We start from the raw sequence: 72,089 nt of genomic DNA, 5'->3' as shown, positions 1-72,089 counted from the left end.
ATGATATACTTTTTAGCAGAAAATGCCCCCCCCCCCCCTTCAAAGGTAAGAAGAGTCCTTTGCACTTCTCACCATTCATTTGAAGTTTAATGCATTCTGATTTGATAAAAAATTGTTTACAGTACCCAATTAACCATTGTTTATTTATATTCTCCTACTCAGTCTTTTATTCATATTCAGTTCCTACTCTTTCTTTTTAACTTTCACATCACTCTTGATTTTGATCTTCACCATGCCATCTCCTTCTGTTTCCTGTCTCTAAGAATACTTTTTCTGACATATTTTAGAATGTATCTTTAATCATGCAACTAATTATAGAAATATAAATATTTTAAAAAATCTCTGCACTTCTTTTAGAAATTCACTTGCAAATCCATGACTCAGTACATACCATATCAAAAATATACCTATGTGCACAATAGATTTTAGACTTATATTTGCTTTCATTTATTTTTTTTTCAGTATATTTCTGTGACAGCCCCTGCTTCATGCTTCAAATAAAACATTGATTAATTGGACACCGGAAACATTTTTTTTTTCAAAGCAGAATGTTTGAGGCTTTAAATTAATATGCTGAAGTGTAAAGGATTCCCCCCTTTTTTTTTTGGGGGGGGGGGCGGGGTTAAGTTCCTAGTCGTTATAATTTCCTTTTACTCTTTATGTGGCAATTTTCTAAAGCCCCCCCCCCAATAAAAAATGTAAGGGGTTTTTTTTTTTAAGAGTGTTTAAGTTCCTCATGGTCATGGCCTTTAACCTTCTATATTTTTATGTTGTCAGATTTTAAGGACCTTCTCCGCCCCCCCCCCAAAAAAAGCCTATAAATATTATTGAAGGTGATTAATACCCTGCGCTATTATATGACGTTATAAAGGGGAATCAAACCCAAATAAACACTTGTTTTTAGAGGAAAATGAAAAAATCAGATAAGTTTATAGGTCAAAGTTTGAACAATATCAGACAAACCATAACAAAGTTGTGAACATATTAAAGTTATAAACATTGGTAATCACTATACCCATGAAGACTTCAAATTGACCGCATATGTGATGTCATAGTGATGTAAGAAGGCAAGGACCACTCTTCCATGTACTGGAATAATTAATTAGCTAAAATTTCTTTTTTTTCAAAAGTTTTACTTCAAATTATGTCTTTCTTTCATGAGGACATAAAACATACTACCGGGTTTATATTACGGCCCCATGGAATAGGGATTTAGGAGAAAACCAAAAATCCTGATAACTAAGTACTAGTCTTATGGGAAAGTTGTCCTTGCGGCCCACCCCTTGTCATAATTTACTTACCCAGTTGCCAATTTGAATTATACATACTAGTAGCCTTAGGGATCTTAATTTTAAAGCAGCCATAACTTTATTTTGCTTGTCCGATTTCTTTAAAACTTTCACCATTCTGATTTTTCTCCTTTTCCATGCACACAACATTATGACCAAGGCTTGATTCCCTTTTAATACTGAATATGAATCTTTACCCAAAATGAATATTTGTGTCAACTATTATGAGCACAGGCTGAAAACTGAGAAGTAGACTGATCCACAATGAGTTTTCCCCATATTTCTGGCTAAATGTGGTTACCAAGGCAATGCAGTCTCTGACAAAAGGTTCTTGCACATCTTTACCTCAAGGCCAATGTGTGAGCCATAATTATTTCATGAGAATTGGTTCAAAACAGCAACAACAAAAACTGATGAAGTAGTTCAAATTGCAATTTTGCCATATAATATGTTGTTCCCATGGCAACACAATTTTGGAAACACACACAAAAAGTGCCTTGTACATCTTTACTTCAATACCAATGTGTGTGCCAAATTTCATGATAATTGATTAAAAACTGATGAAGCAGTTTGAATTGTAAGTTTTTTCCCCAATTTTCACCATAAAATATGTTGTTACCATGGCAACAAGATTTCTGAAAAACACACAAAAGTGTGTCTTAGACATCTTCACCTCAAGACCAATGTGTGTGCCAAATTTCATGAGAATCGGTTAAAAACAGAGGAAGTGGTTCTAACTGCAAGATTTTTACCTTATTTTTGCAATAATACACTGTTACCATGGCAACACAATTTCCAACACATGCAAAAAATGTGTATTGCACACCTTTATACCCCAAGACCAAAATATGTACATACACACCAACATTCAACCCCCTCCACCGTCACCCTTCGGCTTGTTAAGCATCTGCTTTAAATATTTGGTGCATTGAGATGCGAGGACAAACAGAAGATCTGTTCAAAAAGGGTCTGAATTCAAGAACTAATCCAATGTAAAATAATGCACAGCTATTGAGTTTTGCACTAGCGCTAGTCTATATATCAGACAAATCTGAACTCATAAATTCTGACATTTTCACCCATTTTTTCACTGTTCCTGCAGCCAGATTTTTTTGGAGCATACCCCATTCTTAATTCTTATACATAAACAAAGGTCTGGAGAAAAAATCATGCTTTTGTCCACCGTGTCCACAAGTAGGGCATTTTTGACGCTAACAGACCAGACTATCATAGCTGTCGCGAGAATTTATTCAACCGTGAGTATTATGTCTTTTGGTTATCATTAGAAATTACTTAAGATAATTTCATATTCCAAAATGATTAATGTATTAGGTTTGTATATGAGACCTCAATTTTTAATGAAAATGAACTTGAAATTGACTACGCAGCCAATCTTCGAGACAGAATGGAGGAAATGTATACTTCTGTGATGAAGTAGACAATAACTTGAGGAGACAGAAAAGGAACTATGATGCGACTATGTTTGGTGAAACCTTCAACGGTGGGCAATATGTTTGGCTATAAAATGATATGAGGAAGAAGGGAGTGAGCCCTAAACTTGCAAAAAAATAAGAAGGCCCATTTCGTTTGATGAGGAAAATGTCAGAGGTCACATTTCGCATCTAGAAAAGACCTAGATGTCGTGCAAAGGTGGTCCAGACTAAAGAAGTATGAAGGAACCGAACTATGTAACTGGAACCAGGTCACCAACAAGACCAATGATGATGAAACCAAAGACCATAGTACAGAACGAGATGAGGGAAATGACGAAGAACCAACTGGAAGTGAGGAAAGATCTGGTCGCTATACAAGACGAAGTCGCCACCCTCCTAATTATTTTTATTGATTGTAGAAGTTCTCTGTTCAAAGTCCAATCACCCATGATATCATTAAAAAAATAATAACAACCACACTATTTGAAGCACTGATATGTTTTTTTCATTCCCTGCATATATGAACTGCCACGTGAGACGCCTGGTACACTTCCAACGCAGGCCATCGTGCTTCCGATGTCGTTACTGTGAATACAGAAGAACGATACAGGAGATGGTAAAGTTCCACGAGAAGGAAAGACATCGGCAGGACAGGGCTCCATTACGAAGCCTATTCCCCCTCGCTACCATTCTTCTTTGTGAGAAGGAAGCTCACCACTACCAATCTCTAGATGCCAGCTATCATCTCATCTCTTGCCTCACCCTTGAGGATGGATAAAGCTGACGAGCCCGAGCCAGTGTCGACCAAAGGACAGGAGCCAGTCTTGGCTGAAGGGACGGAACCAGTCGACTGAGGAGACGGGGCCAGTCTCGGATGAAGAGCCGGAACCAGTCTCGGCTGAGGAACTGGGACCAGTCTCGGATGAAGGGCCGGAACCAGTCTCAACCGAGAGAAACCTGGGAGGAAATATTCTTCAACCACCAATCCACTCAGACCGAGGTGGATGATCTTTTCACCAAGGCCCAAACCATTCGATCGGCCGGTGGAGCCACAACGATTAGCCACTCTTGGGATAGAGCTGTAAACCACAACGTGAGCCACACCGTAGAGACTCTAGTTCTTCTGGATGGGACGAGGTATACCCGCTTCTCCTACGAAGTATTTGGACGTGGAACAGAAGAATGATTTTATGTATATTCACATTTTATATTATATATTTCTCTTGCATCTTTCATTTATTCCTGCTGTTCTTTCTCTCTCTCCCTCCACTATTTTCCCACTCTCTTCTCTTTACTGTATCTTTCTATTTCTGTATGAAAAATTGCAAATATATTCACTTTTGTAACGCCACTGAGTAGAGTAATTAATAAACTAATAATAGGAATTGGATACCAATGATTTCTTCCAAGTTCTAAAATCAATTCAGAAAAATTCACCACTGGAATGAGTGGAGTGAAATTGGTTTTATTTGGCAGAGTCAGACGCTGCTTCTTGAACTATAAATATAAGTGCTGAAAACTTAAGTAATGTTTGATTGAACAGATGATGGTAGTGATTGTATGGTGATGATTATTTTAGTACAAAAGATTAATGAGAGAAGAGGTGAGCTACCAGAGTATTAAGAGTTAAGAAGCAATTGCTGACAATCTTCCAAATACCAACTTTTCTTTTGTTTGAATCTTTGTGACTTTTCCTGTTAATAAATATGACTGATGTAATGCTTTATTATTATACTTGGAAAAAGGACTTGGTTATCCATGTAGGTTTTGAAAATGCAAGACGCAATTCATAGAGGAGGGCTGTGTAACAATCCTGCAACAAGGATCGTGACGTAAACGATCAGCCCTGCATATGACTATTGTTTACTTATTATTCATAGCTGTCGGGAGAATTTATTCAACCGTGAGTATTATGTCTTTCGGTTATCACTAGAAATCACTTAAGATAATTTCATATTCCATAATGATTAATGTATTAGGTTTGTTATAAGACCTCATTTTTTAATGAAGAAATGTTAGGCGATAAGTAGTTTTGCAGTTTTATATGATCGACTTGGTGTAGATATAGACTGAATTATTCATCACTGGCTGTGTTTATGTACATACATGGCAATTATAATAATTTGCATAAGAGCGCAGCCGGCGTATTGCATAAGTGTGGATGAGTGTTTAGAATGCACACATCCGATCGCAGCGCTGGCAGATTTTGATAGATTTTTGACGAATTCATATCTTTTTAAGTATTGATATGAATTGTTCTGTATATATTTCACTGCAAAAAGATATATCCTTTTGGAAACGTATCGACTTATTGAATGTTTTTTAGTAATGAACAAGAAATTGTGAATAAACTGGCTTTGATAAAACACAGTTCAGTTTTTCTGTACATTATATGCTGTGCGTAGACGTGTGTTTGCTATCCAAACCCGCTCGGCACACCGTTTTCACCAACGTCCGCAATTTGTCCATATAAATTAGAGATGTTTAGTCGCTGGGGCTGGCACAAACAACAGAATCTGACTGCAGAAGGCTTGACACGGGGAAGACATTGGAAAACTTGGAAAGGTAAACAGATGCAGGAAACAAGCCTATAGCCAAGGCCTATAGAAGCTGGAAACCTCGATATGAATTTAATTAAGTCCCTATATTGACCAATATGTATGAATATGAGAATTCCCCAATAGAGGTCCAAATTTATTAGAGTATAGATCTTACTATGATATACATTTTCTTAATTATTTTGGGTGAGCGACCTGAAGTAAATGGTTTAACAGTTTAGGAATCAATCTCTTCGTATACATCAACGCCAGAATAAACAGATGTGGAAACAAGTGTCGAGACTGGGAAGCTGGAAATATAATTTTTCTCTTAACAAGCTTGACGCCAGTTAGATTTGGAAAGTTCTTATACTTGGAGGCCCAAAATAAAAGTTTAATAATAAGTCCTTATATTTCTCTGATAACAAAAACATTTTAGAGCTTATTTGCAAATATTAGACATTGTTCAATCTACTTGTAACAGTGGCAAGTCGAGTGATGTACATGTATATATATATTTATGCAATTTGAATAATAAAGTGCACCGTTATTTTTCTTTTTGCTATTGAAACTAAAATCTGAGTCACAAACCCGTGTCTTGCTTTGCTGTGTACCCCCATAGTCATATATTTTGATGAGACGACCCTTAAATGCAAATAATCTGTAGCGAGCCGCTCTAGCATTTTCTTCCACTCTTTTATTACAATAATTCTCTTGGAAACTGCATGCTCGTAAGATATTGAGATAGACAAAATGGAAATAGACAAAAGCTCAGGTGATCCATCACAGACTGAACATCATCCTGACGTAGAGGTAGGAATGGAAGAAATAAGCGAGAGCGGCGGCCGCTACAATACATTAAGTTCATGAACTGAAAATGGTAACACGGACGGGATTGGCTGGCGCATTTGTATGTTTAGCAGTGTTACAAACATGATGGTGAGCAATCGAAGAAGAAGAACCTGAGCTTGTGATGAATGTTTATCATAAAAATCTGGTATTTATATATTTCGGAAAGGTGGTAAGCTGATTAGATCCAGTTCCAGTAAGTCTTTGGAGATGGAAGATGGAAATGAAATGGAGATGGAAAATCCTTTACCAAGGATGAATTTCTACAAAAGACTGGCATGACAGATCCAGGAATTCCCACAATGGATCAGATTGTGATATCTGTACAAGTAGAAAAACTGATGGTAAATCTACAAACCTATAGAAAGGCTAGCGGTCCTAGAGTGCTTAAAGCACTCTCCAGACAACTTGCCCCAGCACTCACTTGTGTCTTCCAGTCTTTACTTACAACAGGCTTTGTACCAGCAGACTGGAGATGTCCTCATGTGAACCCTGTGTTCAAAATGGCTGAACACTACGACCCAGGTAACTACAGGCCAATCTCAATTTTGTCATGATGATCAAGACCCTCGGCTGGCAGACTCTTCAGCTGAGAAGATCACACACCTCTCCATGCTCTTCAAAATAACCAATATCCTTGCACATTGCCCAATAATTAACTCAAAACTTGTCCCACTACCAACTTGCCTGCGTCATTCTAGGATATACATGTATACTGAAGTATTATCATTATTGTTGCTATTTATTAATATTACTATAAAGATTAAGGAGGAAATTATGTTCAAACCTGCTTCACTGACGATCTCTATGGAAGGGCCGTCTGTCTTTAGATCACAACTGAATTAACCTTTCATTGCACTCTATTAAAATAGGTGGGGGCTTCATAGTCTAGTGGTTCTAAATCTCAACATTTGATCAGAGGTTCAATTGTTTGGATCTTAGCCATGGTGTGTTTTCATTCAGCAAGAAATCCACTCATTTCTTTATTTCTTCTATATGCTTCCTTCTTTACTAATTTTTTTTTTAAATTTTATATATCTATTTTATTTTTTAATTTATTATTATTATATTTTTATCTTTTATTTTATCTATTTTATTTTATTTACTTATTTTTTTATTTATATATATATATATATATATTTTTTTTTTGGGGGGGGCTATTTAGTAGAATAGGGTGACATTTTGATCCACTTAAGTTCAATACCACAGTATCATTGTCATCGAAAATACAGTTGAATCTTCAGATGTCAAATCTCTTTTGGACTACAGAAATCTGATGAAGTTGGGCAAAATCCTATTTAGAAGGTGCATAACCAACATTCCTATTGTCAGATCTGACAATTTTCCTTGATTTTGATTAGCTGAATATCTCTACTATGGTAAGTTTGGATGAAACTGGACCTGTCAAATTAAACTTTCTACAAGCTCTTTCATGAAATGCTCCCCTAGTCTGAAAAAATATCCTGACCACTTTAAGATGGGAGGCTAACATAAGCAGTTTGTACTGTGTGAAAACGTCTGAATCTTGTTTCAACTTACCTTTACACAAGCTTTACATGCACTGGCCAAGCCGAGGGCTGGATGAATGACGGCTTTGTCCTGATCTGACCATACAGCCTCATCTTCTTCATCCATACCAGGCTCTTCACCGGTCAACAGAAATTCAAAGCCTCCACTGCTTCCATTTGTGTCCTTGGCCTACAATATCAATTCAATTCAATTCAATGAATTCCTAAAATAGTTCAGGAAAACATGTCCATATGTTAAATCTGGAAAATTACTAGAAAAATCAAAATCAGCAAAAAAAGTACATGCAAAAGGTTTAATAATAAATATAAAAAAAGATTAAGTGCATAATAGGTAAACATCAAACATTTCCCCCATGCACTTTAAAGAGTAAGACATGAATACATGCATATCAATGGAATTGAAACAAGTATTTGTCAGAACTACACAACTAATCTTGAATGTTACAATTTGTATTTTGGTAAAGATGAATTGATAAGATTGTGTTTACTGTAATTTTATTTTCCCAAGCATTATAATCTTTGCAAAAAATACAATTTAGACAGAATTTACATGCTTGTTATCTAAACAGTCAACATATTTATTTTCCAATCAGTCATCTTATAAGTGCTTGCATTCAGGATAAATTGGAATAAAATTGGGATACAAGTGGGATGGAGCAAAAATTATCTTTACTTTTTTAATATTTCTCAAACACAGACAGTTCCCAACTGTAGAACCCAGTACAGAGAGGATCTTCATTTGTGCCTCGCACTGTGAAGGACTGGAACGGGCTACCAGCTGAAATAGTGGATGCTGCAACCCTTGACACATTTTTGGCAAGCTAGGGTCAGCATGTAAACGGCATCACCAGCAATGTCTTTTTTATCTTACAGGAAAAAAATGAAATGTTTCAACAGTAGGGCCTACAGTAGGATATCGCAGTCACAAGGTCAAGTCAACTTTTTTTCAACTTTGCCATCAACACTTTGATTGTGGGCATCAACAGAAAGACAAGACAAGATCCTATAGACTTAAGACTAGACCTATTCACTATTTATTTTCTCTTTATTATTGTGCCCCTTTTTGCCCATCAAAAAGGGTAATTAAGCAGTAGAGTAAAGTCGCCGATCATCGGATGGTTCCAAATATCGCACGAAAATGACTTCAACTCCCTCCCCATAACTACAGGGACCCGCACTGTCAGGGGACTTGCATGCATAAGATACATGAACACCTGCTATTGAACTGCACACACTGTAGATCCAAGTTGCTGCTCAAAAAAAATATTCCAGGGGTTAAATCCATGATTTTGACTTCCAGAGATTCTTATGACCCTCGCTAATCATGGACTCCAAAAGATCGATGACCAAAAAAATCTTGTAAGGGGGAAGTGATTTCCGCCGGAAATATTGTTTGCCGAGATCGCACATGTTCAATCTATCACAAAAAAACTGCAATGGCTTCCGCAGGGATTCCTTATGGTGGGAAATTCGACACCCTTCCAAATATGGCAAGATCCCAAACGTCAGACATATCAGCCGATTGAATTGGAAATGCGTGCTGTTGACGCGTACACGCTCGTTTTCAGAACGAAGTCGTGTGCAACTGAGCAAAGACGTCTGATGTTTGGAGCCGAAAGAGGTCCATTTGGTAAGTAAATTATCATCATTTACCGATTTCCATATCAAAATTATTGATAGTAATAATTAGAATCAGCATTTAAGCAGCTAAAATTAATTATTTTATCAACAATTACCTAAGCAATTATTTTTGGGTCTAGAGCATGATTTAAATCGCCGAAATAAATCACGGCGCACAACTCTAAGCATCTGATATTTGGAAACTACGTCCGATTTTTGGCAAAAAACAAGCTTCTGGTATTAAGTAGATAATTTCCGTTTACCATAATTTTTTCGTTTCTATTTTTCTATGACATTAATATTCAACATTTGTACTTTGGAAATAAACATGATTTTTATTTGACTCAATGATAGACCTTATCGCAAATAGATTCACGCAAAGGATCATGGGATCGCAAAGGGGGCAATAGCGCCGCTATTGTCCGGATGCGACCATGCGACCGCAAGCAGCCGACAATATAGTGTACGATTTCCATAGTGAATCAAAATACGATCGACGCCCGCAGCCAACATTTTTCTAACTTCCAGTAAACGCCTCGTCATATTTGTTCCAGAGTCTAACATCACTTTTCTTCTTAATCATGGGTGGCAGAGATAGATGTGCTGTCTATATCTGCAAGAATCACCACAGACTTTACGAAAACAAGTGCAATTTTGTTTCATTTTCGCGCACTGTCTTTGCGTATTTCGAGCTGTGCAGCTGTGACTGTGCAAAGTGTGCTTGTATATGCACGGACAGCGGGCACTCTCGGCCCAGTAATAGTGTACGTCGGCGAGGCAGTCACGGTGGAAGAAACTGGTCCCGGAATTCCAAGCAATAATAAAATGATAATCAATAAAACAAGATCTGCAGTAGATTACTTTGTTCTAGTTATATATTTTGTAATATCATTCGATAGTCAAGAATACATGTTTCATATAAATAAATATTTCAATCACGATTTTATTCAGAGTAGGCCTATAAACCCGGAGCTGTGTTTTCTTTTTCTCTCCACAGATAGGCTACATAATTATTGCATATGATTCAGGATTATGGTCGGACATTCTGAAGTTTTATTAGTGGCATGCTTAGACAAAATAATGAATCTAAACAAAATGAGAATAGATGAAAGTATGTTGAGAGTAAAATAAGTTTAAAAAAAAATAAAATAAATGAGGAAGGTGATCTGTAAGAGAAGTGACTGAATGCGATGAAATTTGAAGATATAAATGTTGAAATAAGATATTTTAATCAAAAGAATGAAATATATATAATTTATATGAATTAAATATCCATCATCTGCTAAGTTTCAGACAAAATAAAATTACAGAGAGGTTGGACGGTTATAGGGCTTCACGGGGTCATAAAATGTTTTTTTTTCCTGCTGGTTTATATTTCACCCCCCTCCCCCGTAACAGAGCTTGTATGATCAAACTCAAAAGCCGCCGGCTTGCAAAAAAGGACTATATATTTCCCCCAAAATAACAAAAACTAGCTAAATTTATGTGGAGATAATATGGTCTACATCATGATTCTCATGAATATTCTTTAATGGAAAAATATTTCTGATCGCCGACGTGCTCTTTTCTTTTTTTCGATCGGCATTGACCCGCAATCACCGTCTCACTTTTCCCACAAAATCTTCCCAAGTTTAGCCCCAGAAAACTTCGAAAATACGGTGAGTATTGAGTTCATATTTTCACTGGGCAATCGTGATACAAAGATTGTTCTATTAACCCAAATTCAAGTATCCAAAATAATTTAAATACGAAGAAATCAGCCTTTTAAAAAAGCCTGGATTTTGAGTGACACTACACAAAACATATGGCGTTGTATGGCTTCCCGAAAGCCGATTCCGCGTTTGCCCCCTTTCGCATCCCGTGATCCTCTGCGATGACAGACGCCCTCACGCGACAAACGCTATTTGCGATAAGGTCTATTGTATTTTTGTTTTGGTCCAATGCTTATAAGTGTCCAATATTTGGGCACTTTACTCTTATCGAGGAGGGTATGCTAAAAGTAAATTGCTAGCACACCCTTTTCTCCATAGATGCTGTAGTTAAGCATCGGTCGAACTTCCATTATGAGACGAAACAGCGGATATATGTCTAGGTAAACATTGCAATTAAAAATAGACAAAATTATTCAACAAACATTGATGTAGGTCTAAATTTCATTTTGTGGAAAGACATATTTTAGAAACATTGCAAAACAGCCTAACAATACAGAAGAGAGCAACAAAAATGATCTATTCCATCAGACACTGCACATACACAGAGAGATTAAAAGCACTCAATCCTCCTTCTCTTGAGTACCGCAGAAGACAAGGAGATATGATACAGGTGTTCAAAATAATCCATGGATTTGAACGTATTCCAGGTGATACTTTCTTTGAGTATGCAACAGGCAACACAAGAGGGCATAGTCTGAAGCTCTCAAAACCCAGATGCTTGACGAAGATCAGACAAGATGTTTTCAGCCAGCGTATCATAAAAGACTGGAATTCGCTGCCCGAAGAGGTAGTCACTGCTCAGACGGTGAACAGTTTCAAAATAAGGCTAGACAAGGTGTGGGCAGACCAGCGGTACTGCTCACCCTATGGCTATGATGCATAAATCATACTAATGTTGAGGACGGTGCAGATTTCCAAGCTATGACTGCTGAGAAGATACCTACTTACGAGAAGGATGAAGGACTTGAACTGGAAGCACGACTGCTGGGATCATCAGCATTCTTCCAGAATCTCGGTAAAGGTAAATACATGTCAAATTCTGGGCAGCTTACTCTCGTCTCATTGCAAGAAACTTGTGATCCAATTGCAAGTAGGCCCTAGGGCCCCTGGCCTAGGCCTACCGTATGTATTTTTGGTCTGTAACGTTATAAAATATCAGAAGTTCAATTGTGACTTTGCAATTGATTTCTTATCTGTTTTGTGAAACAAACAGTTTTGCTATGGCTGAAATTGATCTATCAATTGTAAATTGGCAACAGAATATTTGCAATTGATTTCAAATATTTCCTTGCAACACCCCCTTAGACGCTTAGCCTCGCCAGGCTCAACGGTGTCGGCCCATGCCGCCGCTGGCCGCTCGCAAGATCATATTCAAAGAGAAGAAAGTCCGCTCCGACTCCGAGGACAGTTTGTAACTTCGTTACCTACCGGAATTACATGCACAACCTCCTCCATTTGCTGTCTCGAACATCCCGAATGCAGACGACAAGCTTTGATTCTTTCTATAGAGCACAGTGGGCCTTATTTCGGCATGTTGGCCTGAGGTCCGCCTTACCTAGGCTTAGGGTTTCATCACCAAAATCACCGCCACGTTTGCTACTCCATCTTGATGTGTACGCGTCGCGAGATGGCGGGCTAGCTAATATTGACGTCATCCGAATACTACTGTCTCATTGGTTTAAAGTTTGCGATCCCTTGCGATTCAGTTGGGAAGCCCCCGTACACTACACGATCCAACTACAATGTTTATACTATTTAGTATATATCTCTATGCTATGACGTGACTTTTTAAATACTTTTTTTATATGAAAGTTCAATGAAGTCAAATGATTTTAATTTGAAGTTCGGTATGCATCTAAATTCAGAGTTGTGCATTTGATGGAAGCCTTGTTGTCGGAGTGAAGTCAATATCAGCTTCAAGTCACAGATGGCGTTAATTATTAATTTGAATTGAATGTGCTATTTACATCCTACAAGGAAGCTGGAAATATACTGGCTATTTTAATTTTTCGTACCACTGTTCGGAATGATAACTGTTAAGATATGTGAAGTTGGTTCATTCTTATATGAAGTTGTGATTGTGAAGTTGGCCCTTCTTATCTTTGTATTGTATTTTGTGTATTGTATATATTTATATGTCCACAGGCGTATCCCGCCACAAGCATGTGCTTCTAGGGACCTACGCCTTCCTCTGTACACATAAGTTGTATATATTTATATCCTTTATGGAAATTGATTTCATGTGAATTCTTGTTAACAAAAATGAAGAAATTTGTATAATGGATAAATAAATGTTTATTTGAAATGAAAATATCAATTGATTATAATAATATGATAATAATAACATTTATGTAGTATTTCATACTGTATCTAAGTGCTTTACATTGTAATGAATATTCCAGTCATAGGATCCATCACTGTTTCATGCATGATGTGCACCATCTTCAATAGCGTATCCAGGATCAACTATGACAAAGAAGTGTATAGGCCCATGCACAAGCATGGTAGACTCACTGTTGTCCCAGGACAATTGGGCCCCTGAAATGCTTTGTAGGATCTGATGCTGGATACACGCTTGATATCCACTCCCTGGGGAGTGTCATAATCATCATAAGCACCATAATTATCACAGCAAGTTTCTTCTCTCCTCTCTCTTGCAATGTAATGTAACTCTTAAACCATGCATTCTGGCTTAGGATTGGTCAACAAAAGAGGAATCAAGCAACCAATAAAGCAGCCAGCCAACCAACAAAAATCAACCAATCGACCGACTGATCAATCAATCAATCAATCAACCAATCAATATATCAAACAATCATTACCCAATCAATTCATCACCCATACAGCTAATCTATATCCTTCCTTACTTACGATGTATTCTTGCATCCCTATGAAATATGTCTATCATGATGAATATTTGATTACAAAAAAACCAAGATGAAAACAGTTTACAATATTACCATATAATCAGGTTTATTTTCTTACAGTAAACACGACAATACACAGACATTACACATACCACATAAAACTGAGAAGCAAGCACAAAAATCAAAGGCACATCTTCTTTACAATCCCAATCTACACTAGATTCTTAGACCGATTGTTGAATCTGGTTTCATAAAACAGCAAATCCTTGAATTCAGTGACAAATTTGCTTTAAGCCAATCAAACAGCACCATTTCAGTGGCTTATAACAGTAGCTAGTAACTTGCCACTGAAAAGAAGATTCATGAAACAAGGCCCATGTTTTTCTATAGAACGGGTCCAAACTTGATACTTGAGTTAAGTGCAATTTTTCTTCAATTTGCAAAGTAAGTGAATGCCCAAGACTATCAGAGGATTTTATACAGCAAAAGTTTGATAAACATGCGCATAGGTTTGCCAATCACCCACTGGCATTTTAGTTGGCTAGAAATTAAAACGAAAAATAAATCACATTCTTGCAAGCTTTTCTGCACCATTGATCAGGCGCGTACGCAGAATTTTTGAAAGGGGGTGGGGGGTTTTCGAGCTGATTTTTTTTTTTAATCTCCCGCCCAGTCTCTAAAAAGTGATGAGCGGGGGGAGGTGATGATTTTTTTTTTTTTTTTCAGCGCTGCAAATAAGACAATAACATTTAAGTGGGGATGGGGTATGTAACAGTGCGGTCATGACCCGCGAGCGAGCCGAAATGTTTGCGTTTTTCCGTCAAAACATACAATTCTTCTCAATAGCTTGTTGGTAATGATTACATATTAGTTGATGATACATGTCCTTCTGCTCGTAAGTCTCATGATATGGCCTTGATCAAGAGACTAGAAACTTAAGAAATTTCATAAATGATTACGAGCGAGCGGAGTGAGCGAGCCGAAATTTTCGCGTTTTCCCGTCAAAACATACATTTCTTGTCAATAGTTTGTTAGTAAATCAAGTATTAGTCGATGCTACATGTCCTATTCGTAACACTCATAATACGGCCTTGAACAGGAGACTAGATACTTATGGAATTTCATAAATTATTACGAGCGAGCGGAGCGAGCTAACCGACATTTTAGCGTTTTCCGTCATTTTGGTTTTCATATTGGTAAAACATATTTTGTAAGAAAACGTATGTCTTTGTCTTGGTTCACTTGTATTCATAAGTATACATCATGATAATCATGTATGGCCTTGTTAATGGCGATACCGTGATCATGTCGGCGACATGCGGAAATAAAAGATATAATAAAATGGAGCGAGCGGAAATTTTTTCTGTGTTTTTCGTCGGAAACATGAGATTCTGTTCATTATTGCTGTCATATACATTATTGGGTAGGGGTACCGTGCGTCTACCAGACCGACCTCTGGGGAGACAAGAAAAAAAAAAAAGGAAATGAAAAGGGGGGGTTTGAACCCCCTAAACCCCCCCCCCTTGCGTACGCGCCTGCCATTGATGTTTCTACTTGTCATTTTGTTGACATTCAATTCCTTCACAAATAGTTCACATGTTCCTTGAAAACCGCACTTTAGTCAGCCTTCCATAACTAAAAGAAAAACCCGGCTAAGTGGAAACATGTTTCAGATCATGAAAAGCAAGCATTAATATGTCTTGTAATGGACATGGCAAGAAACTTGTAATCAATGCAAGTCATTTGGGGTAAATCAAACATGTCTTGCAATTGATTGCAAATGTGCAGTTAACTGCTTTTCCAATTCATGAAACCTTTCTGTACTATGCTATGAAGCACCTAAAGCATCTAATTAAGATGGAAAGTGTGCTATACAAATTCTATGTATTGTTATTTTGAAACAGGCAAAAACAAGCAGTAAATGAATTTGCTTTAGTTGCAAGTGATATGTCAAATGTGATTTTGCATTGAAAATTTCCAAATGATTGCAAATATATTTGCAAAACATCCTAGTTGCCAGTTCTTTCTATTTTCCCAAGAGATCCAACTTTAAGCACCTGCAAAAAGAAGATGATTGTAATAATGTGACCTCATAATTGTTATGAAATATTTCATTTAGTAATTTTATTATTTTCATATCATCATAAGTACAATTTCATACATATGCAACTTTGTGCTCCTACTTGATAACATAGGTTCAATAAAATTCATCAGACACGAAGGACAATTCCAGAAGGGAAGTATAATTCAATGGCTAAATGTTGTTAGTAGTTTGTGTAGCTATTTTACCATGGTAAATATCATGATGTCTGTTCTATCAATGAACTCTTCCATCCCATAATTCATTCTACTAAAATTGCTGACAATGTTATATTTTCATTGTCATATTTACCATGGTAAATATCCTATTGATGACATTATTATATTTACTAAGGTAAATTTACCACAAAATTGAGCCTATTTTGCAAAACAAAAATCTTCCTAAAAAGAAACCCCAAAACATGAATTATACAAGTACCAACTTTCATTGGGCAATTTCTGTTTGTTTAGGATTTTTTTCACTCCAAGGACATTGGTCTAAAGCTTAGTGATCGATAATAAGGCTGACTTTTAAGATTGATCTTACACATTACTGAATACATACAATCAGCCCTATGATCAATTGCTAAGCTTTATGTTACAGGGGTCTGTTGCAGAAGGAGTTACAATTAAAAGGAACTTTGAAAATCAATCACAAGTCCCTAATGCTCACATATCATTGCTTAAAATCAAATTGCATTTGATTTTTCGAGCAGCAGTTGCTTGTAACATCTACTGCAAAGGGCCCCAGGACTGTCAAACACTATTTTGCTCTATATATAGAGAGAGTCAATCATTTTCTCACATGGGATTGTCCTGAAACAAATGTAAAATGAACAGTATTTGTACTCTTACCATTTTTTTAGTATTGCAAGGCAGAGATTTGTGTTCGATTCATGACAGAAAGCAAAAGCAGATGAATAGATATAATCAAATCAATTCATTGAAAAGATGGTGGTAACACACAGCCACCATCAAACTCAATTACAATTCACAACATACAATTGTTTATAGAAAATCCAATTTCCAAATTCAATTTCATTGCATACAAGGTGTACATGTAGAAAAAAAAACAAAAATAAAAGGATTCAGAATCTACATAGTAGCTCTGGATAATCATTAAAAATCTCTACATCTGATCTTTAGAATAGGAATATTCATTTCATTTTGAGCTGCTATACATGCCAACAGGCTTGACTGCCAGACATGAGATATGTGATGGTCCTTTGATGGATAAGCTTTCTGCAATTGTGTTTAAATGGTGAACTGCCCACTCGACAGCATAGGAAATACAGGAGGGCGATGGGCAATATTGCCCTCATAACAGCCCAAATCGCCCCTAAAATCCGATTTTGATGAAATTTTCAGCATTATGCTAGTTTAATATTTCTCTATTTATTCAAATCAACAATTGAATGTTTTGGAGGCAACCAACTTTTCGAATGTTGCCCTAATATCTACCACAACAATATTTAAAAAAGTTTATAAAATGAATTTTCTTCATACAGCAGAATGAGAAAATTTTTTACAGCATGCCTGCCTGTTGCACAAAACAGAATGAAGAAATAGCCCCTAAAATTCAGGAATTGCCCTAATTAAAAAAAATGCCCCTAAAAAGTTTAAATCATTTTCAACACTGCCACTTGAGAATTCACAGTGATTCAATTATCAGCCTTCGTGAATTTGTGCAGGTAACACAAGAAAGTGCACAGTTGCAAAACATATCCCCCATTCCAGCCTTCCAATTAAGAACAATTAATACTAGAATAGAATTCAGTTGAACATGCACATAAGTAGGGACAGTGATTTTCACTTTTAACGGTAAATCAAAACAGAAAATCTGTTTTGGTTCTTTATTTTTCATGCAAAAATTCATTGAATTTACCATTATAAAATAGAAAAAAGGACATTTTATTAAACAAAAAAAATCACAGTCCCTGCATTAGGCAAATCAAGGGTTGAATTGGCTCATTCTCTACACTATATTGTATAAATAATGTCAAGAAAATACAGGAGACAGAGAAAATTATTGTTGCTGCATGCATGGAAGTCGGTTGATGGCTTTCGTTCCATTAAACCCTATTGATGTTAAGAGAATGTTTTTAAGCAATATGAGGTTGCTAATCATTGCCATTTCTAAAAATACAGACTTTTCTGAGCTGCTTTCTACATTTTTAAAGTTTGAGATTGAAGGGATTTTTTTTTAATATCCCAGTGACGATATACGTAAGATTAGTACTATGAAAGATGCAAGACACTTCTGTACAGTCGAAATGGGTCAGTTGGGAAGATAAGATGGAGAAGGTATTTGATAGCTTTCATCCCATTAGGATAAAGTGTGGTACAAAATATTTATGGACCACATGTCACTTCACATCCAACATTACTCGGAAACTAAACTCTTGTCACAAGTTACCATTCATCGGTTCATCAGAATGAATTTTTCTCTATCAGTTTTTCTTCTCTTCGCACATCAAATTCCTGTTAATTTCTTTATCATCTTCCTATCATTCAAGACGCCATCAAATGAAATAATTGCATCAGCACTTGAAATCCTTCTCCTTCTATTAACCTTTGGAAACAGTCTCAATAAACTTGCCAGTTTCATAACTTTTTTCAACTTTGGTCATTGGTTGCCTGCTGTTAAGCTCCGCCTACTTTTTGCCCTTCATGAGTTCTGATTGGTCCATCTCAGCTGTCAATCACCCAGAGTATATTGACCCCTGATAGTCCAAGGTTCACCCTCCTGTAATTAAAAAAATAATAATTACCAAAATCATTTGAATATTCATATTCTGGATCGTGTTATAATTACCTGCAGCGAGATTTAAAGGAAACCAAAACCCAAGAGGTTGACCTAGACATAGGTGATGTGAATTATATTTTCCCATGACATATGATGTACTCAGTAGGCAAGATGCAATTTGAAAGACAGTGAGGAAAATCTGAAAAATTTTATACAAAACAAATGGAGAGTTGTCCACAAAATCAGCCATTTTGAAGCACGTTTGCCAATTTGAGGAACCCCATAGAAAGTACAAGACTTTTTAAACGTCCATAACTTTCTTATTTCATAACCTATATTGATGAAACTTTTTTTTTTTTTTGTTTCTCTCATTTTACTCTTTTCAATAAGATTGCTTCTCTTTTGGGGTATTGGTTTCCTTTAAGAGCCAATAGTTATATACATGTACAATAAGCGTGGGCAAAAATTCATGCATGACCTTGATCTTGAAAATTTGATATCACCAACAGGATAAATTACCTAAAATTCATGAGGTGTAACTTACTTAAAGATACTTATTGACAAAATAGCAAATTTTGTCAACTTTTGTATCAGTTCCAGGAAAATCTGAACCACAAGACAAGCAACAGGAAATCACTATTTTGCAAGCATATTTCTTAAAAAAGGGCAAGTAAAATAATGATAATGCCAAATTTTTTATAGAATTTTACCTGTAATCTCAAAAAGATATCTCACCTTAATCTGCTTGAATTTTCGTCTAAAATATTGCGATTTCTAATCCGTAGAATGACATCTTTTTCTGAATTTTAGAAGCACAGCCTGCACTTGTTGATAGTCACAAAATTTCGATTTTTCAGTCTACGATGTCTATTTTACATTAAGTTATAATTTTAGTTGATTTAGAATAAACAATGTGATTTTATGATTGCATACCACCTTAATAATTACTTTTTAAATGTGCATGAAATATGGACACCCAATCATACTTGTCTTTGCTGAATTTTTGATAGTCTGAAAATGAAATTAGGTTCGTTAGAACAATATGTAATAAACCATACAGAATAACGCTTCGGAATAACAACTTTATTTTGTTTTCAGATTGACCAACTTCCTAGATATTGAAACTAATCATTTTTGGAAGAACAAATTTCGGGCTTACAAACCTTCTGACTAATAAATCTTCAAAATATTGAACCTTTAGAATACCAAGCTGTAATTGATTTTTTTTTCTGCACATACATTCAGGGATCCAATTGAATTCAATCTGACATCATAAGATATACTTACCCCAACATTCCATTCTCTTTGGTTTTGATATGATGCAGAAATAAGAGGATAGCTTGAAATAAGTTGTTTCTTCCCTGTATGTGGAGGAAATAAGAATATTTATAACATTAAAGGTATGAATAGCTTAACATCATAATTCATGTAGCACTTAATATAGAAATGACATTCATGAATTATTTTAATATGAGAAATGCCAGCAGCATTTACTAGTGTGATTAAAGGGGAAGTCCACCTTGAAGAAAAGTTTGTTGTAAAAATAGGAGAAAAAATTATAAAGAATATTGGTAAAGGTTTGGGGAAAATCCATTAAAGATTAAGAAAGTTATTAGAATTTTAAGTTTTGGATTTGTGACGTCATAAACGAGCACGGCCTTTGATGCCTTACTGATTGGCCTGAATGCCCCTTTCACTGGACTAAGGAATTTTTGGTGTTGTAATACAAAGATGTGCCCTTTGAAAAGTGATCTTGCCTTGAAAAAGAGCAATTTATGGCTTAACATTCATTAAGAGTCATCCAAGATTGAATTGAACTAGTTACCTTTGGTAGGTCCCATGTATTATCACCAAGTATAACCTTGTAGTGAAGGGGTTGTCTATTATTGTACTGAACTAACCTTTGGTAGGTCCCATATATTATCACCGATTATAACTTTGTAGTGAGGGGGGGGGTGTCTGAAATTGCTCTGAACTAACCTTTGGTTGGTCCCATGTATTATCACCGATCATAACTTTGTAGTGAGGGGGGGGGGGTGTCTGAGATTGTAGTGGACTAACCTTTGGAAGGTCCCATGTATCATCACCAAGTATAACCTTGTACTGAGGGGGGGGGGTGTCTGAAATTGCTCTGAACTAACCTTTGGTTGGTCCCATGTATTATCACCGATTATAACTTTGTAGTGAGGGGGGGGTGTCTGAAATTGTACTGAACTAACCTTTGGTTGGTCCCATGTATTATCACCGATTATAACTTTGTAGTGAGGGGGGGGGGGTGTCTGAGATTGTAGTGGACTAACCTTTGGAAGGTCCCATGTATCATCACCAAGTATAACCTTGTAGTGAGGTGGATTGATCTTGGATTGGAAGAGCAGCAAATTCTCCTTTTTCAGATCTACAAAAACAATTAAACATCAAGATTGGATAATTGGTGTTGCATACAAATTTGATGATCAGCATGTAAGGGATTGGTAAAAATGTTAAAACCATCGATCGCAGCTTGTTATTCCAAACGTTTAAATACTCTGCAGTTTTGACATACTGAAGCTTCATTAATCTGAAGATTTGTTAATCCAAATAAATCTGACAATAAAATAATGTTTGTTATTTAAAACTTCCTTTTAAAAAAATGCTAAAATTCTATGGAAAATGTGCTCTTGGCCAATCAAGCAGCACCATATTTTCAAAAGTTTGAACCATCACTAAAAGTGTTTCATAAATATTAGCCTTCCAACAAGTTGTCAGATCTGACAACTTTCCTTGGTTTTGATTGGCTAAGAGGTACAAGTGTGTCTTACTGTTACCATGGGAAATGTCAGATCAAACAAACTTTGTTGGGTAAAACATTCAATACATACTTTTATCAAATGCTCTCATGTATTAAGGCACATATTATGAACAATCCTCTCCTGCTCATTGTGAATGTTATAATAATTTGGTGGATTTATTGTTTGGAATGACATTTTTTTTTTTTTAGTAAACCTTATCTGCGATTCAAGTCCAAAAAGGCAACTAACGTATTGCAGAAAGAAATGCAGAAAGAAATTAAATAAAAATCATATAAAAAAGTACCTGGTTTGTCAGGCATCTTCATGAAGTATTGGTCAGTAAAGATTTTTCCATCTGGATGCTTAGGGTGGGGTGGTAGGCAGGAATCCAGATAGGTGCATAGAGCATGGAGTACAAGCTGCAGAAATAAACAAGTACAGAAGAGTTTGTTAAAATATGCTCAAGGAAATAAACACAACATTACAGGATAACATAATCACAATTTTCAATCACTATATTGTTATGAGACCCCCCCCCATTGAACTTACAATACCTTTCTGTTAGGTTTTGGTTCATTTTAATTATCTATTGTATGCACTAACAATAATGCTTGATATTAGCAAGCATTTGATTTATCAATAAATGTTTCTTTAAACTCAGCTTTACAAATGTACATTTTTTCTCAGAATCACCTTTTAAAAAGGTCATCTTCACCCTTTGAAAAATACACATATAAAGATATATTTTTTCTTTACTTCATTTAAATATTATATCTTTAATAAACGTGGGAGCATCATGAACTAGTGCCTTTCAATTAGAAGAACTTGGGTTTGAATCTCAACCATGGCAATGTTTCCCAGCAAGAAATTCATCCAAATTGTGTTGCACTTGACCCAGGTGAGGTAAATGGGTACCTGGCAGGAATTAATTCCTTTAAATGATTGTGTGGTGTATAAAGGCTGGCCAGGGTAATAGTATCCAAAGTGCAGTTTTGGAAGCACATAGAGACATTAGATGTTAATATGAGCAATACAGGTACAAAATATTATTAATCGTATCATTAAACGGAGATATGAATCCTAATCAAACGACCAACTCAACTCTATCACGTTACCAGTATTATTTTAATTTAGCTAACAAGCAAATTTGCAAATGACTAGTACTAATGATTAGTTCTATTGACCAATCATGGTTTTGAGATGAGGATGGTTTATAAAATTACAAGGATGCACATCAATATCTTATAAAACATATAATAAACATTATATTGCTCAAGCATTAAAATAATTACACACACTAGTCAAAGTGCCCAAGGCATAGTAAGAGCTGTTCCATAGGTACCTAGTGAATAATTCATACTAATGCCCTCCATAATTTGTATTATTTCAAATTAAATCCTACATAAGTTAAACCATGTATGCTGATTGGATTAAATAGCATCATGTGACCAAACATATTCTTACTATTTTGCGATGATGTTGAAAATGAAACACCCACTGAAGAAAAATTACTATTCTGTGACGTCAATGAAGGAACAGTGCACTATTACATCACTGACCTCACAGATCACTGATACAAACAAAGCTTCAGGAAAAGTAGGTCAGTCAGCGCAGCACATTATCTATATTTTGGTTCAGATTTTAAAAAAGATTAACGTGTACAAGAACTAGATTATAAAGATCTGTAGTTCTAACTTATTAAATGTAGGACATAAAACAAATATACCAGGCCTTTTATTTCAAAGTATGGAGGGAATTATTCATCCTCGGTTGTAGTGGTAAAAGAACTATTTTCCCCTTGGGGCGAATCCAACCACGGACAAATAATTTCCACTATACTTACTCAAAGCCTGGTGTATTACTACACTATCACTCACCACACAGTCAGTAGGCAAATCCTTCTGCCACTTGCGGCCCTTATACTCTCCACCCTGATCCCAGCGGAACTCACAGATGTAACCACCTCGAGCAAGGTCTGAGGAAAAAAAATGCCAGAAATTTGCAAAATTGATTTAAAGATTCTTTCTATTCTAATATATGAAGAAATGTATCTTAAACTACTGAATAAATGAGGATAAACCCTAAAAGGACTTCACATGATTTTTCTGGAACGCACAAAGATTCTTTGAAGTCTTGTGCACCATTTGGGATCAAATTTGTGACATACTGTGAGACCACATGACTTTTTACAAGACAATGTCACGCCAATTATGGCTCATTCTTATACCTCATGTACAAAGTTAACGGGAGATAAAATTCATAAGAGAAAGAATTCATAAGTCTGCATAATTAATTTAGGATTAAATTTACTTTATAAAAAAATAGTCTGTAATAATTTTTATTGAAAACAAAACAATAAAAAACAAAAGATGAAAAAACAAAGATATTGGGTATACCATATGGAATTTATGTTTTTCATGAATAAATTTGCATATTTTATTCATGATTATAAAAATAAAAATATTATGTTAAGAATTTTTATTTCATACTAGCTTGAGGTCTATGTTGCAAAGAAATGGCCCAGTCCATTTAGGGATAATATGAAAGCATGAGCTCTCACCTCTGTATCTCTGTATAATGTATTCCTGGTTGGATGATATGTCAAGGTACGAGAGCAGGACGTTGAGGGAAGGTACATGCTGGCTCTTCAAAATTGCAACCTGACGAAGAGCTGATATACTCGTATCTGCAGCAAGATTTGGAAAAAAAAACACAACATTGTTCTCTCTGTGTTACAGAATCCTGAGCACGCCCAATAACACAAAAGTTTCGTGACTGATTTTGAAGCTGATTTCTATGACTGATTGCAATGATTTATGTGTATGATCAATTGTGAAAACCAGACATTGCTATTACAGGCCTACCAACCTGTAAACATACAAAATAGGAGTGATTCATTTACAAAATAGGAGTCACAGCATATTTCCCATAGATGACTGTACATAATATGTGGACAAAAAAAAGGAGAATTTTCTTTCCCTATGATAAAATGGATATTAAAATTTCCAAAAAAGGAGTAACTCCTTTTAAAAAGGAGTAGTTGGCAGGCCTGCTATTAAAGCTTTGTATTTCAAGGCAATGGTAGGTGTTTCATAAAGCTGTTTGTAAGTTACAAGTGACTTTATGAATGACTGGTGATCCTTTCTTGGGAACTAAATCAACGCCAATGGAAATCTGGTGGGTTTCATTTACCGCAAGAAAGGAACACCAGTTGTTCGTAACTCATGAACAGTTTTGTGAAACACCCACCAGGTTGAACTTGGGTATGGTACTGCAATCTGTATCCTTATCTGTATAACTATGTACATACCCCCTATCTGAAGATCCCCATGTCCAAGCCTCTGGAGTGTCTTGTTGACATTGTCTATCTCTTTGACAATGGGTGCAAGTACAGTCTGACTCAACCACTGAAATAGATAAAAAAATAAAATAAATAAGTAAACATACACAGGCGGATCCAAGGGGGGCACAGCCAGCACGTGCCCCCCCCCTTTGAGAAGCAACATTAAAATTTGTAATGTAAAAATGGCATTAAAACAGAGGTGTGCCCCCTCTTTTGAAATTGAAGGTTACGAAATATGCTTAACATGTGATTGAGAGCATTTTTTTTTGCTTGTCAAAATTTTCCTCCGAAAAATTTGCCCCATCATCCCCCTTGGAAAAATCCTGGGGTGGTATTCTGGAACTCTGTCATAACTTTTGTCATAAATTTTGTCATTTCTCTCCGAGATGTGACACCACTATGATTGTCACAAATCAGTATTCTAAACATTGTCTTTTCCCTGTCATATCTCTCAAAGTTCCCACCCATCTTTTCGGAAGCAAACCAATCAAAATCATCGTTAGTTCCCAGCTGGAGCCCTTCTAGCCAATTGGAAAGCCCCGTGGCAGGTAGGGCGTATCCCCAAAACAGTTGCTGGCATCGCGCAACTACGCGTATATTGATGCGCTTAATTACAAAGAGAGACAGGGAGCTGTGAAGAATTTTAGAGAAGTAGAAAAGGAAAACAGAGAAAAAAGGAGGAATAAATATGTAGGGCCTAACTAATTGTAGCATGAAAAAATAATTTTGAAAATTGTCATGGAAGATGAGTGAAACTAATACCACAATCTAATCTGAATAATATAATTATTTGCTTGACATTCAGTCAGGGTATCGGGATATTTGGTTCTAAAAGATATGACAAAATTTATGACTGCTACCCCCCTGTCATAACTTTTGTCATATCTTTTGCTTGTATAAAAGGATTATGCGCATTTAAAGCCGCATATTTTGCTGTGCGCTAAAGAGAAGAGACAAAATTAATGACCATTTTTGTGACAAAAGTTATGACATCCACCAGTATACCGATGTTGTCATATCTCTGAGAAAAGATAAAATATGGAGAAAAGACAATGTTCAGAATACAGCCCCTGGATCTGCCCTGTAATATACATATACACAGGCATTTCATTAATTGCTTTTCAGTAGTTTCTATATCACACACCATACTTATTTTTTTTCAAGGACTTCAATGGGTTTACATACATTAGTCTGGATTAGAAGAATCATTTAATTGTTGTTTTTTTTTCTCTGCATATGTGTGTTGTAAGCTGGATGCAGACAAAAAAAGTCTCATACATCCATATCTAGAATAGAATAATTCTATATACACAAAGGTTGCTCCTTATCTTTCAAAATTAAAGAAATTACATTACATTATATCCTGGTTAATATTATTGTTATAACTGATGAATCATTTTAATTGTGTTTTGTATTAACTTTCTTGTTATAAGGCTTACATTTTCTAAACTAATTTGATATCTAAATCTCATTCGTTCATATTTATAAGAGAGAAAACTAACAAGTTTTTTAAGCATTTAATAAGCATTCAGCATTATTATCATCATTATCATTGTTGCTGTTATTATCATCATTATTATATTACTACTGCATGTATGCCGATAATTTTCTTTTTTTTAAATGCCAATTATACAGAAACCGAGTAAAGCACCTGTAGGAGTGACATCAAAATAAGGGTGCAAAGATAGCGAAATGCTCAAAAAATCATTCTTATGGCCCATACGAACGCACCTGTCTTAGATTGGCAATCCACCGGTCAAGGGTCTCCCTGTCCACCTCTAGCTTCTCCCAGGCCTCCTCAGCTCCATATGTAGCGGGATAGTCCTGGTCATCCTTACCCCGTCCAGTGGCCGGAGACTGAGGGGACCTACTGGCCAGCTGGTACTGATACTTGCCCAGCAGGTAGGTGAAGTCGGCAGCAGAACGGTTGTAGGCCCAGAAGGACGGGCTACTGTTTGGCGATTGGTCTGGCATTCCTGTTGATGCAGAGTCAATAACGCAAGTTAAGCGTGTCTCACACTAACTACAATTTATTGCGACTGGACTTTAATATAAATTACATTACAATCGGATATGGGAGCTTCAAACTGTAAATTGTGTCTGACGGTGGACCAGAATGTAAACAAGTGGAATGCCTCTGGCCGTCTCACCTGCATCACGCGGTTCAATATAGCAGCAGTGCTGACTTTGAATACTACTCTAACTCACACAAGATGTTCAGTGATACATGGTTACTCTTATGTCCACTTTTTATGAACGAGACCAATAAACTTACAGAGATATGATGGTTATTCAACAAAAAAACCCCAACATAGCCAAAGTTCATTGACCTTACATGACCTTTGACCTTGATCATGTGACCTGAAACTCGCACAGGATGTTCAGTGATACTTGATTACTCTTATGTACAAGTTTCATGAATCAGATCCATAAACTTTCAAAGTTATGATGGTAATTCAACAGATACACCCAATTCGGCCAAAGTTCATTGACCTTTGACCTTGGTCATGTGACCTGAAACGCGCACAGGATGTTCAGTGATATTTGATTACTCATATGTCCAAGTTTAATGAACTAGACTAATAAACTTTCAAAGTTATGATGGTAATTCAACAGATACCCCCGATTCGGCCAAAGTTCATTGACCCTAAATGACCTTTGACCTTAATCATGAGACCTGAAATTTGCACAAAATATTCAGTGATGCTTGATTACTATTATGTCCAAGTTTCATGAATCAGATCCATAAACAATCAAAGTTATGATGGGAATTCAACAGATATCCCCAATTCGGCCAAAGTTCATTGACCCTAAATGACCTTTGACCTTGGTCATGTGACGTAAAACTCATGCAGGATGTTCAGTGATACTTGATTAACTTTATGTCCAAGTTTCATGAACTAGGTCTATATATTTTCTAAGTTATGATGACATTTCAAAAACTTAACCTCAGGTTAAGATTTCGATGTTGATTCCTCCAACATGGTCTAAGTTCATTGACCCTAAATGACCTTTGACCTTGGTCATGTGACATGAAACTCTAATAGGATGTTCAGTAATACTTGATTAACCTTATGGCCAAGTTTCATGAACTAGGTCCATATACTTTCTAAGTTATGATGTCATTTCAAAAACTTAACCTCAGGTTAAGATTTGATGTTGACGCCGCCGCCGTCGCCGCCGTCGGAAAAGCGGCGCCTATAGTATCACTCTGCTTCGCAGGTGAGACAAAAACTCAGTGGCTTAGTAAGAGAATAATCATGAAAACCCTTGAAACAGCCCCCCCCCCAAAAAAAAGGTAAGAGCTTGGGCATGGAGCCTTTTGTAACTTGGTAATTAATTCTTTACAAAAAAGTAAATATTTTCCATGCTTAGAATTCAAAACCAAAGAGTATACTTCTGATTTGCATGGCGTTGTTCTATAAGGGTTTCATGCAGCATCTTTAATGACTACTTTACTCTCAGCCAATCAGATGCAAGGATATTGGTAGCTTATAACAACACTCAGTGAAAATCAATGGCTATTTGCTTCATGAAATATGCCTTTGCTGGAATGATTTTCACTTTTTTCCCATATTTGCCAAAATCCAATATGATCTGTGACAAGGGTGGTTTCCAGTAAGAATTTAAAAAACCACCCACAATTACCATTTACTGAGCTCATAAAAATGAGCACAGGAGCAATTACCACAGATAACTAATAAATCTGAAAGTTTAGTTTTCTTACCAAGCATGTTTTTCTTTTCTTTCTCCTCGTATGAAGATAAGTAGCTTCTTAAAGCAGCCTCATCAGAAATAACTGTATCTGGTGTCATCACTAGAGGGAGACAAATCAAATTAAATATATTTTACATTTAAAGATAAGCATCAAGATGTATTATTGTTCATACATCAGGGTGGATGGATGGGTGATGAACATGTGGATGGATAGATGGGAGGGTGATTAGATGGATGGGTGAATAGATGGATAAATGGGTGAATAGATGGATAAATGAATTGATAGATGAGTGAGTAGATGGATGGGTAGTTAGATGGTTGGCTGGATGGATGAGTGGGTGAATGGATAGGGGGTGGATGGCTGGGTGAGTGGTTTGAAGAATAAATTAATAAATACATAAATATAACTGTTTTAGGAGAAATATGTTCATAAAATGTGTTACGGTAATCGAATGGATCAGTGACAGCCAGTTTGAGGGAGTTACCCAAACTATAGGAGGCTTTCATTGGATTTGACTTACAAGGGGAGTGCCTGATTGGGGATGATTTGTGTCTGGGTCTAAGATGACTTCCACCACTTCCACTGGTATCTCTGAACAGAACTGATGAAGAAACAGCTGGAGTATGAGGGGTGCTTCCTGGAGTCTATCAGAGAATTAAAAAAAAGCAACGATGACCATAAACAGTCAGTATTTGTGCAAATTAAGTTATTTACAAATGAATGGAAATGATGCATATTAAATATTTTACAATGGTTACTTAGCTTGTAATACACATGCAAACAGGAGGTTAATGTCATGTGCAAGATTTATACCATCACACCGATATCATACAAAATGTACTATTGCACTGCTTAATAGTTGACATCACAATACCGTTCAACATACTGATCTAAAAGTAAATAAATATAGGTGCAATACATGTAGAGTCAACTGACTGAATGTAAAAGCATGCTGTAAATATGATGCACACTTTAATTACACCATTCTAAGTGTGCATTTTGAATGGTGTTACTCAGGGACATTGCTTTTTGCTCTGATATTTTCTTAATTTCCATAGATTACCTAGGAATTTTAGCTAATTCCTAAGGACTTGTACAACACAAATAGCAATTATTCTTATCAGTGCAATAATAAAAGACTTGGAATTCCATGAAAGAGAGACACTCTATTCGATAAGGCATATTCTTTTACCTCACGGTAAATCTTGTATCATCGCACTCATGCCTATTCGCTATTTGTTATAATACTACAACTCTTAAGAATGTTCTGTAATCTGACTGATCCAAATCGGATCACATGATATTCAGGGAATTGCACTATGTCTATGGCATCCAAAATGCTCTATCCTGGACTCTGACGTCAGAGTGCAGTATAGTGCGAGGTCTGCATCATGGCACGACGTATATAATGTTCAGCTCGGCAGCACAGACAATCGCAAGTCAAAGTTCAAGTTGCAATTTGTGTACTTTGTAGACCAATACGCAGGCAATAAAACGTGTCATACGCACTTGTGATTTCAGTCACACGTACATTGACGTAGGGCAATCGCGACTTTTGTTTGGATGGCTGTGCTAGATTGACCTTGCAACGGATTTGTCTATTTTCTGCTTTTTTCGTGCCCCTTGTTGGATATAAATTGGATTATCAGTATGGATGAACAAAGAGGATAAGGATTTTGTTTTGTTGATGGATAAAGAAATGGATGAACTTTGGGACATTGTTGACGGTAAGAACACGAAAAAAGTTGAACTTTTTGCAAGACACCGAGTTGAAAGATTTTGTGGCTTAGTTGGAATTGATTTTGAGCCTTTGCATCAACTCCCTACGAGAGAGCTTGACAAAGTCTTGAGTCGCTTCTTTGGTAGTCTGAGGAAGGAAGATGGCACCTTGTACAAAAAGAAGTCTCTACAAAGAAATTGACATCTCGTCATCAAAGGAGTTTCATAAGTTGAATAACACATACAAAGTTGTCCTCAAGTAATTGAAGACAGACGGAAAAGGTACAGCGAAACACAAACCTCCTGTAAACATTGATGACATGAAGAAAATCCGTGGAGGTGGACTGGTAGATGATAATTCACCAATTGGTCTCTATACCAAGGTTTTCCTGGATGTAATGGTCTACTTTGGACACAGAGAAAGGGAAAGCCTCAAAGCCATGGCACCGGATGATTCTCAATAGAGACAGCAAAGAGAAGAGATATTTCAAGATGAAGGACTCATTGACCAAATATCGACAAGAGGGAGAAAGCGAAGCATACGGTGGGCAAATGTACAAAGAAAGGGATTCTCCAAGATGTCCTGTTGAAAGTCTCTTAAAGTATAAGTCAATGTTGAACTGCTCTTGTACAGCTTTCTGGTATAGACCAAAATCTCGGGTTCCTAATGATGGACCATGGTATGACGCTGTTCCACTAGGAGTGAATACTCTTGGCAAGTTACTGAAAAAACTTGGCAGCCGAAGCAGGATGCGTCACTCCTTATACTAATCACAGTCTAAGGGCTACCACTGTTAAGAAGTTGAATGATGCTGGATTTGAAGCACGAGATATAATGACGGTAACTGGACACAAGTCAGGGAGCTTCTTGAGACATTACAGTAATACGAGTGACACTAGAAAAGAGGAAATGTGCAGAGTGATATCAAGAGCAATTAATGATGAGCAACCGTCAACTAGTGCATGTCGAGAGTGAAAATAGCACTTTTGTCGCCAATGCCATTATGGAAATGAAAAGAAATGGAAACAATGTCAGCTGTCCAACAAGAGGCCGATTCACATGACAAAGGATTGGACTCTGTTGGTTTCAGCCTAAGTCAAGAGCTCACTGTCAACAATACTAAGTCTTCACAGGTCCAAAACTTCTATTTCAACGGGCCTGTGACCTTCATAAAAAGAATTTGTAAATATCCATTGTTTGAAACTAGTGATTAGACAGCATTTTGTTTCATCTTAAATTGTGTTGGATCTTTGATTTCACTAATGACTTCTGTGAATATTTGGAATAACTTTGTGAAATGATTACCATACAAACAGTGACTTTCTGGATTTTTGAATTTGTGGATAACTTAATTGGAGTCAAGACAGTCAGACATACATGTACTCAAGCAGCATGATTAATGTATTATAGACCCTAGACTAGATCTAGAATTTAGATCAAATATAGCATTCAGGCAGCTCAGTAACATGGGGGGGGGGGGGGTGTATAACGCAAACAATGCATGCATTTTTGTGCATAGAGGACCTAAATAATTAACTCTGTGCTCGACTCCTGCGGACCTTAGTGCGGTATATCCACTGGCTCTTCTCGCACATCGTTCATTATTCGGCCCTGCATCCACGCGCTTACATGCATTATTTGTAATTGTATTCTCTACCTGATTGAAAGAATGTCCAGTCATCGAGATGAAGCTCCCCTGTGATGAAGGGGAAGCTCCTGGAGAGTACTGGCCCTTGTAAGCACTGTTCGGCGTGAGCCTGGGGGTGCCATATGCACCCATCAAGGACGGACTAGCCCCTGGGCTACCGGTGGTTGTGTTGGAGTAGAGGTAGTGACTGGGAGGTTTCACCGATGGGGACGATGAGGATGGCGACTGGTGGGAGCTGTACAGGTTGGCAGGAGCAGATGCTATCCTTTGACGGGAAAGCTTGAAACCAACAGCTGCAGAGATAGGAAAGACATCATACCCTTATTTACAGATGATACTTCAAAAACAAGTTTCGTTTAAAAACCATAAGGTCTGTATTCACAAAGGCAGTTTTGACTTGTTGATTAGAAGCCAATGATTTATGCATATTTCATTCTATAATAATGCTTTATTCAACAAGTATATTGAGACAGCATCCAGTATATAAGAGGACATGACATTTCCTCCTGTGACAACTGCTCCAGCCTTTATTTCGTCTAAGATGTAGGGTTAGGTGAAAGGATGCAATAGGATTTCATGGGGTTAGGGTAGGGTATAGTGTTAAATCCAGGGTTGAAGTTAGTCATTTGAGTAGTGTGTGGAATTTATAGTGGAGCAAATGTCACAGAACCAACAAATTCATACTCACATTTATCACAGCTTGCTAAATTGATGCTGGTTGCTCTTCATTATTGATAACTATCAATATACTGGCAGAATTAGGCATAATTAATGGCTAGTAAACAGATAGATGAAAACTAAACAAACCACGGTTTCAAACAATGGATTCAAAATCACCTTTGTGAATTCAGACAGAAGCTTTATATTTTTCAAATATAGCCAGATTTACATTATGAACCTGTCACAAATACTAAATATCAACTCTTTTTAAAGTATGTTCTACATCTATTACACTAAAATCATTTTGCTTGCAAACGTTTGTGATAAGATTTCACTGGATTGATGAAGGTTATCTTCTTTAGGTAACATACTTTTGGGATCCCAGCCAGGCGAGGATCCAGTCGGATTACACACAATACCATTTCACGGACCGTATTGTTTTTGCACAACAGTCGGCTTCTCAAAACTATTGCGTCTAACTAATCTGGCTGGAATTGCCTTTGATCATAGCCTTGGGGAAGTGTTAGGAAGCTACTATTAGCATGAGCCAAGCAAAGCTGCCCACGTCATATTAGTAATCCACTAGCTCAAAATCACTGCTGCATATTGAGTAGGCCTGAGATACTGCATCAAGTTCTCACCATTGTCTTGGACACCAAGCATGCTCTTCTCCACCGGTGACAAGGCAATGGGATGCCGCATCCCCTGAAGAGTGGGGATGACATAGCGCCACAGATCCACCAATGAATTGAATGTAAAGAGTACAGTGAAGGCACACGTGACGTACCAGACAGACGGATGGCTCAGCTCAAAGAAATCAATCGTGGAGCTAAATGTCCTGCAGGTGTGAGATAATAACAATGTTAATACCAAGCGGTCTAATAAACATATTTTTTTGAAAAAAAAAAAAAAACATTGTGAAGAGGTATTACATAATGATGCTGGGCTGTTAATCCTTGTACCTCCAAATGTACAAATTTTGGACAAAGCTTAGAAATAGCTAGGGTGGTATTCTAATAGCCAACCTAATCTGTCCATCAACATTCTGTCTAACAACCAATTGGTCTAATCACCACTACATTTAATCCCCAGTTCATCTATAACCATTTTGTCTCATAACCAATTGGTCTAATATCCATTTTACTTTCATTTATTTTACCAAATTAACAAATTAAGTTTAATCCAATTAGACCAAATGGTATACGGAATAAATGGCTAATAGACCAACTGCTTAAATACACAAAATTGTGAGTTAGCAAATAGCATTTAGACCATATGGATAGAGGATGAACTGATGATAGACCAAATGATAGTAGACGAGTTGGTAATTGGACGAATTGGTATTACACCAACTGAAAATAAATCATAATGTCAAGCCCCTCCCCACTCAGCTGTATGAAGTGAAATATAGAAACATATTTTATCAACTCACATTTCCAGGAAGAAGAATACAGCCAGGATGAAGTTGATAGCAAACCATAGCAGAGCCCGATTAGCCAACTGATTCTCTGTCTTCCGTTTCAGAGTCTTCTCTGTGACAGGGGTGGCAGTGGCAGTGCTCCCGAGGCCTGCTCGTAACATGATGGACCTACAATGTAAATACAAAGAGATAAATCAAGAGATGATGATTAGCTGAATTTGTTCTTAAACAAGAGTTTTTAATTACAAGGGTATTTTGCATCTTTGATCATTAACTGCCCCTGGGACCTGACTAGTCTAATAATAATGAAAATAATAATAAAGGCATATTTACCCAGGGTAGCCACTTCAGTTCCGAAAATCCAATGGAAATACTCAATATTCACCTTTCCTTACTTAGGATCAAGTATCAGAATTGATTTCAAAATGAAAATTGTTTTGTAGTTTTTGCTATTTTGGGGGAAATATAGTCCCTTATTTCCAAATCAGGCTTTTGAATTTGATCCCGTTTGATCATATAATGTTAGAGAGAGGGGGAGAGGTGGGTGAGACTCGAGGATCGAGCGGCCGGAGAGACCAAATATAAAGTATATTACAAATAAGCTAGTGTATTAAGAAATATGTATAGGCCTCTGACATACAGACTGAAGATTAAATATATCCCTGCTGGAATTCAAAACATTTTATGATGGCGTATAGGTCCTAGTATTCTTCATGGTCTCCCTCTAACCTCTCTGTAATTTCATTTTTATTTGAAGCAGCTGATGGATATTTAATTAATATAAATGATATATATTCCATTTTTTTAATAAAACAAATATTTCAAAAGTTGCATCTTCTTCATCGCATTCAGTCACTAATGACTTCTCTCACAGATCATCTTCATTTTTTTAGTTATTATTTTCTCGTCATACTTTCATTTTATCTCACATTTTTTCTATTTAATTCATTGTCTTTGCAGTAAATATAAAATCTCGGGGCTAGGCCACTAATAAAACTTCAGAGTGTCTGGCCATGATCCTGAATGACATGCAATAATTATGTATCTGTGGATAGAAAATGAAAACACAGCTAGGTTAATATCATAATAAAATCATGATTGAGATAATTATTTATGAAATAATCGATTGATATATTTATAACTAGAATAAAGTAATCAAATCTATTGCAGAGTTTGTTATATTGATGATCATTTGATTATTTTCCTTGGACTTTCCTTCACCTTGCCGATGTACCTGTCCCTGGCCAAGAGTATCCACAGTCCGTGCATACAAGTGCACTTTGTTTGCACAGCTCAGACTACGTAGCCAGGAGGCTCCTAGAGAGTAATCACCTTTTGCAAATCTAGCTGCACCCTGCTGAACCATGTCCATTTCAGTCTTAGAGATAAGCTCTTTGGTACGAGAGTCCCAAATTCTGTCTTTCAGAGCTACCAAGTCTTACGCATTGTGCGTGAGACTCACGCATTGTGCGTGAGACTCACGCATTCAGTGTCTGTCTCGCGCATGGCACCCATTTTTCTCATGCATCGGGACCAGACAGAAAAAAGAGAAAACGTAGCATTATTCGCTAGATTATACGACTGGCCGACCGCCTTCGCATCTAGCCCGGCATGCGAGACGAATCGAGAGTGCAGTCAGCGCACAGCTAGTACGTGATATGATGAATCGTGTGCGTGCATCGCATGGTTTTGTAGTATGGATCGATATCATGATGAAGCCTATATCTCATGCGTGCGCCTTTTCGCAATGTACGAGTGTAAGTACTGGCTGCACGCGCGCAGAGACGCCGAATCATGAAAATCTCACGCATAACATTTTTTTGAACTTGGCATCTCTGGTCTTTTCATAATATTTTTCTAATTTTTTTGATGAATTCTTTTTTAAACATGAAAATGATAGCGTACAAATTTCAGAAATGAAGTTGTATCTCATTTACATGATTAGGGCTGGAAAGTAGAAATCTTGGGGGCAAAAGTTTCAGGTATTTTGTCGGGACACAGAGATGAATGGGAAGGGATTCTTGGCTCCGTGGTGGGTAAGCATACGTCAGTAAATGATTTTTACTCTCTACTCTAGGAGCCTCCTGGCTAAGAATGCACACAGACAGTGCACGAAAAAAAAAAAAAAAATAGACAGCTCTGCCACCCTTAAGTTTAAGAACAAATGTGATGTTATACTCTAAATCAAATATGATGAGGTGTTTACTGGAACTTAAAGTCAGTCATTGAATGAGTGGCTGCGGGCACTTGTTCACTGCTACCATCTGGCCTGTGGAGAATCTACGGGTAGGACTTAGTCTTGAGGACGCAATGATGATGATTTTTTTAGATATGTCATATACTTCTTCATCATTGACGTCTTGACACTCTCTCCATAGTGTCTTAAGCGAAGGACCAAAACAAAGATGGATTTCCCTCGGAATTCCATCTTTTTAAACCAAAATCTTGAGAATTCTATTAATTTTATTAATTCTCACACCTTCCTACGCCTAATGCGTAGGAAGGTTTTAAATATTATCATATAAAAATATTAAAAAATAAAGATTTCTTACCTAACTGATGCCGCGTAGACCCCTCGTTCCACATGTAAACAACGGAAATACAATAGCGTCGACCCTTGAACGGTAGAACCACTTATGTATGACGTACTTCCGGAAAGCAATGCCGTCTTAACGAACAATTTAGAGATAAAAATTCTTATTTAACAAATATAAAAATCTATTTTTTGATCATAAATATTTTTTATATATTGATATGAATTATTTTTGATCAAAAAATAAATTTTAATATTTGTTAAATAAGAATTTTATCTCTAAATTGTTCGTTAAGACGGCATTGCTTTCCGGAAGTACGTCATACATAAGCGGTTCAAGGGTCGACGCTATTGTATTTCCGTTGTTTACATGTGGAACGAGGGGTCTACGCGGCATCAGTTAGGTAAGAAATCTTCATTTTTTAAAATTTTTATATGATAATATTTAAAACCTTCCTACGCATTAGGCGTAGGAAGGTGTGAGAATTAATAAAATTAATAGAATTCTCATGATTTTGGTTTTAAAAAATGGTTTTATTGGGGAAATCCATCTTTGTTTTGGTCCTTCGCTGAAGACACTATGGAGAGAGTGTCAAGACGTCAATGATGAAGAAGTATATGACATATCTAAAAAAATCATCATCATTGCGTCCTCAAGACTAGGTAGGACTATGGTATGCCAATGCTGTATTGAGCACACACTTTAAAAATATCATTTAAATATCACTTTTGTAACCAAAATTACTCATTTGCATACAGTTTTAATTTATTTATCATTAGTAACGGGGGAATAATTTTTGTATTCACCAGAACACTCAAAATCTTGAATTTTGGGCATATTTTTGTCAGTAGAGGCGCTGGTCCAAAAATGGGATTGTCCCAGAAAACAAGGATATCCTCATAAACAAAGACAAATCATGTCTTGATAAATTGAGACTGTCCTTGTTTATGGGGACGTTTTTTTTCACTTCCCCCTATGGGACAAAGACAGCAATTACGGAAATTGAGAGTGCTAAAAATAGATTCAGTGACCTCAATTCCCCCCAGTTCACCGTCTATTTTTCATGACTTACCGTCTTCCAATACTCTTGTTATGAAACCTGATATGTTTACATTGACTAGCACACTTGATTGGTGTCGGCACTTGACAGGTGAATGAACATTCCTAGATTTCTTGTGTGAAGAAATCCTTATAAACTGAGACAGTCCCTGTAAACTGGGACGATCCCAATTTTCTGACCAGCGCCTCTACTGTTTGTGTACGCCCTCTATTGGTGGAAAGTAATATGGCAAGAAATTTTTATTTTTTTTTTCTATTTTTAATTAAAAAAAAAATGATATAAAGAATCAAATCTAAATAAGACTAAGAGCCAAGCTGTATGAATAACACTTAACAGGTCTAATGGAAACTGTCAGTGTAAAAAAAAATCAAGCAATTGCCCCAAAGAAAAAGAGAAAATAAGCCAAACATTGCCACCCTTATTTTGCCACACATGGAGATATAACTGAGAACAAGGTTATATCAATCATAACCTTGTTCATTGAATGAGTGGCTGCGGGCTTCGATTCGATCGCACTTTTGAGTTTTGTAAATGATTGCCTTGTCAGCTGCTTGCGTTCGCATGGTGACGGTCGCATCCGGACAATAGCGGCGCTTTTGCTCCCTTTTCTATCCCATGATCATTTGCGTGAATCTATTTGCAATAAGATCTATGTAGGCCTAATAGAGACCCAAGCTTTTGGTCTATGTCAAGCCAAGGCTCGAGGCCGAGCGAGCGCGAGCTGGCCGGCTGGCTTAACACTGGAGCACACACAATAATAAACATTTGGGACCGAAGTGAAAACAAAAGGCAGACAGCGATAATTAACAAAACCACACATCCATTCAACTTACTTCACCAGGTTTAGTAGTTCAGAACAACTCAAAGAAGTATAGAACAGCTACAATATCTAAAATTATCAGGAAAACAATGAATTCACAGGCAAAAGTGATATAACGGAATACAATCCACATCCCGCGATCCCGCGTTTTGAATGGTACCGTTTTGCAAGCACGTATGGTGTCGTCGAGTCTGATCCAAAACGAATTTCCCGAAGAAGCTGAATATCAAATTTCCTGAAAAGTTCATAAACATTATTTTCCTGGAATGTTCAAATTTTATTTTTTAACAAAGATTGGACAATAACAAAGCGAGCCTATCAAGGAATCTGACCTTTTTTGTTGAAATCACTTTTTTTACAAATAACACCAACACTGGCGTAAATCCGTGTTGATGGGTGGGGGGATGACTGAAATATTTTGGCATTTTTTTGCAATCATGTTTTTAGATATGCAAGGAATTGTCTTTGATATGTACTATGTCCACACCGGCGTTCCGTGGGTCACGGCTTTGTGGGGGCACCAGCAAATTATTTGAATCACTGAGTGAGCGCGCGAAGCGCGAGCTGAATTTCTTTTATATGTCACCTAAAAAGGGACATTATGATCAAATGTATGTAATCATGCGTTCCACATGTTGAACGCAGAAATAAATTTCAAGCAAACAAGCAAACAAATGATAGGTACCTGTCTTGCTAAACAACGCGAGCGCGAAGCACGAGCTGAAATTTTTCGTTTATTTTGACCGCAAACAGCGACATTTAAAGGAATATATTTTACGAATCCATTAAGAGTATGCATATCTCACCATAGTCATCTAATGCGAGTGCCAAGTGATTGCTGATTTTATTAGAATTACATCTGAACACATGAAACACTTTTTGTAGTCTTTATTTGCAATCATGATTATCATACGCATCTTACCAATCAAATATTGCGAGCGCGAGCTGAAAATTTAGGTAATTCACACCTTAAGTGGAGCATTCTAAGGTTTCTTTGTAGGAATTAACTCGGACCATATAGGTATTTCATTAACCAAATGATGCGAGCGCGAAGCGCGAGCTGAAAATGTTTGATATTCAGATCAGAAGAAGGGACATTTTAAGGACTGATTTTAGGAATTCATGAAGAGCAGACATATCTCACCAATCCACTAATGCGAACGTAATCACGGACAGGAAATGTTTATATAGGAAGACCTTAGCATGGGGTAATCACTTTTTGAGTCATGTAAAAGAAGCGAGTATGTCACTTATGATAACTCAAGTGTTTTTTTATATTTGGTTTATCTTAAAAACGTGATGTTTAGTACAACAGGATTATATATCTTGTTAAACAGACAATGCGAGCACCAGGAACAATGAAGACGTAGGCCCTGGGCAAATTATGTTTCATAAAGTTATGATAAAAATATTTCTTATGTAATGTAACATAAATAATTATAATATAACATTATAGTGAATTCTTTAAATACAACAAGAATATTGAAAGTTGTTTTGTTGTTATGTTTTAGAAGTTTAATTGTAATTTTCTGATTTCCTGAATTTTCTTTGATTTTTTTTGCTTATTTCCCGAAATCACCTGAAAATGATCCGGAAATTTCCTTCAAAGTGGAAACACTGCGTTGAATACACCGGTATGATATAATATAGGTTTGTGAGGAGGAGTGATAGTGAGATACTAGTATTTAAAGGGATGCTCCAGGCTGATGATATTTATATTTCAATAAATAGAGCAAAATTTACCAAGCAAAATGCTGAAAATTTGATCAAAACTTGGATAACATATAACGAAGTTATCCGGGGGGGGGGGGGCAGTCGAGGGCCAGTAAAATATATTGCTGTACACACGCTTGACAAAAAAATGTGTTTAAAGGGGTGGGTTTTTTTTCAGTTTTGGACGCGGGGCGGTGTGCACTCGTTTAGCATTTAGGTACTATCAAAAACACAATTTTTTTTAAAAAGTGGTAGTTTTGAAAGACTGGTCAATGGTCAATCGAAGGGTCAAACGTATTTTAGGTATGTTTTTTCCAAAGTTCTTTTTAAAGGCGAGCCAAATGTGTTTAGGGTATGTCCCCGGCCCCCCAGCTTTTTCCCGGGGTCATATTCTGGTGACAACTTGTTTAGGGACCAAAATGTGTAAATAAAGCCCGCGAAAAACTTGTTTAGAGGGTTATTTTGCACACAGAGAAAAACTCGTTAAGGGGGTGTTTGGAAATAATCCAGGAAATAATTTGGCCACGCGTTTGTACAGCAATACATTTGACTGCCCCCCCCCCCGAAGTTGTATCATTTTAAAGATCATTCCGGTGTAATAGTTCTCGGCAAGTCTTCATGAATATTCATTATGTGGGTTGTGATGTCAGATCCCTACTTGTTCATTTGTATTTTATCATATGAAATGTATGAAGTTATATTTATTCAAAAATATTCTACCAAGAACTAAAACAACCAGATTGACAACTGATTAAGTGCATTAGTTATTCATTGCTGCAATCTATTTCATCACAATGGAGACGCATATTATAATACATAGTAATTATGAAACATTTCTGCAAAGCAGTGGGCGAGCTAACAAAGATTTTGACTATTTTATACAAAAATAGTTTTTTGATAGTTTTTGACATTCTATTCAGACAATAATATTACATTTCCCCTTTTCCCCTTTCCTTTCTTTCCTTTTTTCCCCTAGGTCGGGAAACTTTGGGGGCCATAGCCCAAAGCCCACCATCTGTTCGCCAGTGTATAGTCAAATATCACATAGTTTGATGATAGCGGATGCTAGAACACATTAACCCTAACCAGGCCGGGTTTTTTTGGCTGTTCTGTGGCCGGGGGGGGGGTTGATTCAACCCCCCCCCCTGAGTTCTCGGCCGCCGATCGTGCGAGCGCGGCAAAAATTTGCACGCTGGTAGTGTGCAATGTAATCTACAATTATGGTAAAATAATGAGATTTTATTTTATATGAATTAATTATGCTAATTTATGCATAAATCATACTTTTTGCTCTAATTCACTAAATAAGGCTCCTAGAATGCTTTATGTATTTTATTGTTTTATGTATTTCTTTGTTTTTCAACCCTTTGTTTTTCTTTGTTTTTTTTCAACAGATTTATTGCACAACCTTTTTGAAACATAATTATGCTAAAATAAATTGATTTCAACCGTTTAAAGTAAAAATAATCATATCTTTCTTAATAAGATGAGAAAACTCAATTTGCATTGACTTTGTACACAAAATCACGTTTTGGAACAATTTTTGGTCTGACATGCACTTACGAAATGTTGCGTAATTTCGGAACCGCGTACTCAGGCGTCGTAAATTTGGTCTCAAAAGATGCGCGAGACTTAAAAGTATAATCTCTGCGAGTGGCGCGGTCAAAAAATTTCGCGCGGCGGAATGATCGCAGAAAATATTGAGGGGGGGGGGGTTGATTCAACCCCCGGCCTGTTTATGACTAGTTGAGTGTTATTATATAACGCCAAGAAATATCTCTGTGATAGTCTTATTTTGCCTTTATTCCTTTCCTATTTTTTCTTTGTGTTACCCCTTTTCACACTATTTAAAAGTGGCTGAGGAATGTCAGCTCAACTTTTTTACTATTTGATAATATTCAGAAACCATTGCCGATTGCATTTTTGTTTATCTTCATTATCATATTACTACAATGTAATAGCGATTATATATAACTCATCATCATCATCATCACCATCATCGTCATCGTTTTTATTGTTGTTGTCATTATTATTGTTATTATTATTATCATTATTATCATCAATATTATCATTATCATTATTTTGATGATTTTTCATCCATTTAGTTTATTGTATAATTTACATCTTTAAAACTGAAATAGTCGGGCCAGTCCCCCCCCCCCCCCGATTTCGTGACCTTTAACAATGAGTTTATGTGTCAAGTGAGACACCTTCACAACCCAGTGAACTGTAGCACAACACCACCAGGCGTTCTTTGTTCCAGTCAACTGTAAAAACACATGTGTCCAGTGGTCGTAACAAAGAAAAGGGAATCGTGTCGTCTGCTACGGTTTTGGGGTCTGGTTTAATCGCAGTTGCTTGTCTTTGATTTCAGACACGATATTTGAAGAGGGGAACCTTAATCAAAAGATGATTAATGAATTATTGTTTTAAGAGATTATCAAGAACCAAACTAATCTTGAGCTTTGAATGTGTTTAGATTTTTTAACAGTGATTAAATGATTCCCTTTGTTATTGGTTCAGTTTCCTCACCTCGCTGAACCATCACATACAAGTCTGTGCTGATAGACTAAATAGGTCTTCTTTTACGTGGTCCCAAACGATATCTCTTCCAGTATAACTTCAGCATTAGATGTAGTGAGCTTCTGGAATTATATTTTACAATGTCATTCATACCATCACGATTTTCATATTTCCGAAATATTCTGGTAAGCCACCTTAACTGTTTTATTCTATTCGTATGCGAATGAAGGGTCATTTATTTCGAATTTGGTTAGAAAATTTATGGTCCCTTGCACTGTTGGAGAATCTCAATGCACGAGGTGTGTGTAGTATATATCATTTGCTAAAGTTGTGAAGTTCGGTCCATGCTTTCTCCCAGACATAAGGATGGCGGGAAATGAGTTGCATGTTAATTGTTTGTGAGAGTGGAGACGAGATAAACACGGAAGTATCGATTTGAATTATTTGAATATCATGTGCATTCCTTTGATGAATATGATAGTACTGTAATATAACACAAAATAAAAGCCCATAATTAATGTGTAAGAAAATGAATGGTTTGCAAGACCGTATACATTTTTTTTCTCTCCTTGTCAAATTCCAGTCGACAGTATCCTCTAGAAAAATTTGACAAGTTGTATAAAAAGGTTGAGAAGAAGCTTATTATCTTAAAACCGTTCGACATTTTCCTCCCAGAAAATTTAACGGTAAAGTGCCCAAAAGTAGACAAGCCCCGCGTACGTCCCGCCAGGTTATTTAAAAAGTCGACAATTTTAGTATTATATTTACTTTTCTAGGGTGGGGAGGGGAGGGGGTGGGTTGGGATAGCGCGACCCCCTCCCATTTTGCACGAACCTTATAATATTGGATGTATATAGTCGCATTAATTGTTAATTTCTTTGATTGGTGATTGAAATAGCGCAGAATGGGAAGAGTAATACATCTGATTCGGATAAAAAAAAACACAGAATGTAACAGTAACGAAGCCATATAATGTTTGGATTTAATTCAGCAAACACTGCATGGATTATAAAGTAAAGCAATGTGCAAATAGAAAATGATGTGTTGTACCTTTTCTGCCATACGACGGAGTAATCATGCGTGATTATGATCAATATCTCTTTTTCCCCCCATTATCTCCGAATTTTAGGCATAAAAATTCGAAGTCTCGGTTTCATAACGGCATTTTGATGTTTGACTGATTTGTATCATTATTAATCTTAACTGAAACACTCCTGCATTTTACGAATCTATTTCAGTTAATAGAACTATATTTTGGTATGAATATGTTTTTTCATCAACCGACTATAAAAGAGTATCTAAAGTTTTTTGTTGTTGTAATGTTTGTTTCATAAATTTAAAGCGGTATGGGCTCATTACCAGTATTCCAGGAATTCTGTTATTGTATTCTCCATGAGCTTCTAATAAAACTTATATAAACATATATATAAATCTTTTCTTTCAATAATATCTTCCTTTGACGATCGGGCTTCCATTAGCATTATAGGGGATCACAAGACTGAAAATTCGTTCGGATTTGAACAAAGAATCCAAACTCATGAAAATGAATTAGAAGATGAATGAAAATTGCCATGACACTCGCTGCATGGATTTAAGCATTAAACAAAACAGATCTACAGAATGTCCAATGTTACTTGTAGGAAAAAACAGCCTTTTCTAATAAAATGAATTTTCGACGCCAATGATTTTTATTGCATACATGACCCCAAACCACTCACCATAGGCTCGTATTCAAATACATGCTATAATCATGCACTCTCAGATTTTTTTTTTAGCCATGGACCATACTGTTTTTAACCAACCCCCAAAGTTTGGTCTGAATCAATGTTGGTTGAACATACATGTCTGAGAGTGTATGTGTGAGGGGGGGGGGTATCGTGTTGGATTTAATCAAGAGACATTGACCAACGTTTGGACAAAAATCTTAAAGTGATTGGTTAACATTGGTTTGACTTTAAAAAAATCTGAGCTAGAAGGTCACACTTGTCACCTGTGTCTGCGATATGTTACAAAAATGAAGCCCGGAAAAAATTGCGTTCGAAAATAATTATTTAGTGCTTCAAAAATTGAAATATAAAGTGACCAGAAACACCATCTTAATTTCATCCCATACACTTATGTGTACTATTTAGGTGTCTATAAGACGCCTATTTACATATTATCGGGGTTTGCCTTGTAGTTTTAGCTTTTCATTCTCAATAATGGTTGTTTTCAGGGTTTATTAGGTGTAATACATGCACTTGTACACATGTTTCATCTTGGTTTGAGAATAGTTTAAATCGGCTGCTCACAAAGTTAAACAATACCTTTAAATGAGTTACATGACTGTAGATCCATTCTTGCATGAAAATCAAATGATGGCAATAATTACAAATTACAAATCGAAACTCTAACTAAGTATGGATGATCTAATGAAAGTTGTCATCATGCGATGACGGAACGTGATTGGCTAATGTAGATGTGACGTCATACAGGAGAGCGGTGAATCAAAGTTACTTGCCATGTTGCCGAGTACTAGTATATCACATACCGGATAATATTCGCACTCGCTTCATGACTAGTCAAGCGAGCGACGCTGTTTTTCCTGCCATTCATTTTCTAAAACATTTTCTCGACGATTCCTGCTTCACGTTCCGATTTTTCCATCCTCAAAGGTTCTTTTCGAAGTCTTGAAAGTCATTCTCCCACTAGAGGTCACACGATGCGGAGAATCACGGCTCTGTCACGGTCCAGCGTTTCGTATGAATAGTGTGAACATGACAGAATTGCGACCCTCGCATGAATGCAACTCGTGGAGTGGGAGAGCAAATATAACAACAAGCTTTCATTTATGATATCTGTCTGGAGCTCATTCACTAATAAATAAACATTTCTCTTTTTGTCGAGGGTCGGTATGAGATTTTCCCAGGTTTGTGGCCTGTGCACGTCACATGCGTCCGTTTGAAGCGTGACAAAGTGTTATATAAATTATTCTCCTAGAACCCCTCCCCTTTAGTTCATCCATCACTCCGCGTGTTTGAAGTTGGTTTGCGGTGAGGAATTGCACTGAAACGCACCGCACATTTTGACCTTAACCTGGACATTCTTAAATCTACCTTGAGCATCACGAAATATATAGGCCTACTATTGTTTCATCTCTATTAAACTTCATCAATGTGTCATAAGTGAACAAGTATTCTCCACAAAAGAGGACACATCTAGCTTTTATTCATCAGCATGGCTCAAACTCACTTTGAGAAACCAAACTCAAGGAAATGGAGAGATTCTTTAAGCAGTTTCATATCACCGCATCTGCCTTCCTTTGTAAGTATAACAGATAAAATATCATTTTGAAAGTCATGTCATCATGCCGTTCTTTAGTGAGAGAAAAATGAAAGTTTTATCAAAAGTTGGAAGTAAACAAAAATGCTGCTGTGATGGTCTTAGTTGGAATTGAATTCATATTTCGTAAAACAATGTATGTTTGTATATACTTGTAGTTGCATTTTTACTGACATGCATCAATCTATAATAATTTACGTCTGGGACCAATCCTTAACGTCACCATCATAATGACGTGACCGGGGCTCGAACCTCGAACCTCTGTATCAATTCGCGACTTTCCCAATAGCTTGGATGATAGGCGCACGTCACACAACGTCCAGTTGACGACGAAATCAATTTATTGTACATCATACCGTGCTCTTACATTATTGTATAACTAACAAAATTGTGAATAATAAAGAGAACACATAACTTAATTCCAAATCGTCACCTATAACGCGTCAGTTTTCAGTTTGATTTCGTCATTGATAGAAATATATCAAGTACCATTGTTTTTGTTTTGTGTTGCTTTGCTTTTCTGCTAAATCATCCAATGACATTTCTATTGTTTCATAATAGTCCTATACTCAATAAGTATGGTGTATATCTGTGTATACTCGATGTGAAGTGGGTAATTAATAACCGGAATTAATGTCTGTGTGACACACTATGTTTACCGAGAGTGAGTCATGACTGTATACATTCTGTGGTATATAATCACCATGTATATATTACGATCAAGGTCATTACTGAACACAACAGCTATATATATCGGGTTGAACTTTCACATGTTTTCATTTGTTTTCCCATATTCTCGTATACGGACGAGTATTGCTTTAAAAAAGCAATTTTGGGCAAATATGGAAAAGTGAGGACAGAGGACATGCAGTGATCAATTATGTTTGTTATTATGAGATAACTATATACTTGCATTCAGTGTGAAAGTAATGCTTTCGTACGCCATCATTTTCACTTATTTTTTTTTTAAGTGTATATACAATCTTCAAATGTAAATAATATTCAATGTAAACTTTGCACAATTAGTCCTCGGACTACAGCATTGTATCCTGTTTTGTATTTAATAAACCGAATTGAATTGAATTGAAATTGAATTGAATTTTCTGAATCTCACCTTACTTATGTTTATTTTGTATTCTTTGATTTGATTTCTGTTATATTTTCCATTGATTAATGTTTTGATCCCTTCCTTTTGAGAAGGGCACTGCAACTGAGACACTGATTTACAATGTTACAGTCACACTGAAGGAAACTGACGCCAGACTGACCAAAGCTATTACTTTATTTTCGAACGGCATGTCGTCGGTCGGTTTAGTCATGATTTCGTGGTGTGACTTTCGCAGTTTGTAAACACTTGGCTTTATCATTACGGAACCGATTATTATAAAAAAAATTGAGAATTGTGTTTTATTTGTTCAGGTCTTAATTTGATAATTATAACCGTAAACATGAACTGTAAAATTGTAAAAGCTGTAGAAGATCTATTTTTTTCTGAAAATTTTACAATGATATGGATAGAATAAATGTGCCAGCAGAATTAATGAAAATCCGTCATAATGAGCTGCTGAAGGCTGTTGCTCCTGTTAACAAGTTAATTGGCTAGTGCTAATTAATTTTATTGACGATGTTATGTTATATGATGTTAAACCACACGAATAACATGTTTTGTTCTGGAAATAGTACAAACAATATATCATGTTGTAAAGCATGCCTGACTGCAAATCTAATTTCCTCCTTACATGTATGCATCCAAGTCAGATTTAAGGAATATGTTGGTGAAATTCAGTAAGGATATAGATCAGTGTGGTTTCTCAGGTAAAGGACATAGGACACCTTTAAGTGCCATCTTCCTTCCGCTTTCAAAGTCATGAGGAATTGGGAAAAACAAACAGTCGTGTCGATTTCATGATAGCCAAGCACTTAGGTCATAACGAAAAAGGTGACCCTAATATATATATATATAAATATTATAAATGTGTTTTCTTTTCATTGAAAAGGTATAGGGAAACAAACACGTACGAGAACCGGAGATGCGTTGACTTTCATTGAAAGGTTAATGATTCTTGGATATTCCTCAGCAACATTTGGTGACTTTTTATTTTTAATTGGCCTATGATATAGAAATTGTAATTTCATCACACTTTGAGATCTCAGTATTATGACCCACTGGCGTACAGATGGGCCTTGGAGCCATGAACCCATTAAAGTTTCACGACCAAGACCCACCCCACCCCCCCAAAAAAAAACGAGAAAGGAAGGGAAAAGAGTGAAATGTTACATCATTTTCTGAATATCTATAAAAATATATTTTTGTAATGAAAAGATAAATGTTTGCACGCTCGTTTCACTCGCTCGCATCTTTTGTAGGAAAAGTTATTATTTCATGTAATAATGTTGATAAAAACGCATTAAAAAAGCATCCACGTTCAGTAAAAAATAAAATGAAAATCATGTATGAATAATAGTACAACATGGTTTAATAATATGTTATCTGCATTTTAAACAAATATGAAAATAACTAAAACAACAATGCCCAATTATGAGACATTGACAATTTCTAAAAGTTTGGTCTTAAACAAGGTTGTATCATGCTGGTTGTGTAAAGTGTTTTTACTTGCACTAACTTCTCGTGTTGGTTAATTCCTTGGATTGAGACCTGCAATATAGCGACGTGCTGAGATTTATTTTTAGTCAGTCTGAACACGTGCAAGCGAGTAGTAGATGGTTTAAAAATAGACCAACATTCCATGATGCCCGTTGATGAATTGCCAAGGTAATGATGATATAGTGTGAAAGAGATGCATTGATACTGCTCAGTTTTTAAAACGTCTCCGTTTAAACGATCGTAATTTGATTATGTCAAGTCTAGACACATCTGCTTTGCACGCAGTCAAACTTGACATTGCTTATATATTTTACTTTTTTTAAATGTAAAGAATACCGTTGGACCCCCACCCCTCGCCCCCCCCCCGTTATTGCTGATAATTATGTCTTGAGCATCCAATCAAAATGGAAAGTGCGCTATACAAGTCTTATTATAATAAAGTTACAGTGTTCTCTGAAGTCGAATACATAATTATAAAAATCATTGGAAGCACGTTATATCAAATAAAATGTCCGTCTTAATTAATTGATTAATGTATTACCGAAAATCTTATTTCTGTAACATTACACAGGCCCATATAATATACATTTCTACGAAACTGTATTCGTTTAATCATATGACATTGTATATTGTATTGAATGTAATTCTTGATTTCATTTCGACTTTGTGGGTTTTTGTTTTTCCCATATACCATGCATACAGAATCATTCATTTTGATTGGACTTATTCCGAGTTTTGATCAGTTGTGCTCTCTCATGAAATTGTGATTAAGAGCAGAAGGCATGTATGTACATGTATATTGCAATCGATAAACAGTTGGAGTTATGCCATATGCATAACAACTCTATGAACCAAAACATAATTATGAATGGGTATCTAGTTCCTGTTTGTTTTAGGCGTGCACATAAAGTGTTTTCATCATGAGTGATGATTTCTTTTTCATACAATAACTAAAAGTTTATTTGTAAAAAAAATTGATGGATTTTAGACGCACTGTAGCTCACTTATGATATTTCTTCTTCAGATTTTTGTAAGTTTTTATTCTCATAATAATATTCAAAAAAATATTACAAGCACAAACAATATAGCTTAATCAAAACAATGCCATAATCATAAGGAGTTATGTATATAATTTGTACACAAAAATGAACAAGCAACTTTTACAAGTGAACTTTATACAAATCATAAAGGTAAGAAGTATTTTAAATCAAAATGTACTGTATATTAGACCAAGAGATATAGACGAACTGGTTATACTTCCAAAAGCAAGGTAGACCAAGGGGTGTAGACCTGATAAAGGGACAGTTCATGCCTCATATTTATCCCGGGTCCCGTAACCATGGCAACACAAAACTTAGCGACAGATCGGCCGACTGATATATCAACAACTGACTGTATTTTATCGTCAATGCAATCAATCGTAAAAAAATGCTCAACATTTGTTACTGAGCTTTTTCTAACGGGACCTATGCAGTGATTACCATGATTAGATGGTTATATCACAATATGGTAGATGAGATAATAATTCTGGCAGAGTGTGAACAGGCGCTGGCTAAGGACAACATCTCTCATTATGTGACATAATGTAATTATCGTCTCAAGGCAACATGGAAATAAATATTGGCAAATGTTATTCATTCCTTCGTAATGACCAAGATGTATAACATTTTCGGACGGACGGTTATTTTGGACAGAGGAAACGTTTTAAAGGAACACTGAATTTGGTTGGTTTTAAAACCATCTCTTAGCCAACGGGTGGCCCATGGGTCCAATGCTTTACATCAAATTTTGGGCATCTATTGCCCGACCTGTGTTGGTTGATTTCTCATCCATACACTCACATTGGGTAAATCTGACTCAACGTTGGATAATAATATTATATTATATATTATATTTTAGTGTTTTGCCTTACATTGTAACTTTTGTTATATTTTGGAATGAAAAAGAATAAATGCAATCAATCAATCAATTCCCAATCCCATTGATCATTTTTTTTAACGATAGGTCGTGTTGTCTGTTACATGGGGGGGGGGGGGGAATTATTGCCCAACTGTATGAATTAACCTAACTATTGGGTAACAAAATTCGAGGTCATTGGGCAAAGTCCGTTGCCCTCATTTTCAAAATATAAAAATATATCCATTGTTGTTTCATAAATGCGCTCTTTTAACTAGTAGTAAGAGTCACGCGACTATTTTGTGACCAAAATTGCAACGCTGCGTTAGGGAATACTTAACCATGGTTTTAAGAGAAGGAAGATAGATACTTGACAATTTTGTTCGGATGTGCGTGGTTGAATAAATTTAAATGATTCATAACCATTTTGTTAGCACTGCAAACGGTCATACGAGATCGTTCATATATGAATATAAAGAGAATTGTGAATAAGAAAGAAAATACGAGATTACATTAAGGGGAAATATCTGGAGAAGTTTTCAAACATTTTGTTTTTTACTTTTTACTTTCTCCACCTGTAAACATGGTAAATGTATAAGGAGGTGAAGCACGATGTTGTCTAGCGGAACAACAGACGAAACAGGGACTGAAGCTTTCGGTCTTATACAAAGAAGTTATGAAATTATACTGAGGACAAACAAAAAATTGTTTGTCGTAACGGAGGAAAAAATAGGACCGGTCGGTCTATTGTTTGTTATTTTATGAAAGAGCTCCTAGATCTATTATACAGTAGAGGGCTATTCGGGCATAATAAGCGTCTTCTGTTCACAATAATTATGGACAAGTTCTTCTTCATCTTCTGGTCAACTTTTATCAACGATATTTGTAAAAAAAAAAAAGTCGGCAGGTTTTACTATTGTCGGTCGGGTAACGGCAAACAAATATTTATTCAATGCGTTTTCTTCGAAGCAGGTCAGATCATCGGCGGGTCAGGGTATCGCGGTATAGTTACATTGTAAACAGTATTGGGTAAAATTTTAACCAGCACGAGGGTTATTATGTGTCCAGCAAATTTGGGCAGTATTTTACCCAATGCGAGAAGCACATTGTCTAGTATAAGGTTAAAAAATAAGCAACAATTACTTTAGAATGGGCAAAATTTTCATCACACTGGATAAATGAAAATGCCCAAAAGAAATGCCCAATGTTGGTTGGACACATAATTCCCCATGGAGCATTTATAAAAGAAAAATAGTATAATGAACGACAGAGATTCAGAGGTTCTTTACTTCATTTCCAATCAAAATGATGTACTGTATAACAAGTTAATGTAAATCAGATACAAATGAACGGATTGACGTTGTAAATAAAAGCAATATAAAATGGAGCATGTGGAATTGGAAATGTGGGGTCCTATACAATGCTTATAAAGTGTCGAGTCTCCTTAAAAATGTAAAACATAATTGGGTACTTAATATTATGTGCGTATATTACGAAGAAAACAAAAGAGGAAGAAACGAAAAAGGTAGCACATTGATTGTTGCGTTTGACAAGAAATATTTCCAAGTATAAAATCTAGCTTGAATATCTCACATAAAAAGGGTGAAATTCACTCAAGAACAAATAAAAGTCACTCGTTGTATAGTGAATTTTATGTACTCCCTCCGAGGAGGTTTTAAAAAAGTACTTGTCTCTTAATTCGAAGCAGGTCAGATCATGGTTTGGGTCAGAGTGTGCGCTTGTCATAACTCATATCGCGCTGTTTATTGAACGCCATAAATGAATACTTCTGAAAAGAAATTGTCTCTGTCATCCAGCTCAAAGGCCCCGGACTTCCTTCTCCTGACAAGTGAGGACGCGTGATAAGTGGCGTAATCAGAACAAGATTGGCACGGAGAAGGGGACTAATAGAAGTTTGGCTTGTACTTGCAAATTGATTAGAGAGGCCAACCACTTCCCTAGATAGTTGGGGTTCGATGGGGGTGACCCGGCTGTTTTTTTTTCTTTTTGTCCTCCTTTTTTTGGGAAAAAGAACCAACTTAATTTAGGAATAGCTTCAAGCCAACTGAAAGCATATGAATTGTGTTAATGTGAGTACGAATGTCGGAAGAAATAGTCTTTTTTCAATGAATTCCTCTTCGACCGTAGAGAACGTATTTCATGAGAGTCTATTATGATATTATTTCCCCCTTAAATATTAAAATTAACTTTTGCGAACGATCTTATTTTTGTTTTATAAACATTGTGAATAGGAAATTTACATCACAAATTTAACACTTGCTTCTTTATTTATAATTCTCCTCTCAGTAGAATAAAACTATTCTGATGAATTAGCTTAGGAATATGCAACTAGACCTGCCTTGGCCTATATAGGAATTCGTTATAGATTTATTTATCACCGTCTTCTTTCGTGTTGAAGGCGAGAAAGGGGGCCTTGCATTATTAACAATTTTCAATAAAAATTGCCTATCATGATACGATATATATACGGCCTTGTTAAGGATGCGAAACACTGTAAACTAAGTACACGACAATAACCTGCAATTGTTTAGTCACGTGGACGTCGTTTCTTTCAAGGAAACTTCTGAAAGAAGTCACATGCAGCGAAAGAGACATGTTTTAAAGACAGACTTCTCTTACAATAAATCGCAGATTGACCTTGCTGTTAGATAACTCTTTTCACTAAACTTGCAGTTTATCGCGAGTTGCCACCGATTTTCAAGCAAATCATTGATGACGTTTTTTTTTATAGCAATTTTCTCCTTGGAATTCGGAATCTTATATTCTCTTTTCATTGTCTCCAAACTTTCTGTGAGATCTACCTACGACAATTACATAAAATTTGAAGGTGGTGCATATAATATCAAACAGTAAATGAGATGTAAGGAATGTGTGTAATAATCCAATCCAAATAATACAGTTGTTGGTCATCTTCTCCAATGAAATGCATTAAGGATTTTATATGCCCCCTTCCCTATGAAAACGGTACTCCATCTCAAGGGCGGCATCATTGTATTTTAATGGGGGGGGGGGGCATCTGTTCACCAACAGAGGTTGACAGGGTAATAAAGAGTTACACTATCCAGACCTCTATTTTCTATAAACCTCTTATTCCCTTTTCTTCGTCTTTTTCTTCCCTTTCACCCTCATTTCCCACTAATTGAAAATCATAGAGGTGGGGCGGTCACAATTCTGCACCCCCATGCACTGTAGCGCTGCCCCTATCCCACATCATCCCGCATGACAGGCATGAATGGAATGCTCTCAAGAAAAGATTCTGAAGCGCCCCGGTGACTGACAATCTTGGAAAAATATACCGGAGAGTTGACAGCACACAGAATATTTGGCTTATTATCTAAGGACTCATGTCGGGAATACCAACGAGGAGGGGGGGGGGGGGGGGGGGAGGGTGAAAAGTTACTATTTTTAGTAATGTGTTTAATTGTGTGAGGGTGTGCTTGGGGGTTTGTGTTTGGATTAACATATGAGTGGTAACAATGTTGGAGAAAATCAAGGTAATAACTAATATTGATTGTGGAAAAGAGGTTTGCTCCCAAACGTATAGGCCTAACGAAATATCACCCATCTGATGTATGAAGTGTAGCCTGTAACATTTGAAAAATATTTTTAGTTAAAATGACCATGTATTAGCTACAAGATTTCTCATAGGCCTATCTGTGCTGGCTGTTGCAATGAATGAATTTGAAAAAAAAACAAACTTAGTAGTACATATACTGATAGGGTTAAGAACTCATATAAAACTTTATTTCATTTATTTTTTTCAAAACCATACAGGCCAAATCGAGATATACTATGTTAGGCCTTGTTTAGTCAACATAATGGTCAAGGTTGTGAGAACTTTAATGTTCTTTTTTGTTGGCCTTAACCAGTTCTAGGTCCCGTCACACAAAGGCTAGCGATTAATCGCACGCTTGATTTTTACGATTGATTGTACATTGTAGTCAATGCAATCGATCGTAGAAAAAACGTTCTACGATCATTGCTAAGCTTTGCGTTACAGACCCCTGTCCTCATGATCACCGTGTATATACGTACAGTCTGGGTTTTTATTTTGATTGTTGAATGTACAGGTCTGTTGTTGATATATTTCCTGCATAGTTCCCGTCGAGAAGAGGCAACCCACTCATGACTAATACCACAGTCACATCGGTCAAACTTTCCCCAGGCAGACCACAGATATTACATTATTTCCTATGACATATCATTGGTCGGTTTATTTTGGTGTGACTGCTCCCTTTGACTGCGGTTGTAAGATTAAGATGATGATTCATAAGATGACAGGTCAACTTCATGGTTGAGGTCTTGTGAGGACAATGGAAGAAACCTTGGTAGACAGGCTGAGGCGGTGCTCCGGGGGGTGGGGGGCAGGGGGTGATCGCCCCCTTTATTTTTTCCAGTGGTGAAAAAAAAGAATACCTAAACAAAGTTAGAAATGAGGAAGAAGAAGAAAAAAAAAGAAAGTTTAGTATCACTAGAGAGGTCTGGGTCGGGAAACTGTATGTTAGCCTTGTTTTTCAATTTATACGGAAAATGACGTCATATTAATAGTTCACCTAGCCCCCCCCCCCTTTAAAACATACCCTGGTGCCGCCAAGTTTGAAAGTATCCCGCACGATATCAATCACAATAGGTCTACACGTGTATTTTCTAGCTTTATAAATTTGCATTTCATTTAAATTATCCTAATAAGTTACATTATATTGATGATTATTACCTTATAAATAAAGATGAAGCCAACTTTCATGCCACTTTAAATAAATGATTCGGGTGGAGCACTGATCTGTAAAGACCTCTTATGTATTACACCTTTTTTCGATATTTATAGTTTCGAAGTGTTGCACAGTTGACAGGGGTTGTTCCTTGACTCCCTGAGAAGGGGAGGAGGGGGGGGGGTTGTAACACTCAAAGGGATATTTGTATTTGAAGGGTAAGCTGGTGCCACCCCTCACTCCTAATAAATCATGAGGCTATGCGGAAACAGCACTGATTTGTATCATTATCATTCAATTTTATTCGATTTCTTTAAAAAATAACATTTAGGTTATCAGCCCTTCCAATGAATAACAAAATGTCAGGGACCGTTTGCCGTCCTGCGCAGTTAATGCTACATCCAGTCACACCAATGAAAACCAACTCCAAACCGACCGATAGTATGCCATTGATAATAAGGTAATAACTTTGATCGGTCTGGAGTCGGCTTTACTGGTGTGACAGTTTCCGTAAAGTACAATCACCTTATAAGGAGTGCATGGGGTGGAACGAAATGTAGATCGATTTCCTTCTCTATAAATCTTATTTATTGCCTCGTTATCTCGTTGGAGCATGCTGTTTGTTTTGTGCTTTCGATAGCGAAGGCATGCAGGAAAGATTAATTGTCTATGATTTTTTTGTGTGTGTATATTCCTCTTTGTGATATGCAACATGAATTTTGTGTATGATTTGGAAATTGTACACCCTGCCCGCAGTTACATTGTGCGACATAACACATATAAATTGCTGGTACTTGGTATTTTATTGACGTAAATAAATAGTTGTAGAGCAGGGGTGTATTGATAATTGAATTATTCGCTAAAAATTTCACCCACGTCATTACGTCCTTGCTCGGGCTTATAATGTTTATATTGTCTCTTTAGAAAGGGGGAGTTTGTCATTACTTTATTCCGTTATTATAATTTGTAAAAAAAAAATAGGGTCTAAATTTGAACTAAGTTGTTTAAAAAGTCAACATGAAACGTAAATATGATGCACTAAGCGCTTGGCTCTTGGCCCCAAACTGACATTGCTGGATCTCACGGATCCCTCCCCTCCCCATCCCCCAAAAGTCAGAAAATGATGGAGGGTTTTCTTAGAAGCGTGTAATGCTATTCATTAATTTTGTTTATTTATTCATTCATTTTTTTCATTTATTATCTATTAACTTATTTATTTATTTGTTTTCCGAATGTCACGTCATGAAATTAAAACTTGAAATATTCACAACTCTCATTTTTCTGCTGAAACTTTATTTCCCTTTTCTCAGCTTTTGTTAGCTTACCTTTAACTGTTTTTATAATCATCATATCACTCATCGAACATGCAATTTAACATAACTGCCATGTCTTCTTTCTTATTTCTAAATAAAATTGAAAGGAAAAAGAGAGCTTTATGGAGTGAGAGTATGGGCTCCTCTTCCGGCCCGATTTCCTCTATGAAATTAAATCTCACACGCACAACCCGTGAAAAGTCTTATCTCGATTTACTAATTGGTCATGATGAGTACATTGCTATAGATGTGATGCATGTGTAATAGGTATCACCGAGGGAACGATTACTTATTAAATGTGATCTTTAATAGAGCCTATTACGCCGGCTGCTTTGGCATTTAATTCTCATAGCGGTGATTGATAGGAAAGAGTCTCGCTCGGGGAGTTTATAAGGTTTTGATTGGTTTCATACATCATGTACATGGAAGTAAGTTTTCTTTCTTGTTTTATTTGGCTTATTTTTCAGTAACTGCGAGGGACGACGGTTGCTAAATCATTTTTTATTTATGCGTGTAATCAATGTTTTTTTGTCGTTCAATCAGGGGCGGCGGAACATATTTACTTTTTTACATTTCATACAATAAGACATGAAAATTAAACATTCCGAGCAGTTTTTTTGTCATGAAAAAGATGTGTATCTAACATTAACACGAGCGCTGAAAATTTTAATATACTGACCATAAAATAAAACCTGTAAAGGAATTCATTTGGTACAGGATGCGACTCGAATAATACGAGCGTGAGCTGAAAATTGTTGATATTCCAACCTGAAAACTGTTCATTCTAAGCATTTTTTTGCAAGAACAGAATGAGTATCTTACTAAACAATAATTGATGCGAGCGAAAAACGCTAACCAAATTTTTTTTTGGATAATCGGCTCCAACCTGTAAACTGGACATTCAAAGCATTTGTTGAAATGACCATTATCAATACCTTACTAATAACAATAATTGATGAGAGCGCGAAGCGCAAGCCAAAGTTTTTGTGATTTTCTTACCTGAAATGTATTATATTTCACTTCAAACAGGCTATTTCATATTGAAATAGGACACATTTCATTTTGAAAAAAGACACTTTCCATTTTTCCTCCGGGGAATTCTTTTCAGGGCAAGGTTTAATATATATTTATGAGGGGGGAGGGGACAATAATATTGGAATTGATGCTTTCAATTAAGAAATGAGGTCTGATTATTTTTTTCCTTATTGTAAAAATACATATCATCCCTTCATTGCTATTCCGCGCCATGTCTTACTTTATGCTAAGGGCTCTTTTATCTGTTATATAAAGATGGCCCTTTTCCTCACTCGCTTTGCCCACTTAACAAACCAAAATACTAAAAAAATACTGGGTATACATGCATGTTATGTTGGTCTATAAACACGCATCAGCATAATACTTAGTGCACGGTGAGCAAATTCCCTCAAAGAATGTTTGGCTCATGATGCCTTGGTAAGCCATTATTAAGCCATAAGCATAGCCAACCGCGTAATGATGCCAGTTTTCAAGGGAAAATGTACTTAATCAAAATTAATAGTTGAATTTGATATGTGCTATCGACCTCATATGCGGAATACGATCAACATAAACATTGACAGTCGGAGTATAAAATATCGAGTTGCCCATTGAAATTCTAACCAACATGTTCAAGGACTAATTTGATATTTGATGCACTTTAGTAGTCTCATTAGTTGAGAGTTGCTTTACTTCAACCAGTTTAAAGTTACTCAGAAAATGTGCTTAATTAATTTCATGAAAATATTTGTCAGTGATTTTCACCGACAAACTGGATGTTATAAGCTACTGTAAATCCTTGCATCTGATTGGCTGAGAGCTAATTTGTTGGTAAAAAAAAAACCCACTGAGGAAGCTTCTTATGAAACACTGCCCAGATATATTATACTGTAGCCCGATACACTGGTATTGTATCGGTGTTTCTATCCCTAAATATGAAATTACAAAATTTGATTGTTTGGAATACTTTTTGAAAGGAAAAAGATTTCTCAACACTTCCTCAACCAAATACACGTTCACACATATATGGTTTAACCAGCTGTTTAACCCGCATAAAAATCAATACCAAGCAATATACTAATATTCTGGTTGACGGCATCACTTTGTTTGATATTGAAAATTAGATTGATTGGTCTATATACCCATCTTTGTTTGTTAATACTCTTTGTTGATTGGGAAGTAATTTCGTTTTCAGTCCATGTAGATTATTCCATTGTGGATGATAACAGTTTTTATTAAAATTTAAGACCATACCGTCCTGAAAAGTGAACATTTAAGAGGTATTAGTATATTGTACAAATTCATGAGCACTAGCACGATACATAGCGCACGCAGTAAACAAATAATGCGAGCGCGAAGCGCGAATTGATATTGAAAAATACTTCTCCTTGTCCCTTTTCTCTTATTGTCGCCTTGTTTGTGTTACCGAAGTAGGACCACGATGGCTTTGCCCATGGATCTGCCTATGGTTAATATAAAGAGATGTCGTCCCAATGTGACAACGTTGTATAAATCGTCAAAATGATTATTATTTGTTATTATCATCGTTCACCTTCGTCAGGCTCTCATGGTCATTAAAAGGACGTCTAATGGTCTAGTAGAGCTACCAGCTACTGTAGCTGCATGACGATAGCAATATACTTTTATCGCTCTTTGTTTACCAACGGTCTGAGGAATAATGAAAATAGGCCAATATAAAATCGCCCTGATATTTGACAAAACCGTAAGCGTACAGGTTATATTGATGTAATAATGTTGTAGTTTCGCTTGGCGGAAATTAAATCTTTAATTAAAAAACGCCAGTCGGCAGTCACCCCTTGTTTCTCACATCTCTTTGTGTGGATCTCTCACTCCCACCCCCTCTATCTCTCTGTCTTTATATATTCCTCTCTCTCTCTTTCCCTCCTTCTTCTTTCTCTCACTCTCTGTTCCTCATTCTTTGTATCTCTATCCAAACCTGGGTATCCAACCAACCCTGCTCTCTCTCTTCCTCTGCATGTCCCGTGGTCGACCTCTAGCGATCATACTGGTAACGATTAAACATTAACATGATTAACATATAATCACGATCTTGGTTCAACGATGCCACTCCACGTGATGGTTAAAATGTTTGTGATGTGCAAATAATGATGTATTTCATACCCATCTATATCGACCTACATCGTGTGAACTAGCTGGCAAGGCGTTGAACCTTCGTGAAAGGTTTTTAAAATCCCCGTTGGCGTAAGATATGGTGATGGCCATGGAACCCAAAAGGTTTTACGACGAAGAAAAAAAATAATAGCTCATAAGAGAAAAGAAGGAAAGGGAAGAAAGAGGGTAAAATATGATACTATTCTGTGAATTTTATCACAAATTTGATTTTTTTTGTCCTAAAATTGTCATTTTTTGTTCGCTCGCTTCGCTCATTTCGCTGTATTCTGTATATAATCAAATGTGTTTCTTGTATTGTGTTATTATATTTTGCTGTATTTTTGTGAAGTATGAAAATAAATTCAATTCGATACTTGATTTTAACAAGGAGTTGAATAATTTTGGACATGCCTATATAAGCAGTGGAAGAGAAAAAGTGGAGGGGACTGAGCGAGGGGGGGGGGGGGGGACGAAAGGTAAAGGCAAAATTGAGAGAAGGAGCGCGAGGACATTGATCACTTTGTGTATGATCATCGATTCAACATCATGGTTATTTCTACTAAGTTAAATACTTTTTTTTTTAGTAGAGTGACGTATTCTTTACCAGAAATCACCTGTTGTATTTGTATAGGAAGTGAGTCTGTTTCCGGGCAGATGTTGGATGGCAGAAAAAAAAATCGATAACATGAATCCTGAATGATTGTGATTTACTTTTTTGCGGAAATTATTTACACCATGATTTAAGCATACAATTAAAACTAGTGTGTAACCAACCTTACCATACACACGATATTTTCCCATTATCACAATGATAAATGATTAAGCAAGAATTTCAATTGATTTCCGACTGCACCGGAACATCAACGTCGGACAAGATAATAAGATAATTATCGTGGGAATTAAACCTGTTTTCTCATGGAACGTTAATAGAAATAAATGTATCAGAAGTATAAATATACTTCGTCATTTATCTAGGAAAATGTTTTTTTTTCTTCTATTTTGCAAGAATGATCCAAATTCACCATTTTATAATTATAGAGGATAAAATTTGGCACTCATTAGTCAATTCATAACGATGAGGTTAGATTATACTTCAAGCGTTTGTCGCTTCAAACGACAATAGTACATTAATTATCTGGAGAAATAAAACCTGCTAATTTAGTGTATTTTTAAATCCAAATTGAAATAGTCTGACCAACGTTCATGGGATGGTCCGATCATGATCTACAGTACAGAGATACTTCATGAACTGGTGAAAACGTGGCCGTTCCCAATACCAATTGCTTCTAAAAAAAACCACAATATAACATACAAAACTAATTCTTCATCACCAGGGCCCCATCTTGCAAAGAGTTACGACTGATTCGATCAACCTCAACTATTATGGAAATCCAACAATGTCATATTTTTTCTCATGGAAATTTGCATGATGTCCTTTGTGAACAAAGAGGAGCATGGTGAATTTTCAAGAAAATAATTAATGTATGATTACACCTCATATCTACAAAATATTTTGAGCAAACATGTGTTGTAGATGTTGACGTTGCTGGCTTTCCATGGTTGTGGTTGATCAGATCAATCGTAACTCTTTGTAGGACGGGGCCCAGATTATTCATTGCCGCTGATTCATGGTACGGTTCCAATGCAAATTACTTGACTTACTGTTATAGGGTCTTTTGATCGTGGGAAAATAAAATCAATCTATCTATCTTATCTATCTATGATAAACTGTATAAACTTTTTTTTTGCTTGTCAAATTTTTATCGGGAAAATGTGGCCCCCTGGAAAATCCTGGATGCGTCCCTAGGAACAAGTATGTTCGTTGGGTAAAAAAATGTTTGTTTGGAGCTCTATACTTTTGCAGATTTGTCAATGGAACCTCTTTATTTATCATTTAAATCTCAAGAGTTTTGTTTAAGATTTAAACAAAACCTAATTGTCATTTTTTTTAAGTTAACCTGTCCATGGACCCTACTACCAGTCGGTAAGTGGACCCTGTACGAACATGGTTTTACTTTGTAAGTTTTATCCGTAAAGTGCAAATGCAGGACAAATTTTATAGTGATCTTATAATATACCTGTTTAAGGTGTGATTAAAAAAACCACTTTACGACCGTTAATTAAGCTGTGATCTCGGTCGGAGGGGACTTTGTGTCGGTCGAAAATAAGCCAACACACATAATATATGAACATGATGGGCCTTTTTGTTGATGGCCATTAACGTTAAGGGTTTCGAGGAAATGTCAAAAAAGATTACAACCTGCGTTTCCCCGCGTAATGCATGATGTAACGTTTACCTGTAATCATCTTGCTATTTCAGCTCTAGACCGAAGTAAATCAGATCTAAATAGAACACTGCAAATTTCATCATAAATGGATGAGAAGTAACAAATTGATAAAATTTTAATTTGTGCATTATTTCGGCGATGCCCTCATTAATGTGAAATTTCATATAACATTATTCATGCAATTTTCGGCTCCTAATAATGTAAAATATAATCGACTCCTGCTTACACATAATTATGATTTCATATAATAAAATAAGAAAATCGGGAAATGGGGGCATGATGTCATCAGCCAATCTATTGCATATTCATGCACGCCGGCATATGCCTACGGTTTACTATAATTTTATATTTTGCTGTAATTCAACACCTTTGTTATTTCAGATCAAATTTAATTAAATTTTCGGCGTTTTGTTCCTGAAGTTTCATTATTACTTTTCAATAAGATGTAATTATCTTCAGTCAAAAGGAAAGAAGAATGGCCTATTATTTTGGTATTTCACTCGTGAATTCCCGAAACTTAGATTTATTAATTTCTTCTTGTTCTTCATATTCTCTTGGAAAATTATTCAGTCGAGAATATGTTAACACTCGCGATCGATATAAAATTATTTCAAAATTATGATTAAAGATATCACGTGGAGCCCATGATGAATAGTTGCATTCTTTTCTACCCTTTCTTTCCTCATTTCATAAAATTGATCTACTTCATGCCCCTCAAGTAGTACACGTTGGATGCATGTGAGCTCTAGTTGACACCATAGATACAGCATTCTTATAAGCATTTAAGATTCCTGGGTTTATTGACACAAAGATGCACGCGTAAGGTGGATGGTGGTCACCCCGTTCGCGTGCACGTAACATTTGAGTGAACTAGTCAAGGGCGTTAATAAGAATTATTGCACGAGATACCTTTGGAACGGGTCTATGACGCACGAGGAAATGCCGAGGGTGTTTAGATTGTTTCAATTAAGGTAACAAGTGTGTTTACCTTTGAAACAATTTCTTATGCTAATACCCGAGCAAAATGATTTGCAGAAATATGTTTTAAAAGGTAGTGATGTGTATCATCGTTATTTGATATAAACCATCTTCATCCCTTATAACCATGACCGGTCAATAGTACCAGTCATTGGTATTTTTTCGATTTGAATAAATAACTGGTCACGTGGGTATAATTTTAGTCAATCTTTTTATTAGGATCCATGCCAACATTTTATAAAAGCGTCTTGACCGCGAAAAAATATATATTAATACTGCATTATAGACCTACACACTCTAAAAACAACTAATGTTAACTTAACATTTGAAAGGTTGGAGATGTTGCATTTACCACTTTAAATGGTTCTACCCAACACTTAAAATGTTTGATTCAGCTTTATACAAGGTTGGATGTAACATTTGGAAAAGGTTGTCACTCCTCCAACCTTTCAAATGTTGATTTAACATTCGAATTTTTAGAGTGCATTATCAACAGTCTTGATCCCAATTGTTATAATGCCTACAAAATGTTAATAATTCATTTATGTTTTTAATACAATCATAGTTTTCTACCTATATGCGACCCCCTTGGAGGTGGTACGTATTCAATTCGTGATTCAATAATGCACCCCTCTATCAAAATATTAACAACACGTGATCGCCCAAGAACACGACGTTCACCGTTTTATTTGTCGACAACTTAATTTCACGTGCCAATCAGATTAGTTGCCGCTGAAGGGTTTATGAATGAATGAATGAAATTAATATCCTGCGTCTAACGCATAATACACATCACGTCTTTGTGCAGGTTCATAAATCGCCTGTCACGTGATATTGTCAGGTGGCAATGAAGACGCCATGCGCCACTGATGAAGTAGGAGAATAAAGAGAATTCCATAGGGATCTGTCTATATGGTTATTATGTGTGCCTCGTTTTACGTGTAATAACAATTATATGAAATTGTAGAGCTCAAATTTACTTTGTATTTCCCAGATCTCTTACCATAATGCACCTTCTTCTTCATGTTTTCGTCGCAGAATCAGACTTGAACTCGATTCCGTTCGGACAGTGTTCTTCATGTAGGCCTGATTAGACATCATGAAATGACAAAACTATATGACATCGGTTGGTGAACAAGCCATTTTTAACAGATTTTGCAATCTCTTTTTTTAAAGGCCTAATTGTTGTATTCCGCCGTTTGATTGAGTGAATAATAAAAAAAATAATCTACTAGGGAAATTCATGGCTGAGATAGAGTTTTCTTATGCTGTGGCGGAGCCATAATGTGGAGGAGGCAGCTGCCCCCTTTTTCAAGTGATAAAAAAGAGTAGAAAATTTAAAAGATGGAAAGGAATACGGAAGGGAGAAAAATATAAAAATGAGAGGTCTTGGACGTGTAACTCTGTATACCCACATAATTCATTTTGAGAGAAATTTAACATTCTAGTTCGGACGTAAAGAATTTGCCCCCTATCAAAACATCTTGGCGCCTCCCCATAAAATATTAACGCAAATTTATTATAAAATAATTTACAGCTGATATTTCCCGAACCGGCTCATCTATAACTTTATAAGGAACTATCTAACGTAGTTTCTTGCTCAACGGAGATACAGTGTGAGAAATCAGTTCATGCAGTAAAATAAACACAATCAATGAAGTCCAAAGAGTAGGTCTATAAAATGGGGAAAGTCCCTGTATCTTTAAAGTTACCTGGATACGTCATACCTTGTGAAGTAGGGGCTGTTCAGACTCAATATGTCCCAGAGGACCGGTTTGATAAAACAAATTATGATTTTTCAATAACTGATTTGATTCATCGCTTTAAACTTAAATAAGTGTGAAAGTATGCATTCAACAGTCAACACTTGACGAAATCAATGGTAATCAGTGCAGAGGGCCACTGAGGCCCGCAAACGTACCTAACCATGCTAACTGTAGCATACTACAACAATGGGAATCATCACCTAAACTGCGGGTCTTTATACTGCAGGCACACCAATGACCTTGACTCCAGGGACCGTTTCAACATTTTTGTGTGACAAGATGTCAGATCTGACATCTTTCCTTGATTCTGATTGACTGAGAGGCACTGTTACTATAGTAACTGTCGGATAAAATCATGAAAATGGGACTTGTCGGATAAAACGTCCGACAAGTCCTTTCATGAAACGCTCCCCAGATCGATCAATTAATATTGTACCTTATTTCCAAAGACACACAATCGGTCAGTTCAGAGTCGGTGTCGTAGGTGTGACTGTTGCATTACCGAGAAAAGAACACAGGACACTTCTTTCAAGGGGTCTGTGTTCTTTTGTAAACATATTTGGTCCGAACAAAAGTTGTCGGTAAACCATGCGTGAGAAAATTATTCCAGAAGTTCCTCATATAAAGTTTTTTAAAGGAAATCGCAATTTTTCTGTCTATTAAATGTGTAAATTCCCTTGTGTTAAACAGAACACATCGCCAGGAAGCACCAAATAGCCGACATTGTTATTTGATTGAAGTGATATCCGACCAGGATATTGGCACATTTTGACAGCTATTCAAAGAAAACTTTTTACTCTGTATTTTCCGTCTTCAGATAACGTAGTGATCACGTGGTCATAACATTGAGAGACAGGTATGGTATTTCAGTTCCGACTGTGTTGGTATAAGCTCATTCTGGTCGACATTTTCGTTTAAAGAGGACGGGCCCGGGATTATAATACTCAAACTTTTGTTTTTCTTATTAAAGAATCGTTAGCTATTTTCTGTCTTTATTTATCGCCAGGCAAACCGCATGATGCCGCCAACCAGTCTTCACGACAACACGAATCGCCTGCCTGTGTATTCAATCTCGGGGAGCGGAACTTCGCCAATTGGCGGGGCCAAGACGACAGATCCCGAGCCAAAGTCGCCCACTTTCTCGGCCTACTCCTTTGACGGACCCGTATGTAGAATATGCCATGACGTCACAGATGTTTCAGGTTAGGATGATTTTGTTTTTGAATTTGTAATGTTGTATTGTCAAGTTTTCGTGATTTTTAAATAGGTTGACTGATTCCAATGGATAATTCTGAAACGGAGGGCATTAGGCGTTTACAAATATTCAATAAGAAAAAAGTCGGAGGGGGGGGGGATGCCCCGGAATGACCAACCATCTGGTATACGGTTTTAAGCTTGCTTACCCACCTATCTGTTTATAGCCATTTAAATATATCATAACTTTTTACCATAAGAAGTTATTACATCTTCTGTAAGTGGAATGTATAGTTTCGTCATCAAAGACATGCTCCTCTTCTTTCTGTTTCTCTTAATGTCCAGAACTTTTCCAGTCTTTGTATCACAGGAATTTTTCTAGACTATTATTTTTCCTTCATCTTAAACATTGTTAAGAGATTATCGTCCATAAAAATGATCATAGGGAATGATCTTATAGGGCGGCGTGCAATCACAACAGATCTGTGTGTCTTTTCATAAAATGTTACAAACTTAAAAATAATGGCTATGAACGTATAGTACATGAGTAGGTCCATGCTGTGACCATAGTAACTTGGCTCAGCAGCCAATCGAAATCAAAGTTTCCATGGTAGTTACATGGCAAAATAACGTCAATGTCTTTATGAAACAGACCTCTAATTCATGTAGTTTATCCCTTATTGATTAAAATTATAATGTCTGTTATGATCTCACGATGACCTTCTGCAGGTAACAAGAAGCTCATAACACCGTGCGGCTGCACCGGCTCTGCTCAGTATATCCACAAACAATGTCTGCAGAAATGGACAAGGTTAAAAGGAGCCTCCACATGCGAGATCTGCAACAAGTCATACCAGAAGAAATACGTCAAATTCAAAATGACAGTAAGTGTCTGTTTCTATTTGTGTTGAAGTATAACCCCCCCCATCGGAACTTGGCAGCGCATCTTTAATTCCGCAGCATTAATGCCAAGCTGGTGTAGCTAATTACAGACATGACAGAGGAAACATTTCACGTTAAAGTTAATCAGTCATAGTGGTTGACCTTACAGAGACGTCAGGAATCAGTCTCGGGACTTTGGGGGTTAAAGTGGAGATAGTGGTTGAGTGGGAATTCGAACTCACAACCTCACAGTCGTGAGTCCAATGCTCTAACCACTAGACCACATGACCCTTGTTATTCTTGAAAACACACTCCATGCCCAGGCGCTGAAGTTCATGGAAGGAATAATCGGACATCCGTTTTGTCCAAACCTAGCTGGGTCTCAGTTCATTAAGACTTCTTAGAATAACAAATGGACAATTACTACTATCAGCCAATCAAAGTGATGGATTTCAGTAGCTCTACGTTGTTATTATAAATTTGTTATAAAAACAAGTTTTGTGAAACGGGTGCAAGGATGTCATAAAAAAACACACAACAAACACCCTCATTTAAGGTTGATAATTGCACCCAACGTTATGACCATGGATTTATACCAATCGGTCTGTCGAGAGATAGCTTGTCAATTTTAATTGAAATGATTTACGTAAACTATTATGGCACATGATGATAAAACAAAAGGTGGACTTAAATTTGGAGAAGCTCTTGTAATGCTCAGCCACATGCACGTCAAAAAGTGTTCTATCATTGCCGCCATATCCCCACTAGAGCAAGTGACTATCCATCGTTGTCATGGTAACGAACATTAAGCGGTTGGTAATTAAAGGACATGCGTCTACCCCGGAACGGTTACTTACCAGCAGAAAGCGTGAAAACAATATCAAATAGTCGCATGACACCGGTTGTTTTCAAACCTTATTTTAGGCATCAGTCACATTGCCGAAACTAATGATATATTACGTTTCTTATGTGTGACTGCTCCGTTTAGATGAATTCATATGACAGGCTCCCTTTAACCAAGGTTACGTTATAATTGACTTAAGAAACGCCGACCATTTTCACTCAAAACCCCAACAGGCCCGTCGATCGTTAGCGCGTGTTGACGAAATTTGTTAAGATATTTCTTATAAAAGAACGGTTCCTTCGCATGCAGAGGAAATGTTTCATGAACATCTTAACCTAATCAACTTGATTTCATTAAATACTTCTTAATCATCAGATATACAAGAAATGTGAAAATTGCCTCAGTTTGTCGAGGTGCGCCAGACGTTGTGGAATGAGTCTCAACTTAGTCATGCCGAAAAGGGGAAAAATGGTAAAAATAAAAGAAAGGGAAGGAAAATGGGCCTGTTCGTTGGCTATCCTTGACACAACAGCTGTTGATCACACCCTTTTGTTCTTGAGACAACCATTAATTCAAGCAGCGTCATTTTCCAATTTTAGCATCATGGTCTAAAAAGCTTGTTATCCGTTTTAAATACACTTGCATCAGTGGTAAACGGTGAGAAAGATGGTAATATTCAAGGGAGAAATTTACAACAAGGGTCCCCGTAAAACTCAATGTTCGCAATATAATCGGAATTTGGAAAAACAAAATATGATTGGTTACTAGTCAGTCTTTTGAACAAACCGCGCATGCAATAATATTGCCTTGATCGGTCATTACCATTTCACATTGATCTATGGGTTACGGGGTCTATAGGCTGATAGGTGTTTGGGGATCAAGCTTAAGTCTTTCGAATATTATTACTATTTATTTTTATTTTTCTTACAATTCGTGTTGTGTTGTGTTTTGCTATAACATTGGAAAATATGAAGATCCGAAATATTTGACCCGCGAAAAAATGTTTTACTTTTCTGGACTTGAAAATATCGTAGACTGGTGATTTTGTGAGGTAAATAGAACATGCAGTTCAACGCGGAACCAATATAGTAGCCTGACTGGCAACAAAACTTTTCAGCTATTCTTCAAGGATATAATGATCACTTTCGATCGCTATAGGATTTGCCTTCTATCGGACATGACATGTGATGTCTCGTGTTTATGCCTGATGTTTTCTTTCCATTGTCTTGATTGCTGTCGACTTAAATCATGTTCACAACACTTTGTTAGAAGAAAGCGTCACTTATTTCATGGTTTGCCATCGGTTTGAAGTTGTAATAAAATACAGCTCTTAAAAGTAGTCATGCCAACTGAAGAAAATGTCTCAAAACTTTAACTTTTGTATAGATTCTTTATCGTTGATTCCGGTAATTCGTTTTATGATATCAATATACAGATCACGCACGCAGTAGTTATACTTTGTCACAAAAAAAGTTAACAAAACATATACATTCTCGTTAAGGGGCTGTCGTCACACCTGCATAGCCAGCGTATACCGACGTATACTCCCGGGCGTATACTGTACTAGTGACCAGCTGCTTTCTTTCTTATCACGTTTACTGATATCAAGAATTGAAATTTGTTAATAACGCAAAAAAGAGAATTCGGATTAATTCTTTGTATGAAGAATCATTTGTGTTTTCAAACAAAATGCAGGGTTTTTTTGTATAAAAAACATAGGATTAAGAAAACAGCTTGCCATAGCCTATACGCAGGCTAAAACGTTCAGATGTGACAGCCCCATGAGATTGATCTTCAGATCTTAAATCTTGAAATGTTAATCGTCCATACATCGTGTCAATCCGATCAAATTGGACCTCTTCCGCTGGTCCGTGTCTTTAGAAAAAAGAAGAATCCCGCAAATTGTTGGTTGATAATTGATTAGTCATTTAACCAATGCAACGATGCGAAAGATGACTTGTTGAAGATGATCGGGATATCATACACCAAGCGGAAACATCGCGTGACAGGCTAGTTTTCCATGACAATTCATATTACTTCGAGATGATGACAATGTTTCGGTTTAAGCTAAATTTATCCATTTTCTCCCTTATTGTTACCTTCTAAAATTGAAAGCAGTTAGTGCGATGTTGAGTGCTGGAAATCCTCAAGGGTAACGTTTTTGAGTGATGATTAAGAGCTCATACATGGCCGAGAACGTCTATCCAGTGCGGACGGAAATAGGGTTAGATCCATTATGGCATCATCTTGGGAAAGACCGAAAAGTTCTTTGCCTTCCCAAACGAAAAAAAGGGTCGGAAATTGTGATTTCGTATATCGCCTTGGAGAAATTTTCGATTTCCTATCCAATAGAGAGTACGAGATCAAAGCGCAATTTAAGGGCGTTTGTACTTTTGAAATGGACAGTGCTAAATCTGAGCCAAAAATGTATACGAATTTATTAATGACCTTGCATGAATTGACAATTTGGCAAGATGTGGGGTAATGCGAGCAAAATGTCGAATTCATGTTTGAATTTGACGAATTCAATTGGCTATCTAGCGTTAAATTAAAATTTAAAATGCATATAGATGTGTTAAAAGTTTCACTTCTTTATTTTCTCTTTATTCTGTCTCCTTTCGCTTACAGTCGTCCGAAGAGAATACAGTAGCCTCAGCAATAACAATCCTTCTTCTGCTGATAGGTGTCTTATCCGTAGGAATCTACCTCCTCGCCGAATACCTAGTCAAAGTCAAACACGATCCGAAGGTCCGCGGTTCCAGTGAGATCTGGGTTTCCATCAGCCTCGTCATCATCGGGTTCCTAGGCATGCTCGTCTTCCTACCGTGGTTCATCTGTTTCTGCTTGAAGACGGGGAAGACTCCGAGGGCGACAGCCAACCGCAATGGAAGATCGACGGCGGATACGTCACAGGATACGTCGGTTGTGTCGTCGGTTGTCAATCTATCCGAGATAGACCCGGTTGTGGACAATGCGCAGTCGGCGTACACGTACGAGCAACAGAACTTTGAAGCAAGCGGCTACGCGGAGGGCGCCAGCGATACGCGCACCTCAAGTGACGACATCAGCGGGACAGGAGCGTATGTCAACCAAATAGTTCAGGTGGATGGATTAGAAGAAGATAATAGCGTGCATGACAAAGGCAACGCCGCCGTCTTATTTGTATGATGATAGATCATAAAAGAACAGCATAAAAACTGATTTTTACATATGACATGTTTATTTATTGAGTCAATGAAGACATTTTGACTTGTTAGTATATGTAAAAGAAACTTATGAGGCCTTTTTGGATTACTCGTGAATCAGAGACGGAAAGACACACGTTGTCCTTAAATGAAAAGTAAGGAACGCTCAAGGAAGATGTCACCATAATTGAATAAGAAATACGCTGCCATTGGATGAAAAAATGAGGAACGCTGAGGGAAGCAATCACCATGTATGAAGAATTGAAAATGAGTGATAATGGCTAATATGGCTTGAAAGGAGAGATCAACTCGTCCCGGCCCGATGTTCAATCTGGGAACTGTTTTATCAGTCACATCAAAGGACATTGGTTTGGTTGCCAATTCCTAGAGGGAAATCGCTCTTATTGAATCTTGACGGTCATCTTACATTTCATTCCAGGGCAGTGGGTTGTTGATAAAGTTCCAACAGGACTTCTCCCGGAGACAGAGTTCTCAAGAAAAGTGTTTTCGAACGCCCGGAGTATTCCCATGTTCTTAATTGCCTGAGAAGGTCCTCAAAGTTTGATGTGTCCCAGATAACTCTCTTTATGTGTTTGATTACAACAAAATGTGCAATTCATCTTGTTCTCTTGTCTTGTTGAATTCAAACAATGTTTAAAAAATAACTTTCGAGCTTATTTCTGCTTGTTACCAAAATAAATCGTTTGATTTTTTATTATCAATCTTTGGTGGTAATGTTAAACTTTGATTTAACAGAGGCATATGCTTACCTGGATATCTATAGCCTTTCACATTTTCATGTCAATTTGTATCTGTTAATTTATTGTTTCAAATAAAATGCTGCGATGAATATATTATTTAAATTCTAATGAATGTAGAAAATGAAAAATAAAATTGTTATAATTACAGTTTGGTCTTAAGGAAGTTTAATCCGAGTAGTTTGACGCTCATTTTGTTGCAGGAAATGCAATAACGTAATACACATATCCTATAGCCTGCTTTTCACGAGACAATAATGGTTCACTATGAAGTGCTGACGGATCTCTTTTTGTTTGTTCGGGAACAAATTGGCCTTTGAAAGGTGAATTCTTAACTATTAAAGTGTTTTCTGTTCTTTTCGATTACCAAATAATTAGACCAATTAGGTTGAAAACACGGACGTTAATTCACGAGATGAGTAATGCCTTCTACATTATAACCCTTATACACGATACTCATAATTATGTTCGACGACTATAATAAACCTTGGCCTAATGATCCCTAATCAGCTACTTGGGACTTACTTTTTGCACTACAGGTACGAACAAACATTTTGTATCTTTCTATATCATTTATTCCCATTAGAATTATCA

The 72,089-nt window shown here is 36.6% G+C and overlaps 2 protein-coding genes across 5 annotated transcripts; one reads left to right on the top strand and one right to left on the bottom strand.

Moving 5' to 3' along the window:
* Positions 1 to 17,836: 17,836 nt before the first annotated feature.
* On the bottom strand, positions 17,837 to 38,513 carry LOC121411487 (transmembrane protein 209-like). Its single transcript, XM_041604254.1, has 14 exons — positions 38,366 to 38,513; positions 33,951 to 34,106; positions 33,160 to 33,356; positions 31,868 to 32,151; positions 29,011 to 29,134; positions 28,500 to 28,589; positions 26,504 to 26,748; positions 24,740 to 24,836; positions 23,990 to 24,115; positions 23,307 to 23,404; positions 21,734 to 21,848; positions 20,962 to 21,056; positions 19,949 to 20,022; positions 17,837 to 18,661 (listed from the first exon to the last, which is right to left on the bottom strand). The coding sequence occupies exons 2-14, from the start codon at positions 34,097 to 34,099 to the stop codon at positions 18,607 to 18,609; spliced, it is 1,749 nt and encodes a 582-aa protein (XP_041460188.1). The 5' UTR covers positions 34,100 to 34,106; positions 38,366 to 38,513; the 3' UTR covers positions 17,837 to 18,606.
* Positions 38,514 to 42,675: 4,162 nt separating this feature from the next.
* LOC121411486 (E3 ubiquitin-protein ligase MARCHF8-like) lies at positions 42,676 to 71,407 on the top strand. Of its 4 annotated transcripts, none has more exons than XM_041604251.1 (4): positions 42,676 to 42,773; positions 65,639 to 65,834; positions 66,556 to 66,710; positions 70,181 to 71,407. In XM_041604251.1, the coding sequence occupies exons 1-4, from the start codon at positions 42,729 to 42,731 to the stop codon at positions 70,718 to 70,720; spliced, it is 936 nt and encodes a 311-aa protein (XP_041460185.1). In that variant the 5' UTR covers positions 42,676 to 42,728; the 3' UTR covers positions 70,721 to 71,407. The 4 variants fall into 4 exon arrangements, with proteins under 4 accessions (XP_041460185.1, XP_041460184.1, XP_041460186.1 ...); XM_041604250.1 differs by lacking the exon at positions 42,676 to 42,773 and adding an exon at positions 45,120 to 45,891; XM_041604252.1 differs by lacking the exon at positions 42,676 to 42,773 and adding an exon at positions 56,719 to 56,881.
* The last annotated feature ends 682 nt before the right edge of the window (positions 71,408 to 72,089 follow it).

Source organism: Lytechinus variegatus, chromosome 3, assembly GCF_018143015.1.
Source record: "Lytechinus variegatus isolate NC3 chromosome 3, Lvar_3.0, whole genome shotgun sequence".
Lineage (NCBI taxonomy): Eukaryota > Metazoa > Echinodermata > Echinoidea > Temnopleuroida > Toxopneustidae > Lytechinus > Lytechinus variegatus.
Note: the sequence above shows the minus strand (reverse complement) of the source record. Positions and strands in the feature narration are given on the sequence as shown.

What these genes read in the sequence shown, in the direction of transcription:
- LOC121411487 (XM_041604254.1), bottom strand. Translation starts at nt 34,099, where the DNA reads ATGTTACGAGCAGGCCTCGGGAGCACTGCCACTGCCACCCCTGTCACA. An exon ending in GTATTCTTCTTCCTGGAAAT is followed by an intron (nt 33,357 to 33,950) that starts GTGAGTTGATAA and finishes TCACACCTGCAG; the next exon opens with GACATTTAGCTCCACGATTG. An exon ending in GAAGATGCCTGACAAACCAG is followed by an intron (nt 21,057 to 21,733) that starts GTACTTTTTTAT and finishes TTGTTTTTGTAG; the next exon opens with ATCTGAAAAAGGAGAATTTG.
- LOC121411486 (XM_041604250.1), top strand. Translation starts at nt 45,805, where the DNA reads ATGGCTCAAACTCACTTTGAGAAACCAAACTCAAGGAAATGGAGAGAT. An exon ending in CACCGCATCTGCCTTCCTTT is followed by an intron (nt 45,892 to 65,638) that starts GTAAGTATAACA and finishes ATTTATCGCCAG; the next exon opens with GCAAACCGCATGATGCCGCC. An exon ending in TGACGTCACAGATGTTTCAG is followed by an intron (nt 65,835 to 66,555) that starts GTTAGGATGATT and finishes GACCTTCTGCAG; the next exon opens with GTAACAAGAAGCTCATAACA.